Source organism: Lagopus leucura, unplaced genomic scaffold (genome assembly GCF_019238085.1).
Source record: "Lagopus leucura isolate 7727_CA_CO unplaced genomic scaffold, USGS_WTPT01 Super-Scaffold_100002, whole genome shotgun sequence".
Lineage (NCBI taxonomy): Eukaryota > Metazoa > Chordata > Aves > Galliformes > Phasianidae > Lagopus > Lagopus leucura.
The window spans coordinates 27,436,354-27,508,442 of record NW_024962263.1 but is presented as its reverse complement, the minus strand read 5'-3'; the positions used below and the strand labels follow the sequence as shown (position 1 = coordinate 27,508,442).

General features: G+C 41.6%; 1 protein-coding gene across 1 annotated transcript; it reads right to left on the bottom strand.

Moving 5' to 3' along the window:
• Positions 1-29,387: 29,387 nt before the first annotated feature.
• Positions 29,388-62,562, bottom strand: INO80C (INO80 complex subunit C). Its single transcript, XM_042869396.1, has 5 exons — positions 62,356-62,562; positions 42,677-42,787; positions 39,821-39,932; positions 38,061-38,128; positions 29,388-33,617 (listed from the first exon to the last, which is right to left on the bottom strand). The coding sequence occupies exons 1-5, from the start codon at positions 62,488-62,490 to the stop codon at positions 33,486-33,488; spliced, it is 558 nt and encodes a 185-aa protein (XP_042725330.1). The 5' UTR covers positions 62,491-62,562; the 3' UTR covers positions 29,388-33,485.
• Between the last annotated feature and the right edge of the window lie 9,527 nt (positions 62,563-72,089).

Genomic DNA, 72,089 nt, shown 5'->3' with positions numbered 1-72,089 from the left:
GTGCTGGGCTACAGCACACGTTGCTGCCTGAGCCTGTTGCTGTTGATCTGTGACAAAAGCTCCCCAGTCTCCTTTCCCAGAAAGTACAGCATGTAGGTAAGGATGTGTTATCCTGTCCTACCCAGTTTAACATTTGCAGCAACCTAGCAATTCAAATCTTGGCTGCAAGCTCCATGAGGAGTTAGCTAAGCTGGGTGTGATGCTTGAGCTGGCTTACTTGGCTGTGACCCACATAAACTGCAGCTTCAGCATTCCTGCAGCACACAAAGCTTAAAATCACTGTATCTGCTTCTCGTGAATGTAGGCTCTGTCCACACTTGGCAGTTTTCTTCAGCCCTGCCGGTTAGACTAATAAAAGATATTATCTCCCCCTATGAGCTTTGCTGTGCTTATATCCTGAGATTATCACAGTCCTGCCACTTGGAGGTCAGGCAGAATAACTCTTTGAGATTAGGTAAATCTGTGGTGATACCAGAAGAAATAACATGAGAATTATGTTCTTAAATCAACAAAACCTTTAAGACTGCGGAGTGGGCAGTTGACAGCACTTCATAGTCCCTAACTGTGTTCTGTTTTCTCTCAGCCAGACAATGCTCTGCCAGAGATTTCCTACCAGTGAGCTCCTTTAGCATCACCCTACACTGTCTTTCTTGGGTGTGCGCTGTGCTAGCCTGGTGCATGGGCAACTGTTTCTTTAATAAACACCTGCCTATTTATGCTGGACTCCCAAGCCAGCCAGTCTTCTCAGAGCAATGTCAGCATGGTCTCTTGTTAGCACTTTCTGTGGACTGAGTGGGATTTGGGAAGTTCTTGTGTACATTTCTTACACTGGATTTTACCTCTTTCCGCTTCTTGCTTACTCATAACAAATTGAGGGCTGTGTTTCGTGCTCCCTACTGACATGGTCATATTTATAACAAAAGACATAAAACACATATATTTATTTTGAGTATAAACAAATGAAGCAGCCTGCCTTGCCTCCCATATCTGCGAAGCCCCCCATGTTTGTAAAACAGTGCAGCAGCCTAACAGAACACAGCGTGGCTTTTCCTGCTATGACCCACAGTGCTCACTCAATTGCTCTAACCCAGCCATCGTAGTTTCCTGCTTTTGCCCACAGCCAGTGGACATTTTATGGTTAACTGTCGTATTCTGTATGCACACATTATCCTATCCACATTCCCTGGCAAGGTTGTGTCCTCTTGCAAAACATCCTTAACTGTTTTCCCACCTTTTTTCCATATTTATTTATTTTTCTTTCCTGATATCCAACACCATTATCTGGTGTTTAAAAAAACAAAAAGAGCCCCGGGCTTGTAATCCTTCCTCCTTTCTTCCCCTGTAGTATACCTCAGCTGTATTTAAGTATTTTCACATCCTTGCTTCTTATGTTTTGTCATATTTCATTTCCGAAATACCCACAGATGATGTCTCTCCCAGATGCCATGTGCTATTTGTGTTATTTTTGCATTGCAGTCTTGTTCAATATATTTCCTGCTTCTGTTTTTGTCCATCTGATCTTCAGTAAGAAGCAGTGGTATTCAAGACTTACTGTAAAGATTCAGCTAAACTTCCAGTGTTAGTCGAGCGAGAAATAGTTGGGTTTCCTGGCATGTTCTGTCATTAAACAGCATGTCTCAGTATTCTAGAAAAAGTCCTCATAATGCAGTGTGTCATGTAAATGGTATCTTATTTTCCTATCCCTTGATAATATTTCTTGCCCATCAAAAAGCAACAGCAACAACAAAATACGAAAGGAAATCAAAACCAGCTCTCAGTGAGTTTAATGTAAGCTAACAGTAGTCAAACCTCACACTGTAACAATGTATAATGTCTAATTTAGACTATGAAGTTTTCTTTGTAAGGGGCTTTTTTTAAGTTGAGTTAGGCAATAAAAAGAAAGTTGACAAATCCCTTGTCCTGTAACAGTGAGTTACAGAGGCCTAAGCCAAGTTCAGTGCTTGGAGTCCTCTGCACAGTATTGCATATTCCAACCAAACTTGCAAGTGGGGCTTACCTTTGGCGGAGATGACAACGGCTATAAATGCAGGCTGGTGCACCAAGTTTGCTTACCAGGCTTCTAAATGGTTGTTACAACTTCAAGACTTTTGGATTTCATTCCAAAACACCTTTGATGTGTGTTAAATCACAGAATCACAGAATCACCAAGGCTGGAAAAGACCTAAAAGATCATCCAGTCCAACCGTTCACCTATTCCCAATAGCTCCCACTAAACCATGTCCCTCAACACAACATCCAGCCTTTCCTTGAACACCCCCAGGCTCGGTGACTCCACCACCTCCCTGGGCAGTCCATTCCAGTGCCTGACCACCCTTTCTGAAAAGTAATACTTCCTCATGTCCAGCCTGAATCTTCCCTGCAGTAGCTTGAAACCATTCCCTCTGGTCCTAAGATACATCTTACACATATTGACAGTCTCCTCTGGGGAAAGCTGAGTAGGATTTGGAAGTGGCTTGCAAAGACAAAAGCAGATTCTCCCAGCCAGAGGAAGCACCAGCATCTGAGTGGCCCTGCCTAGTCCGGAACCAGCACACAACTCTCCTCAGTCACTGCCACCCCTTCCTCTTGGATCAGCCTGGGCTTTAAAGGAAAAATAATTTCATAAAAATGTAGGGGAACATCCAATTAATCAAAACGCAGCACGCTGCCAGCACAGTCTCACCAGAGCCCTGCTATCATACACCGTGGCACTTTCAATTCTGTTGCTTCATTCTCCTGACAGAGATATTAACAAAAAGAGGAAATGGGCTATTACCGTGACAAAGGCTTTGACAGCACAGGGAAAATGGCATGTTAACTCATCAGCAGGGCAGTCCCCAGGCAGACAGAAGTTAGCTAGAAGTAACTACACCTCCCCACCCATACAGCTCACCGGATCCTTCTCCTTCTCCTGTGGATTTGCCTGCTCGGGGACAGGGCACATCTTTCTATGCAACAGATACCTTACCTGAGTACTTAGGCACACCAACAAATGGCCCCTCTTGCACAGGCTATTAAACACTCATCCTCAGTCAGTTTTGTTTCATCCACTGATGTACATAAGCAAGTGAAGAGTTACACTCCATTTAATGGGTAGGGGATTGCTTTACTGTTAAGGGGGAAGTCACCTTGCACTATACATATAGAAGAGCCATCATCTGTTTTTATTGCAAGCAGATGTTAGAGTGTGCTTGGCTTGGGAAAACCCATGAAAATCAGAATTAGTTACATTAATAAAGGTCATTCAGTAAGTTGAGTGTAGTAAGTGTTTCAAGATCCAGTTCACCTTGCTACAAATTTTTTGTTGGTGCTGTAGGAAAGTTCTGTGAGAACAGTTATTTCTCCATTCATTTCTCCCTGCTTGAGACCTGCTAATGGTTTGTATGTCAAAGGCTGCTGTGGCTGCTCTCTGCCACTGCCTTGCCTTGGCTTATGTGCCGTGCTCAGCCTGGGCAGTAGCGAGCCCCAGCACGGTGCTTTAGCTAGTACTGCACTGGGCAGCATTTCCCTGCTTGTGATCAGCCCATCAAACCTCTGCTGTTAAAACTGCCAAAATGTGGGAAATTACTGCTTTGGACGAAACATTTGCTGGACATCTTTTAGTTATGACTTCAATTGCTGTTGCTGTTCTCTGTGATCCAATATTCAAAATAATTTTCCTGATTTCATCTCTCACATTCTATCTAGGCCCTGAATTCTTTAAGCTAGTAACTGCCATACAGTCCATGGCCATAACCAGTCTTCTGTGTTCATCAGTGTGAATAACAACACTCAGCACTCCTGTATTAATCATGTAATAGCTTAGGTTGGAGGGGACCTTAAAGATCATCTAGTTCCAACCCCATGGCATGGGCAGGGCTGCCACCTGCCAGATCAAACTGCCCAGAATCCTATCCAACCTGGCCTTGAACGCCTCAATGGATGGGGTATCCACAGCTTCTCTGGGCAGCCTGTTCCAGGGCCTCACCATCCTCTCAGTAAAGATTTCCTTCCTAACATCTACCCTACACCTCCTTTCTTTGAGTTTAAAGCCATTCCCTCTAGTTCTGTCACTATCAGGCCACGTAAAAAAAGCTGTCCTCCTGCTTGTGAGATCCCTTTTCTGGAAACTGAAGTAAATAAAATCAAGTGGAATGTCCCTTGTTTGGTAACTGAAGTTGGTCAATCCAAGCCCAGGCTGCTGGTCAGGCCCTCTTCCCCCATCTTTTGTTCCTGCTTCCTGCCCTGTGCATAAACTCATAAGAATCATTAAGGTTGGAAAAGACCACTAGGATCATCTAGTCAAACTATCAGCTCATCGCCACTGACCACGTCCCTCAGTGCCACACACACACACACAGCTCTGTCTCTGTTGCACAAATGGTAATCTTTAGACCTGGTTCAGAGAGCTGGTCTGTCTCCAGCAGATCCCTGCTTGTCCCCATCTGCTTATCTCTGCCCTTGTGTAGCCCCTTGCTAAAGCTAGCGTAAGTATTTCTGTGGCCATCCAGTGAACCAAGATGGGAAACTGATCCAGCTGAAAAATAACCAGGAAAAATGTAATGTGTTTTTCTCTCAGCTAAACCAGTTTCCTGATCTGATGTGCTGAGCTGCTACAAAAATACCGATACTGGCAGAACACAGCAGAGGAGCAAGAATGAGGTCATGAGAGAAAAGGACAAAGTGAACCTGAAGAAATGCAGGTTGAGCCATGTCCTTGGAGCTGTAGGCAGATCTAGGCTGCAGCAGAAAGTAGGACATTGCGACACCTCTGCCTCATCCCGGGACAAGAGATTGCTCTCCAGCAAAAACTCTGAGGAAAGCAGGTCTCTATGGGAGACCCAGTAATAGCTACAGACTTGGAGCAAAGCCTTCACAGTGGCTGTGATCAGAGAAAGATGTTGTATGCATGCTTAAAAAAGAATGAGGAGCAGCCTTTGGTATAGGTGAGAGCTTTGTTCTGGAAGGGAAATACCACAGTGCTGGACACGGGATCGCCTCTCATTGTGGCTGCCCAAAAGTTGCTCCATGGTTTCCATCAGCACTTGTGAGGATCTTGTGCTTGTAGCATTTTTACAAAAGGAACAAACTGCAAACTCAGTCCCGCCTTCTTTTGGCAGCTGTCCTGACTGCCAGTGCCGTCATCCCATTATTACCCTGCTCCACCCGGCACAATTTGCAGTGGAGGCCACAACATCTGACCTAACAATCAGAAAGATCCAGCTCTACATTTTATAAAGAAAAACAGAAACAACAGAGCTCAGACTTGACCTTTAGAAATTTCTGCAAACGTCACTCTCAAAAGAAGAGAAAGTTTAACTCAGAAGTAAACAGTGCTAAGGATTTTGCAATTACATGGATAGACAAAGGATAAGGCCTTTGAGACATACTGTAATGTGGATGTCTATCTGCAGGGAGTGGAAGGTCTTACAGGAAACCTGTATGAGACAGAGTATTATCCCAGACCTGTAAAATTCAAGAGGTACTCAGTAGGTGGTGGGTTGTTGTGATGGTTTTTGTTGGTTTGGTTTATTTCATTTCTATCTGGTGTTTTCTCATACCATGAAAATAAAATATGACACAGACAATATTGACTGTAAATTTACCTCCTCCTCTCTAGAGTGTGTGCTTTGACTGACTGCAAAGCACTTGATGTTGACACTCGGTCACAGTGCAGCTTCAGAGCGAATATCTTATGGAAATGAATGAAGCTGCTTGTGATTCACAAATATTCTTTCAGCATATGATAGGTTCTATTTTCAGACACCACATCAATAACACTTCTTCTCACTTTAAGGATTTTCTGCATAAGCATAAGCGTAGACACTACATAAACCAATCAACAAATCAGAAAGCCCTTACACTCTGAGAAAGAAATGTCAGTGTCAGATAAATAAATATTTAAGGTCAGTTTATTGAGGACTCTTATTTTACTCTTAATGAGAGTCTTCAGTGTGTTTATATTCTCTGCTACCAAGTATAGGCTCTCTGCTTTCCAGCTCACCTTGTGTTTCAGTTCTGACTTACAACATAAAAAATTGTGTGAGTAGTTTTGCCATACTCTACAGCTACTCCAGGTTGTTACTGAGACTGCCTAGCTAGTGATCCTGCTTAGTCTTCAGTGTGTGGGAAAATAGTCAAACTTTCATCTGTATTTTTTCTTTGCATTTCTTATTGCCTGTGTCTTTGCAAAAAATTTACATGTTAGTCAACTAAACTCACCTAAAGTTGTTGAAAGAAATTGCCTTTCCGGCAGCAGTTACATACTGTTTCATCCTGATGACTCAAGGTTATTCACTGATGTCCTCAGAACTGCAAAGTTCTCAGGCAAAAAGGGAAGAGCCGCCTGCTGCCTCCACCCCAGCATCTGACAGATGGTTTTGAAATTCCCATTCTAGGTGTGGAGAGGAAAGTTATACTCCTACCTGCTATTAAACACTGCAAATATGATGTGAATATTGCCCTGTGTCATTGGGGAAGTATTTCTTCCCAGAATAGTTTTCCAGTGAGGAAAGCACCATACAGAATTGCCAGAGTTAGCATTCACAATAAATGTGACTTTGAGGCATGCCATGAAAAGCTTTGCTGAGCAGCCAGCCTGTTTGTGTATCAGGGAATAAACAATTAATGTTCATTTTGTTTTTATTTGACTTTTTCTAGATATTTTTTTCTAGATATAGCATTTTTTGTTGCATCTACAGGGGATTGTATACTGAGAATTGATAAAGCTATATTTACACGATTACTGAAATTACTTATTCAACAGGAAGGCAGCCTAACCAATTCATCATAGTTTAAATTTTAATTCAGTGAAAATGCAACCTCTAGAAAATACTGTTCACATCTATAATTAATAGATCATTATGCGCTGTAGTTTGCAATTTGATATACTTTCCTCAAACTCTACAAAGAAGTGTTTCATGTTATCTCTTTCTTATTTCATAACAGATGAAAATGGCCTGCTTGGTTTCATACGAGGAGATTCATTTGCAAGAGATGCAGAGCCCAGTGCCATTTGCTGCCTAATACAATTTAGACAGAACAGTGCATCCTTGTCTTTTTCTCATGACAGTGATTCTCCCTCCAAGACAAGGTTCTGGCAGTCTGCTTTCATACAAAGTACGAAAATGAATTATGCTGCTATGACAGCTTAGTCTTACAGTGCTCACAATCCTTTTTCTTCTAATTTTTGTAGTGCTGCTGTGGGTAGAAACAGATTCTGTTTTTTCTTCTTCCTGTACAAATAGAAATCCACGTCAGTAAAATCTTAGTTGTGCTTGCGCAAGATCAGGGTCGGTCTCAGGATTTTAACCACTTCTCTGTTAAAAATGGGGGAGTGAAAAGAAGGGAAAAATGTAAGGTTCTCTAGTGCTGACTTAATGTAAATCAAATGTTAACAGATAAAATTAGACCACCCCTGCTTACACATTTGTCTGTGGAAGGAAACTTGTGTTTGAAGTTCCACTCTCATATGGGAAGATTACAGCCAAGGCCACGTGCATTCCCTAATTGTCCTCCCTGAAGAGTAAGCCATGTCATTCTTCCAGGGCCCCTTCGTAACAGGTACCTATGTATGTTCTCACCAAGGCTGATTCTGGGGTTAAGGTGCTTTATGATAAGAGAATTATTGCCATTTGGTGTGGCCTCTGTTCAAAATAAAAAAGCAACTTCGTCCACTACCAGTGCCTTCTGAAGGAAGGTAGGCTAAGGGGACAACCTATCAGAATAGCTGCTGAGAGCAAGCTGGTTTAAAGAAGTGTGCTGGCCACTCTAGAGGAATTAGCTGCTCTGGTGGGAGAAAATCATGGGAAGTTTCAGATAGTTGGGGAGTGTTTTACAGAGCATGAGGCACTCATCCATTGGTTCCCTGCTTCATGTGCTGATTCTTGGTATGGGGTCTTGAATGCTGATCGTCTAGGGCCAGCCCTGTGTGATGTGGTTTTATGATCAAGATGATCAAGATGATCTCAACTAATTGCTGCCAGTCAGAGGTTTTCTGTGGGTTTACCTTTGAAGAGTTATGATCAGCAAAATCTGCAAGTGTGGCCAATGTAACTTAATTTGCAGTGATATGCAGGGAGACATGGAGAGCTTCCAGACGTATGATAGCAAGCATTTTAGTTACATGTGGCTTCCTGAAGTTCCCCAAAACACACTGAAAAGTGTCCAGCCAGTTTTTTTCTTTTTATTTAAGGCAAGAAATATTCCCTTTCCAGCTGTGAAAGCAGCAGCACAGGTCAGAACAGAAGGTGTTTGTGGTAAAAAGACAGAGGCTCAGCCAGAATATATTCGTCGTTTTTCCTCCCTGTATTCTCCAGGGAGCCAGCATCAGATCATGAAAGAGACTTGGGACTTTTGCTCTGATCTGTGCCCTGGATGCAGCAGGCACTTCTGTCAGTCTGCCTTGCTCTTTGTCACTTGCTGAGGCCTGAATTTACAGAAGGACTTTTCTTGCTCAGCGTGCTTGAGACAGCTGCTATGGACCTGGACCTCTTCAGGCCTGATCTCAGCTCTCTTGGGGCATTTCAGCAGCTTTCAAACAGCAGATTCAGGGAGCCATCTTTTCTGTGAAGGAGCACCACCTTTTCCTCTTGCTCTTTGACATTCCCATGGATAAACCAAGCAGGTTTTGACTATTTTGATCAAGTAATGTGGATTTTGTGTGCAGTCCGGTTGCTTGAGCTCATAGCAATTTTATCATGTCGGGGTCTCGTTCACTTTAATGACAAACTTTCATGGATTTCGATACCACCAAGGCCTGGTCCATAAAGAGAAAAAAAACTACTATGCAGTTTTCAAAACAAATTGGAATACAGAGATGTGCTGTTATCAAGCTCAATTGATTGTGTGGCCTGTAGAACAATATATAGTTTACACTTACTTCATGTGTAAGTGTAACTCAAGTTATCAGTGCATGTTGTGCTTCATGCATTTTCAGAATTTTCCAATTCGGGGAAGAGCCAGGGCCAGGGAAGAGATGGATGCAGGTGGGATTCCTGGGGGCCAGTGCTGGAGCCTCAGTGGCACCATGCCAAGATGGTATGTGTGTCCCGGCTGGATAAAGCCAAAATGCGGTACAAGGAGAGGATGTGGCTGGGTGCAGGAGCTGCTGTTTATTGTGAATGAGGATAGTTGTGAATGGAGTATGGTGACAGAGATTGCTAAGAGCAAGAGGCTGAGGTAGCGTTGTGCCTTCACCTTGTGTAAACAAACAACATTGTCTGGTACACTTTAGTTTTCCTATCCAATATACACTGGATATTAGGAACAGTTACTTCTCAGAAAGAATGGTAATGTGTTGGAACACACTGTCAGGGAGGTGGTGGAGTCACCATGCCTGGAAGAGTTGAATAACCGTGTGGCACTGAGGGACTTGGTTAGTGGGCTTGGTGGGGATGGTTTGGTAATTGGACTAGGTGATCCTTGTGGTCTTTTCCAATCTTTATATATATATATACATATAAAAACATAATATATATATATGATATATATATATATAATATATAACAACATATAATAGCCTTGCCATCTAAAATAGAGCATTGGCTTTACATCCTGTATTGACTTTCTGTTGCAAGCCCCATGTTTGCTTGCTCAAGAGTTTTTGGTCAGCAATGATCCTGTCTCCTCAGCTCCTCAGGGCTGACCACCTGTTTTCTTTGGTGGATGGCTCTTCTATGGCATTGCTCTTTAGACTTCTTGCGTTGCAGAGTAGGAACCTGTGTCATGAAAGCTGAGGCAGATCCCTGACAAAGTAGTGTTGGCTATGAGACTTGTCTGTAGCTGTGTAAGATTTGGAAGAGAAACTCTGTTTTCATTAACTCAGTGGTAAAACTGCTGCCAGCATACAGTCTTCCTGTGGTACAGATCCCTGTGAGACTTTCCCTGGGGGAAAGCCTTACTTCATCTCCTTATGGATGGCAGCTGTTGTCCTTGAGGCAAGCGGAATATTCCCTCTGATTTTATATCATGTACATATTCTGCCCAATTTCTCTTCCGTACTGCACACTCTCCTGCCCACACAGCCCTATTCCCAAAGCATGTCCTGCCGAGCACCACTGCAACTGAGCCTCTTCATCTGCCTGTTATTTTCCTCAGAGGTAAAACCCCTGCTTCTGCTTCTCTCTGAGATGGAAATACCTGAGCATTTGCTGTAAGCTTTGCTCACAAAATAAGAAGGCACATGTAATCTTTATGTTCTCAGCCTTGATTCTTTCACAGTATGCTGTTTTGTGCCATTGTCTGTATCTCTGCAGGGAGTGCAGTGTTGTATCTGCACTTACTTTGCAAAGATACCAATGACTGTGGGAGCAAAACAAACCATGTCTTCCCTTGGGATGGAACACCATTTTGTTCTGAGGGGCAAGTCATAGCAGATGAACTAGGTATGCATTTGCCTTCTTGGGCACGCTTTTCATTTCTTCCTTCCGGTTTTGATACAGAAGGAAAGGTAGGAGTCACTGATACCAATTGGATGTTGTCAATAGAACAAATATTTTCTGTTTTGAGGTTTCATAAAAGAAGGAATGGGAATCACATTCACATCCTCCAGCTCACATCTCAGTCTCTTGAGAAGCTGTGGCTTTCTTCCAGGTGATGGTCAAATTTAACATTAACAATAGCAATTTCTTATCGATAACTTACAAGGCGAGTGATTCAGCATAATAAAAAGGGCTTGGGGCTTATTGGGATTCTTGTTTCATTGTCTTTGTTGGGTTATAAAGCAGTTGGGCAAACACTGTTTCATGGTTCTGATTCTATATTAGATTCTATGGTTCTGTATTTCACAGCTACGATAAAAGCAGATACAGCAGTGATGGGACCCGTATGAGTACCTAGATAGATGATAAAATTATTGCTTCAGAGTCCTTTTGGGTGTGCTTTGTGAGAGAAGGCACTTAATCTGAAGAATAAAGGATTGTTAACTTTTACTATATAGCATATGCAATACTGGAGTTTATTAGCCTATTGTTCAATGCAGTAACTGATGTGCTGTTGAAGTATTTTTTTCTAAATCCACGAGATGAATAAAGTTCCCAAACTTCCTACCTCAGTTATCTTATTTGCAGTGTATGAATATCGGTGATACCAAGTGAAAGTGCACTAAATTAGACACCAGTATCCAAATGCAACACACAGGTGGAACATCATTCACATCTGCACTTGAAAAACATTTGTGTTTTGGTGGTGGTGGTGGTTTTTCCCCATAACAATAGAAACTAGGTTTCTAGCTTAGGTGCAGTGATGCAGCTGCATCTTTGCACACTGCTTGCAACGCTGTGCAATTGCTGCCGTGGAGATCTGTAGCAAATGCTTAATAAACTGCTGTTGAGCTGATGTCCAGAGTTGTCACCAAGAAAAGACACTGCATGAAGGATTACTACAAGCCCTTGCTGTGTTCCCCCAGGCTCTGGGGCAGGCTGTGTATTGCCAGGTGTGGTCACAGCTGTGGAGAGCAGTGCAAAGAGCAAGCAGCAAGAGAGGAAATGAAAGCAGAGAAGGTGCTGCCACTAAGGCCATGCAGCAGGGTAGTCTCATGGAGCACTGCTTTCATTACTAGTTACAGTTAGTGGTAATTAGTGGAAACCATTACCAAGATTTCCTTTTCTCTCTTTTTTTTTTTTTTTTTTTTTGTCATCCAATAGGTTTTGTACTTTTGTAGTTATATTCAGCTTCTTCTTAAGCTGAGCATGAAATGACAGTTGTAGCCCATAGGTGCTTTCAGCACTCTGAAGGGGAGAGTGCCCTTCTTTACCTTTCCCCGGTTTGAGGGGAAAGCAGTCATCCTTTATACAATACCTGCATCAGTGGCCGCTTCTAAAGACTTCCTTGCTTGATGTCTGAATCTAATTTTAAAAAGTGTTGACATGAGAGCTTTTTCTGCATAAAAGCTGCTTATCCCTCCATTGCAGGAGCTTCAAACCATTTGCTGACAGCATCCAGACAGCTCCAGCTGAAATAGCTGGAGATGGTTATAGCTTCTCCTGGCTAGTGGGGGAGCAAAATCCCACTGTGATGAAGCTGGTTACATTGAATTCCCTTTTTGCAGTTGATCTCTACACATCTTTAGTCACGGTCGCCTCTTACCGCGTTTCTCCCGCTTTGCAGTAAACATCCATTGCCAACGTACGGAACCATCTGCAGGAGCTGTCTGTCCCTCTGTGCTCTCTTGATGTTGCCAACAGGCAGTCAGTGCTCTGCAGCGGTGCTTACATGGGGCTGGTGGTTGTCGCCAGTACTTCATGCAAGTCTGCAAAGCTGACGTGGCTGCTTTCCCTGTTTCAGTGCCTGACAGAAATCTTTCCCTATTCCATGACTCCAGAGTACTGGAAAGGTGCAGTGCAATTACATTTTGTTCAGGCAACACGTGACAAGGAGTGAGATGCATTTTAATGATTTTCACCTGGATTTGTGCAGCTCAGAGAGGCGGTGTATCAATTTTCCTGTTCATTTTTCCATCTTGGAATGAATGAATGTTTACTGCCCAGCAGCTATAGGCTCATAACCTCAGGGTTGCTGGTATTTGTCTTTTCTCTCTCTCACAGGTATTCTCTTCTCTTTCTCTTGAAGGTATTTGGCTCTTCTCTCAGTTTTATCTTATCTTATGTGTACCTAAACAATCTACCTTTATGTGGGATTCAGAGGCATGAAGTTAAGATGTGTTGGCACCACCTCCCCTGTTTGTTGTGATCTGAAAGGAGAAAGCCACTAATGGATGACAGCCCTTGTGACTGCAAGGGGAAATTAAATACCTTTGGGAATATGAACCCTGGTGAATAACAGTGTCCATGTAAATGCTCTGGTAAATGCAGCACCAGGCTCTGTGGCATCTCTGCTTATTAATGCCCAGCTTCTGCTGAAATAATCAGAGGCTACCAAGATCAGAGGAGCTTTTGGAGATAGCTTTTGGATACAAAGTTCCACATGCTAGAAAATAACAGGGCTTAAAGTGATATAACAAGACTTCAAGTGTCTGCTGTTTGTAAATTTGTCATCCTTCTCTGTCTTCCCATCTCTTGTAGTGGCTCAACCCCATGTGCACAAACAGGCAGTGGCTATCGAACAAGCACTGCAGATTCGTGGCAAGCTTTTTAACAAAGCCACATCTTAATACTGTACATCTAAGGAAATGGAAACTCCTTTCTCATAACTGGGTCACTCTCCAAATATTGTCCGTACAGGTCCATGTTTCAGGAACTCCCAGGGCTCTTTTCATTACCCCTTGTCTAGATGGACAGCATCACAAAATTTATGGTGTTAGCCCAGGTGTTAGCCCATACAACAACTATACTTTCAGGCTGCCTGTCAAGCTCCACCAGCCTTGCTGTGTCTATTTCTTTAAAGCCAGAGGAAATGAGCACCTGCAGCCTTTCAGGGCACCTTTATAAGGGCCCTGTGGGTGGGGGGTTGTTTTCTTCTTACTCACTTGCTTACTCATATGCTTCTTTCTCTCTCAGTCCTTCTCTGTGTAGAAGTGTGCTGGGAGATCTTTGGAAGCCCTTTAGCCCTGTTAAAAGGTAAAGATGAAAGTTCCAAATCTTGTCCTGATTTGATTTATCTTTCTCCACCCTACACACACTGTGGTGTTGTTGGTGTGAAGGTGGGACCATGAGGAAGGGCTCTTTCCTTTTCTCTCTTTCTTGCTGGCAGCCCTGTGTGCAGGCAATACTGTGTGCAGCTGTGCCAGTGCTGCCACAGGGGAAATATCTGTGCTCGCAGAAGATGGTGCAGCAGTGGTTTTCCCTGCCAAGTCCCAGAGCTTGCCAGTCATTGTTGGAAGCTAGGTCTTGATTTGCTTTTTCCCTCTTTCTGCCAATTCAACATACTGGTGTACTTTGTGATATTTTGGTAGTTCACAAACATTATGTGCATGTTGTGAGAAACATCCTACAGTGAAATGATACAGATGATTGTGTAATGTGTCTTCATTTATAGCACCTTTTAAATATTTGAAGAGGAAGAAGTACAAACTAAGAAGTAACAGCAGCAGCTCTTCAAGTTGGTGGCTGTTAGAGCAGAAGACGCAAAGGTAGGAAAATGTCTTTGTGTTTATGAATTGTTCATTCACTCAGACTGGCTGTAGAATTGCTGTTGGCTGAGGTTGTGCTACTGTCCAAATACTGTCATGTATCCCCTTCCATATGTCTTTGGGAATGAGGGTCAACAGAAAGCTCTGGATCACAGAGATGAGAGTTACAGGAAGGCAGAATTCAGAAGAGTTGTCCTTCACATGGCTTGGCTCCAAGCAATTCAGGGAGGTTGTACAAAGTGCCACTGCCTCCTTGAGACCAGCACACTTTCACCACCTCCTCACATACAAATATGTGAAGGAGAGTGAACCCTGAGTTTCTGTGCTGAAACAGCTACCTGCTTAGTGCTTGAAACTGTGGTTTCATTTCCATCGTGTTTTATGGCAGTATCGTAACCTTTAACAGTCCATGAATCGAAGTTGTCAGCTTTTCCGCTTTTGCCATGAGCCTTGTGATTCTTGCTGTGTGTTTTAGCTTCTTGTGGTTAGCTGAAGCTTACTTGCAAATTTTTCCAGTTTAGAAATGGCCATCATTTCCTGTTCTTTTTAACAACAGAGGAACACATGTCAAGGCAGGCAGCCTTTCCATGCAGCTCCTCACTTGTACAAACCGACAGTAGCATTGGTAACTGTGATTGCTGGCTCTCTGTGTTTTGAAGTGGGCTGCAGTGAGACTCTCTGCTTTATGTCTATTTCCTGGTGGCTCTGGGGATGTGGGGAATTCAGAGGACAGAGGGGTAAAGTGGCGTAGAAATGACAAAAACAAAACCAAGTGAACTCAAACAACCAAACAGAACCCACAACCTTTTCTCTAGCTGTTTGAATAAAAAGCCTTATACATTTATGTGGGAATGTTCCTATTGTTGTTATTATTTCAGCTTTTAGCTGACCATGGGAATATTTTCAAGGAAACCAATACTCTGGGAAGCCTTTTGTCTTCCAGAAAGGCTGTTACTGAAAAGCAATTAACATAAAAACATTAAAATTGACCAACTTTATGGACAGAAGAATGGAGGAAGGAATGTGGGTGTGTGTGTGAAGTGAGAATATGGTAGGCCAGGGTAATGCGAGAGGCAGAAAGGAGATGTGATGAGGACTTGTGTCAGCATGCAGATGGGTGCAGAGAGATTGCAGAGAATGGCTGGGGCAGGGAGTGGATCTATTAGGGGGTATAGGAGCAGGGAGGATGGCTGGGGCCTACTCTGACCTGTAGAGGTAAGACAAGGAGACAGATTGGAGAGGAGAGCTGTGGAACAGTGGGGCAGTAAGGAGTCGCAGGAGTGAGGGTGGAGATACCCAAGCATCTCTGTTCTTCAGGTCAAGTATGAGTTTTGTTTTGTATATTTGGCCAATTCTGAATTCCTGTTGCCATCAGCTGTGGAAAAATGCAGCTTTTACTGTGGTTTTAAGATCAAGCTTGTGTTCTGTCATCTCCTGAGTCATCTTGCTTCTCACCACAAGTGTTGGGTGAAGGCACTGGCAGGTGTGGTGTTGGTGCTTTCATGTTACAAAAGACATGGTGCAATGTTTTCTCCATCATTTCTTCAGTGGGTTTTGTACCAGCTTATTTCAGCCTCAACTGAGGATTCACAGGTGCAGAACATCTCCTTAGCTCTTCAACCTTTCTATAGTTCTTTCCTCCTGCAATTTTATTTATTACCCTGTTCATGTCCACACAAATCACTTATGGCCAATCGAGAATGTGGAATATAGCTCAACTGTACTCAGATGTACTCAGGGAAGGTCTGGGTGTCTTAGGAGGGAGCCAGAGGTATATTGCACGCAGGAGACCTGAAAAGAAGAAACAGTAAATCCTGTGCTGTGACACCAGCCTTCCTGTAGGAGAGATGAAATCAAGTTATTGGGGAGGAAGGGATGTAGAATTTGGTCAGAAAAATCACCAACCAGCCAGAATTTGAGTTCAGCATTGCTCAGTGTATCTACATCCCAGAAACATGTTTGAAATAGAAATGCACAAAGACAGTTCAATAGAAGTGAAATGGGAAATCTTCTTTCAAGCTTGGTTCAAGAAGGTCTTTCACTCCTTAAAAAAAAAAAAAAAAAAAAAAAAAAAAAAGCCAGATAAATGGGGAAAGAAACATTACATGAAAAGACAAAAGAAGTGGGAGTAACAGGACAAGTAGATTTGGAACTGGTTGAAAATGAACAAAAACTTGAGAGCACCGCATACAGATTGACAGGGACTGTTCACTTTTCCTGTGCCAGCTCTCCTACTCCTGCCGCAGAGGGAGACTTTCCAGATTTTCAGACTAATGTTTGCGTTGGAGCTCTTCTGCAAGCCTTCCCATCTATTCAAATTGCAGCCTATGCTTCAATGGATCCATGGTACACTGTACCATGGGGTGCCCCCAGTTTTATCCTTCTGTCTTGTTTCAAGATCAAATTTTGATTGAAACAGGATGAGTTTCTATGAATAGGTTATAAAATATCATCTTAACAGGAATGCGTATGACCCAGTTCAAGTACCGATATGAAGAATAAGTGTTAAACACATTCCCTCATTAGATACAGTGATGTCTCCATGTAACTTGTTTTATTCTTTGGCTGATATTTATTTTGGCATACTTCAGCAAATTAAAACATATTTTCTGTTTTGGTGCCAAGTAAACGTATTTTACTGATAGTTTCTGCTGATGTTACACTTTGAGTTATCACTGAATTTGTTGCACATATAATATACAATCATAGAATTGCTCAGGTTGGAGAAGACCTTAAAGATCATCAAATCCAAACTGCAGCCTAACCATACTACCCTAACCCTCCACTAAATCATGTCCCTGAGCACCTTATATATGGAATTTTTCTATTTGCTTTTTTTTTTTTTTTTTTTTATCAATTTTTAAAAACTGTTTCATTTATATCATCTATTGCCTGGTATGCAGAATAGTTTGTTTGCTTGTTTAACTGAATGCTCATTTGAAATGTCATTTTTCAAGATAGAGTATTTCATGGTGATATATGATTTATCTGAGAAACCACGTTGACTATTTGTTGTGGTTGTGATAGGGGATTTGAGAGCCATCTAGGATGTTCAGCTTCTGCTTGCGTGTGTGTAACATAGTATTTAAGCTGTATCAGCCTCCCAAGATTACCTGTATCAGTACCAGAGGAGTCAGTATCCAGTTTTTGTTATTCAGTCTCTTTTATACATACACAATGCTCTCAAACAGCTGGTTACATAAGTGCAGGTTTGGCAAGGCTCTAGTTTTCATTACTTGACCCTCAGCACTTCATATTTCCTCATGGTTTTTTTTTTGTTTGTTTGTTTTTGTTTTTTTTTGCCAGGCTTTCTTAGAGGTTGTGTGTATCATTCTTACTGATCTGCAGCAGCATACATATTTTCAGAAAGTGTAAATACACTTTCACTATTGAAAATCTAAAATTAGTGTTGGCTGAGAGAGACCAATATACATTTTCTAAGCATGCTCATGTGAGTTTAAATAAATGAAATGTAGACTTTTAAACCTTATCCAAATTCCATGAGCTTGACACATTCTTGCTATAAAAAGTAAGCAGTCAGAGCCAACTATCATTGAAAGACCAGCAGCAACAGTACTGCATTTCTATATTGTATTAGAATAAACTGCTCCTTATCAACAAGGTTAAGTGCAAGGTTCTGCACCTGGGTTGGGGCAATCCCAAGCACAGATACAGGTTGGGTGGAGAATGGCTTGAGAGCAGTCCCGAGAAAGATTTGGGGGTGTCTGTTGATGGAAAAACTCAGCATGAGCTGGCAATGTGTGCTTGCAGCCCAGAAGGCCAACTGTATCCTTGGATGCATCTAGAGAAGTATGACCTTCAGACTGAGGATTCTGCCCCTCTACTCTGCTCTTGTGAGACCCCACCTGGAGTACTGTGTTCAGTTCTTGAGCCCCCAACACAAGAAGGACATGGAGTGGGTCCAGAGGAGGGCCACAGAGATGGTCAAAGAATTGGAGCACCTCTTGTTTGAGGACAGGCTGAGAGAGTTGGAGCTCTTCAGCCTACGAAAGGGAAGGCTCCAGGAGGACCTCATAGTGGCCTTACACTATTTGAAGGGGGACTGCGGGAAAACTGGAGAGGGACTATTCATAAGGGCATTTAGTGACAGGACAAAGGGAAGTGGCTTTAAACTGGAAGAGGATGGATTTAGACTAGATATAAGGAAAAAATTATTTATTGTCAGGGTAGTGAGACACTGGAACAGGTTGCCCAGGGAGACTGTGGATGCCCCCTCCCTGGAAGCATTCAAGGCCAGGCTGGATGGGGCTTTGAGCAACCTGGTCTGGAGGGAGATGTCCCTGCCTATAGAAGGGGGGCTGGAACTGGATGATCTTAAAGGTCCTTTCCAACTCAAACCATTCTATGGTTCTTATCTGTTTTGTGAAGTTACTGAGATATTTACAGTGTACTGCAGTGCTATGTTTATGTCCAGGCTACAGAACTTCTCAAATATTTTGGAACCTGTATTGTATCTGTATGAAAGCTAAAGTATTTGATACGTCAAGACTAAGAAACAATACATTCACCACTCATAAATGCAGAAAGCAGACCTTAACTTGAAAAGTTTATTGGTGGACTTGGACATAACCTAACGGAAGCTGAGTTAAAATATCCTCCACTGACTCTAGCATGAGAAGTCACAGAGCTTGGATTATCAAATAAAATACAGAGGTGTCTCAAACCAGAGATAGAAGAGTTTTGCAAAGGTTTTTGGGATGGTCACATCTGGCAATGTTGACACTTCTTTGTGTGTGACTACTTACTGTGGTGTTGCTATTGCAGTTATCCCTGCTAATCACATGTGTGCATCTTAAAATGCTTTTTAAAACATGTCAGCCTTAGTATTAGGTTATAGGAAAACAAGGTAAGTGGTTGTGGTTCTGAAGATGCAAAGGAGCAATCCTTTGGCTAAAGCACACATTGCTTTCGTCTCATCATAGTTCTTCCCAATGACTGTGTGGGTGACAAAGGTGGACTGTTAGCTCAGTGAGGTGTGACATTGCAGGAGCCAAGGAGACCCACAGCCTTCAGGACAGTCCTGTACCCTCTGCACACCTGGGGTGCTCCATTCAGCTGGCTGCAGCATGATGTAAAGCAGAGATGGCCTATTCATAAAACTAGTAAATATGTGAAATAATGATATATGCCATACAAAAGTAAGCATCTCTGGGAACCTTCAAGTTGGCATGTAGATTTGAAAGCAGTAAAGTAAGCCAAAGACCAGTCAACACCTTCTGCAATAAAAACTCAAAGCATGTGTGTACAAGGCAAGACTCTGTAGATGTTCTGAGTGAAGCACCATTTAGACAGGTTTATCTGCAAGTGGAGACAGAAAATGGTGTATTAAAGGCCAAACTGCACGTGTACAGCCTTATATAAAGTACTTTCTTTTGCAAGAGTTTGATAGCTGAATTTTCTAGATTTGTCTACCTCATCATATCCCTTTTCAATGCCTTTTTGACATCTTTTTCCAGATAGTCTTGGCCTTTGTAGGAATCTGGTTAGGGAATAGAAACCATTATTTAACATTATTGGGCGACCAATTACGCAGCGCATTTGAATCCTGAAGAAAAAATACTTTGAGGTGTTGGTATAGTGTTCAGAAACCCATAGGCAAAAATTGTTTTTATTGCACCTCTTCACTGCATGGTTAAAGAAAAGCCTGTAACAAACGTCCCCACTTGTGGTCAGGAGAAGCATGAAGTACAATAAATTAGTTTTACCAAATGCTTCAGTTACTGTAGCTGGCAGTAAGCTTGTTTTAACTCCAGAATAGAGTTGTGAATAAAATCTTTAGCAGAGATTCAAAGCAGTTGTGCAATACTGGGCTTTTAATTTCTCATGCTGTGGTCTTGCTGACAATCACAGACTTGCTATGCCTACCAAGAATTGTACTCTATTGAGGCAGCAGAAAATTTCAGCAGTTCCTAAATGCATAAGCCAGCATAGCTGAGCTATTTGGAATGAGAGCACCGTGACACAACTGCAGTTCCAGCAGGGTTTGGCTCGCAGATCGTGTGGGAAGAATTTCCCCTGCCTGACCAGTGATGAAAAGGAAAGAGGGGCTGAGGGTGGCAGGAGTTACAAGTCCTGACTCACTGCTCATGGTGGCCAAAGGAGGCCTCAAGTCCATAGACAGCAGCAGCAAGAGGGAATAGCTGCTGAAGCAGAGTTGTGTGAGCTTGCCTTCCTGTTTCTCATTAAGAAGAGTTGTACTTTTCTTCTGAGATGCACCTTCTCATGCAGCATTCACTGTCATCATCTTGAGAATCTCCATCTGTATCCTAACCAAATGGCCCTCCCATGGTGCAGTCTGTTAGGAGCAGTTTCAACACACTGGTCAAGGCAGCCTGTGGGTTGTTAGGCCTGGTGGAGATAGTCTTCCATCTGATTTTATTCCAGATTAAATCATCAATTGCGGTGAAACACGTGCAGACCCACAGGAAAACGAAGGAGATTCTGATGTCAAGAGTTTGAATCTTTGTTTTTCCTTGTAACTTATACAAATTCATTTGATATGCTGACATTTTCTCCCAGAGGAGCAAAGTACCATAAGGCAAAAGATGACAGTGAACACATTAAAAAGATGGGGGTAAGAAACAAAAACAGACAAACAAACAAAAACAACCCCCAAACCAAACAGCTGAAGAGTTTAAAATCAAAACTGTATGAACCCCAAGGTGACTGTTGTTTCAGTAAGTTAATCTTTTGGCTTTGGAGGCAGTTTGCATGGCAGAGGAGAGCACCCTCCTGCAGCGGGGTCAGCTGGATGTGGGACCTTGGCTGAGAGCGTGGAGGAAATAGTGTGTCAGCCACCACATGCCTTCCCAGTTGGGGTCATAATTTTCCCCGAGTGTGCTGCAGAAGTGAGATCTCACCTCTTCCTGTTAGAGCCTGTGCTGGCTTATCAAGAAACTCCAGTGAGCTGCACAGGTATGTAGGCCATGAACTCAAATAAGCTTACTCCTGAGTTGCATGAGGGAGCTGCAGTTCTCACCTGCTGCTTGGTGCCCGGGGCCACCGCTGGGGAGGACGGGAGGACTGCTGGCAGCGGGCCCAACACTGTGCCAAATGGACAGAGCCACCTGTGTCTGTGTCACCGTGCCTGTGTCCAAGCCAAACAGCCACTTCCTGGAGTCCCCGCTTACACAGGAATGTCACTATGCGTCATTGCTTGGAGTGGAAATGGGATAATGGTGCTGAGAGAGAGCGTAGGCCGCGGCCAGCCCAGCTGTAGGCATTTCTGCTGTGAACTCATGACAGCGCACAGCTCTTTCCTGCAGTTGACAGCAGGAGGGAAGAGAGAACCTTTCCCAGGAAATCAGCCTGTCCGAGCCAAGCACTGCGTGTCCTGGGAAGCCTGGACAGACACATTGCGCTGCTGGTGTGGCCCCAGAGCTCCCCAGCTGCACAATTCAGAAAGTTTTCTTAGCTTTCCCCCTGCCGTCAAACAACTCCTGATTTCCCAAACTTCTCATTCCTTTCCCAAGCACCAGCTAAAATTTGCTCCGCTGAAGCTTGGCCACTAAGAAAATAGAGATGAAGATACGATAGTCAATATAAAATGGCCAATTTTTACAGAAGTGTGCTGCAGATTGGGCAGCGGTCGTATTTGTTCCTCCTTTTACATTTCTCCCTTTGGCTGCACATGCATTTCCTATGTTGTGCAGTTCACATCCCTGCAGTTTTGGGCAGCCTAAATCACTCGGCACGGGGCTGAGGCTGCACTCAGTGGTGAGGATGCTCTCCTGGCTTCTGCCTAACCCAGCATGTAGGTAGGGAGAAGTAATGGTGAGGCTCATTGGAGAAGCTGATGTGTCTTTTCATTGAAGATCACCTCTGCTGCAAGTGTTAATGAGCTATGCTGGCTCTGGGGGGAGGGAAAAGGTTTTGAGATAATTCTGCTGTCGCCCTGTTCACTTGCGTGTATGAATGGAGATGCCTCTGCCTTCCCCCTTCTTCTAAACCTCAGTAACTGGCTGATTTCTTTTTTAACTTGAGTGTTCAGAAAAACATTGTTAAACTGTGATGTCTCCAGAGGTTTGGGGTAAGAAAACAATGTTAATTTGCCCAGTCTAGAAGCAGAAAGTTTAAAAAAATAAAATACACTGTGTTCTTTGTTCTAAATACCTGGAATTGAGGGCCCTTGTTGGAAATAAGTGCCATAAATGGCTTTAATGGTTTTTATTTCCCCTCTTATTTATGGAGTAGTGCAGGATTGCTGCCATAGCACTCAACATTTCATTGCAGAGCACAGTTACCTATTTTCATTTTTTAATGAGCAGTGGCTCTAATTACTGTTGATATCCCGTTGGGTGTGCACCCATGCTTTATTGCATTTTTCAAAGGTTGTTGTGTCATATCAGCTTCTAGAAAAGTTCGAGATAGCCGCCCGTGTTATGGAAAAATAATGCTTGATTAACTGAGGATGTGAGAAGCCAAAGAAAACACTAGAAATGTGTAAGGCAGTTAAGGTGGTGCAGATCAGTACATACAAAGGGGTGTGTAAATCTGAACATTTGACATGATTCATTTTTTTATCAGGAGGAAAGTCACTGTTACTGCATTCCTACTTGGAGATCCTTGCTAATGGAGGTGGTTACTTCAATGTCTCACTGAACAAAAAAATCTCAGTGTTGTGAAGATTGAGGTCTGCCTTTGCCTCTTTACAGACTTGGAAATATGGAAATAACAGCAATGAAAAAGTAGAACTTTTAAAATGTGTATCCAGCTGATACATCCACATGGCCAGGGGGTGCTGAGGCTGTTGGGTATGGCATCCTAAGTTTCCTCCTCCTGGGTTTGTTCTCAGTAACTGCTCAATGGTTCAGTGCTGCTTGTACTGCAGTGGTTACTGTTGGGCCGATGTGAGCAGCTGCCGTAGGTGCATTGTGAAGAAGCAGGTGGAAAGCTGTAGTTATTTAAATTAACTATTGAGGTGCATCTAGTAACACAGTTATGCAGAAAGCATGAATTATCATGTTCTTACCCTGTCATTTGAAGACAAATGTCTAGCAGCGCAAACCCTATCATTACGAGTAATGTACAAGAGAAATATTTCTTTACAACAATCTTAAGACTTTTAGACTTGTGAGGAGGTGGGTCCAACTTGTGGTTAAGTCCTGCAGACGATAGTCTTGCTGATCTCAGGATTTTCCAAAGATTAAAAAGCAGATGTTTGGATTTCTCAAAACCCCTTGAAACTTCAAAAACACCAGACCTATTTCCCTCTTCCCCAGATACCGGAGATGGTCATAAACCATTTTAGCATCCTGGCAAGATTTCCTTTAATAGACAATCTATTGAATAACTCCTAGAGGCTCATCAGCAACTTTATATTTTAGCAAATGAAATCAAAGTTTATCCCTTAGCTTTTGCTTAACTGCCATAAACTACTTATAATGCTCATCCCCTTGTGTATGCACATGCAATCCTTTTTCCACTTGTGCTATTTTTATAACAGACAGTATATGTGTGTGGGGGGGTGTCTTGTATGGATATATATCTATAAAGTCTGAGCCAAGAGGAAGGAAAGGATGTCCAAGTACTTGTCCTCTATGTAGTCCTCCATGTTGTCTCATCTAAATGAGAATTTGTGTTAGCCAAATTATATACAAGCCACTTAATAGATGGACAGAGAAAAGACCATAGTACTCATGAATATTAAGCTCCTGACAAAACGTTTGCAATGCGCATGTTTACATTAAGGGTTTGTACATAGAGTTACAGTGCAGGGTAAACATCCCTATCTTGGCAAGCTGGATGAAAGAAGGGGTAGTAGGAATAGAGGAAGTGCCAGAGTGCTGGTCAGAGTGAAATCTGGAACTTTTGCCTGTGTGTGTATGTATCGTTTCCTCATTTGCTTAAGCTCTTTGAAGGTTTTCAGGTGGTGACTGCATTGCCTTTGATAGCCATATGGTTTGAGAAAGAGAGTATACTTGCTGATGGAAAACACTTTGTATGTTAGCCAAGCTATTCCTCATTTTCTGGTGAACTCGTTGCCTTTTAGGCTTTGCTTCAGTGGTCCTTTTGACAGAGGGATTGTTGTAGGGATGCTTCTGGTTTGGCCTGCCCTGGGGTTTCAATTACCATTTGCAGGCTGTTTTCTTGGTAATGTATGCCCTCAGCTTTCCCATTGTGGTTTCAGTTTTTCCTTCTCGCTTGGAATTTTCTTCTTGCTTGAAATCCCTTTGGATTTAATTCTTGCAGTGCTTCTTCTCTGTTTTCAGTAAGTACTTTCTGTAGATCTCCAAGTGAAAGCTTCTTTTGAATAACTTGATGTTGATTTATTTTTCATTTTTAAGCTAGCTACCACAGGGCTGTGATGGTCTGAGGTTTTAGTTGTTGTTCACTGGTTGTGTTTTTTTCTTTTTTTTTTTTTTTTTTTTGTGTGTGTGTTTTTGAGTGGGAGACCCAGGGAATTGCATCCCCTTCCAGAGAAGGTGGTATTACTGGTTATGCCAAGTCTAACCACTAACAGATTATCTTTTAGTGGCTGGTATTCTTGGTTAAACTTCTGTGTGTTACTTAAGACAAAAATCAAGCTTCTTGTTCTGTATCACCCCCAAAATGAGCTGTTATTTCAAATATTCACTTTTAGGGGGCTAGGATACAACACCTGTTATTCTTATGCATCCTACATTGCCAGCTTCACTCTACGCAGGACAACCCTGCAGTCCTCTCTTCCCCAAAACCTTGCCACCCACTGCCGTTACAGGGTGCAAAGGAGGAATTTAAGAGTACTTATACTGGATTTGGAGTTTGTTTGTTTGTTTTGTTTTTTGAGAAATGCTTAGAAATGTATGGCATAGGACAGGATTTTTAGTCTAGTCCAATTATAGAATCATCATAGTATCACAGAGCAGCCACCCACTAGATCAGAGTATCCAGGATAATATCCAACGTGGTCTTGAACTCCTCCACGGATGGAGCATCTACAACATCTGCCAGTGCCTCACCACCTTCTGAGTAAAAAATTTCTTCCTAATATCTAGTGTGAATTTCCCTTCTTTGAGTTTAGAGCCATTCCCCCTTGTCTGTCATTATCAGGCCTTGTTTAAAAGCTGTCTTCCACCTGCTTGTAAGGTCTCTTCAAGTACTGCAGTGAGGTGTCCCTGGTGCCTTCTCATGGCTGAACAAGCCCAACTCCCTCAATCATTCTCTGTAGGAGAGGTGTTCCAGCCCTCTGATACTCTTCATGGCCCTCTTCTGGACACTTTCCAACAGCTCCAAGTCTTTCTTGTGCTGGGAGTCCCACACTTGACACAGAACTCCACGTGACACCTCATGAGAGTGGAGTTCTACCCTTTCCCTGCCGGCCACCACTGTTTTGATACAGCCCAGGATACTGTTGTCCTGCTGCAGAACTGCTCTCAGTGAGTTCTTCCTCAAGTCTATACTTGTATCTGGAATTGCCTCCACCCAAGTGCAGTGCCTTGCTCTTGGCCTTGTTAAACCTCTTTAGATTTTCATGCACCTACTTTTTGAGCATGTCCAAGTCTCTGTATAGCATCCCTCCCTTCTATTGTGTCAACTGCACCACCCTGCTTGGTGTCATCAGTTAACTTGTTGAGGGTACACTCAATCCCAGCGTATGTGTGATTGATAAAGACATTGAAAAGCACTGGTTCAGAAACAGATGCCTGGGGAACATCATTTCTGATCAGCCTCCACATGGCATAAAGCCAGTGACAAGAACATTCAGGCTACAACCATCCAGCATAATAGTCCACCTTCAAATACATATCTCTCCAATTGTAGTGCAGGACCATGTCAAAGACCTTGCATAAGTCCAGGTAGAAGACATCATTTGCACTTCCTTTGTCCACAGATGCCATCACTCCATCATAGAAATCCACTGGATTGGTCAGGCACGTTCTTTTTTGCTCATCCCTTCTGCCTAATGTATCTAAAGGATCCCTTCTTGTTCTTCACATCCCTTGCCAAGTTCAATTCCATCTACACCTTGGCTTTCTTACCTCCATTCCTGTCTCCTCAAATATATTGGCTTGAGTTTGTGGTGTAAATTTGGAAAAGCAGGAAGTAGAGTGTATTGTTAAATAGATCTTGGAGATAGATTAATGGCCTGATGGCAGAAAGGATCTAGCATAAGGATCAGGGCCCTGTCTGTCCTTGATTTGTTCTTTTCCCCTCCTCTGCTACTCATGCTTTCATCCCTTCTGATCCAGTACCCGGAGCAATACTGGGAACCTTTCACTGACAAGAAGTATGTGCTGTTCGAGTTGGCCAGGGCGTTGAGTTAAAATCCACCAAATTGGTAAAGCGTGTTCCTAAGGCTTCAAGGAGAAGCAGCTCCCCAAAAGGGATGCGGGCTGAACTTACTCAGTTGTGCCCAAACCTGCAGTGCTCTGTAGCCTCACACGAGTGATGGATGAATCCTGGATGATTGCCCTGACATCTGAAGCCCTGCCTTTGAGACATGCCAGCCTTGACAGAGCCAAGCAGCTCAGTGTCAACCTCTTGCCCACAGATTCTTCTCCAGCAGCAGATGCAGCACTTATGTGTATTTGCACTGTTGTTCCAGATCATTCAGCAAAAAGCCAATTGTGGGTTATTGCCTTCATTTGCAATACGGTCAGGACAGGGATGCTGCTGCAGTTTCTGCTCTCCTTACCCAATAGCCTAGAGAGGAGGATGCTTCCCCCAACTCTTTGATACGGGCTTAGTCTCTTCTGCCTAACAGATTAAAGGACCTTTCCATTCTCCGGTGAGCATCCAAATCACCAGAATAGTGTGCAGTCCCCACTTGTTCTGTTGTCATAATTCATAGAAGGGTTAGGGAATTGGGAAGCTGCTAAGTGCAGTGAACAAAGTGTGCATGTTAAGAGCAGGGTTCCATTGCTTTTTCCAGAAATCATCCATGTGGCTTATTTATTTTTTTTTCTAGAAGCTATAAACAGTCCTTGTGAAGGTCACTGCCCCAGAGCAGTCTGCATGTCCCACTGGCATTGTGTCCAGGAAATATACAGGGAAGATAGCTTTTGCATTCTCTGTCCCAGTATGGTACTTCAGAAGGACACATCAAGGCCTGTGGAGAATTTGGCTTCCAATTCATCCTAAGATAAATTAGAAGAATGTGGAGACAGCTGCTGAAATAAACTGTTTGCAGATGAGATTTCCCTGAAACAGGCAGGGGTTTGACATGCCATTTCCCAAGGGTTATGAAAGCACAGGGCCAAACCAGCATAATTCCATGGAATATTTCCTGTGTCATTGGAAGGGTAGTAATAACTAACTCTCAATTTACAAAGCTCATGGGAAGGGGAGGAAATTGCACGTATTTGTTTCTTAGCACTGGTGTTTTGCACAGCCTGGTACAAGAAACAGAGGATAACAAATATCTGGCTGCTTGTGCTTTGCCATTGGCTTCAGTAACGAAAGGCTGTTTGAGAGGAGAACGAGGCTCATGCCTATAAGCTGCTCTCTGCTTCATTTGTACACGAGAATGATGGCAGCCATTGGCTCTACATCTCTGTGTCTGACATACCTTCCAGAAGGGAGCAGTGTGAAGTAGTGAGTTATGATCTACTTACGTTCTCTGTTCCAAATACGAAGCCACACTAATGTCCTATTTGTGCTTCACAGAATTAAGAATCACCCACAGAGTATTTTATAAATTTACTTTATAGTACGTTATAAAGTTTATATATTTTATAATTTTTTCTCTTTGGCATAGCCTTATATTGACAAGGCAGTTTGTTCTGCAATCCCAATGCATATCCATTTACCCTATTCTAAGTCCAGCACTTGGTGAAAGTCCTGACATTTCCTTTTTATTACTGATAGTATCAGACCCCACACTGCCTCTGTTGTCTCCCTGGAAAGAAGTGCTGCTCAGAGTTGCTCCTAGAGGCTGCCAGCTTTTTTTTTCAGTTGGGAGCATTTTTGTCCAAAGCCGGAAGGCAGACTCCCATTCACGAGTCTGCCTGCATATATTCAGCCCCACTGGGTTAGGAAAAGGCTCTTCACTGCAGGGTGGTTAGACACTGGAACAGGCTCCTCAAAGCATCAAGGCAGTGGTCACAGCACTGAGCTGCCGGAGTTTGAGAAACATCTGGACAATGCTCTCAAATGTAGGGTTTGTTTGTTTGATTTTTGGGTGGTCCTATGTGGAGCCAGGAGTTGGACTTGATCCTTGTGGGCCCCTTTCAACTTGGGGTATTCTGTGTTCTTTGTTGGCTTAGCCACCTGGTGAGGGATGGAGCTGTAGTCACAGAGCAGGGGAAGTGCATGCTGTACAGTTTCTTGACACTCTGTAAGCAGCAGTGGCCTAAAGGCATTGCTCTATTAACCACTCTAATTGTTTGAGCCGGTTTCAGAGCAGAGACAGACTCTTCTGTGTGGATGGGGTCCCTCCTTCCCTCTCTTTTGTGAACATGCAGGGACTACCAGCACCCAGCTTCCAAGCTGGAAGACGTGAGAGGATTTGGCCAACAGAGCAGCATGTTAACAGATCCTTAATTCTGTCCCCTGTCCTCTCAGTGCACATAGTGAGCTGAAACACAGTATGCAGGTGATGCGTGCGTGTGATGACCTCTATGTCCTGGGAGAAGTGAATCAAGAGTGTAGGAAAACTGCTGTCCTTTAGAACATGGATGTGATCACAGCCTAAATTCAGACATTCCCTGTTACTCATTGCTCCCATTAAAAGGTAGGAAGCAGTCTTGAGGAATTCCAAATTTTTACATTGAGAACTTTCTGGTGTGTGATCTACGTTGAAACATTAAGTTCGTACATTTAGGGTACTTCTCTGTTTGATGCAAACTCTGCTTTGGAGCCAAGGCTTAGAGAGAAAAGAGATACTGTTTGCATGTGCAACGTATGGTGCAAACAATTTCTTCACTTGAGATAAGAGTAAATTTGCACGTGAGATTTGGGACGCTGGAGAAGACTTTGGATAGCCCATGAACTAGTGCAGCTGGCTGCAGTGCTGTGCTGGATATACTGCAGCCAAGTGACAGGCACAGCACTCACAAGCAGCTGGCAGGAGATAATGCCCAGAGAATGTGTTTGCAAACAGTAAACATGCTGAGTGCCTGAACCGACTTATCTAGTCTGCTGCCACTTCAGGTTTTATATACCAATTATTGATTTTAGGTTACAGTGTCAGAGAAAATGCTGTTCTGTTTTTAACGTGTGTGACCTCAGAGGTCTTAAACCACATACAACTATACAAGCCATGCTTAGCAGTAGTTTAAGCAGTTAGTTATTATTATTATTAGATTTCCCAAGAGATTATTGCTATTGCTGTCTGTAGGCTGTGATTTACAATAGGGTAATCAACTGAAAAGACTGCATTCAGTACAGCTTCTCAGATAGTAGAAAACCGAGCCAAGCAACACTTACAGATATCAAATGGACTTCAGTGATTTACTGCATGATGTATTACTCTGTTGAAGCCCACCCACCCAGCAGAGAAAAAGTGGTTTGCAATTGCGACACACACACTAAAATGAGGGAAATAATGGATTTCTTCAAATTCTAGTAATAGCTGTATCACCATCCTGGGGCGACTGAACTGTTTAGAAGTAATGCAGAATACTGCTTGACTGTTCTTGGTTAACAGAGCACAAAGTCAGTTGTCAGTTGTTTTTATTTTTCCTGGAACCTAACATCGTCTGTAAGGCTTCTTCCCCGAAGTGCTTCAGAATGAAAAAGCTATGTGCTATTTTGTCTGGGTACATAAACCACGTACATTAGAGGCAATTTTAAGTTTTCTAGAAATAAATTATTGTTGGATTAATTTACTACCTTACATCTTCAGGAAAAAAAAAAATAATTATGCAGTGAGTTTGAGCTTTATTCTTAACAGAAGGGATTTACTAAAGCTTTTAAATCTTATGCTAGTTCATTTATACTTTGATATTTTTCATTATTAAGAAGTCATAGAGTCATTAAAGTTGGGAAAGACCACTAAGATCATCTAGTCTAACCACCAACCCACGCCCACTGACCATGTCCTGCAGTGCCACATCCACACAGTTCTTGAATACCTCCATGGACGGTGACTTCACCATCTCCTTGGGCAGCCTGTTCCACTGTCTCATCTCATCACTCTTTCAAAGAAGTTTTTACAAATATCCAAACAGAACCTCCCCTGGCACAACTGAAGGCTGTTACTTTTCATCCTGTCACCATTACCTGGGAGAAGAGGGTCAATAGTCCCTCACCAAACCTCCTTTCAGGTAGCTGCAGAGAACAATACGGTCTCTCCGGAGCCTCCTCTTGTCCAGACTAAGCAATTCCAGTTCCCTCAGCCCTTCCCTATAAGACTTGCCCTCCAGACCCCTCACAGCTTTGTTGCCCTTCTCTGGACACACTCCAATGCCTCAATGTCTTTCTTGTAGTGAGGGACCCAAAACTGAACGCAGAACTCAAGGTGCAGCCTCGCCAGTGCAGAGCCCTTTGCTTTGCACTTACTTTAGTCACCTTGTGCTGTAAGAGCTTTGAGACTTGCTGGTCTCTGTCAAAAAAGATGAAGGCATGTCTCCCTGCACACACCTGCTACTCTTATCTGTGAAAGACTATATGGAGCAATGCTATGGGGTTCTACAATGCTTTCAGAAGAGAAAATGGGAATATAGGACAGTGAAACAGCAGGGCTCCAAAATGAGCAGTGCCTCTCTAAATTGCACTTTGGCGATCTTCAGGATATGGGGCTAAGGCAGGGGAAAAGGCAGAGAGCTTTCAAGCGTGGAACTGCTGTACAGACAAGCAGGGAAGCGGCAAGGAAGGAGCCGAGGCAATCCTGCTCTCCCATCTGGAAAGGGATGGGAAGGGTGGAGGCAGCAGCCACGGCTGCTGGGGAAGCTGCTGCTCTCAGCTGTCTGCAGCACACGCCTTCCCTCTGGAAATGCTGCTGCCAGCATTGCTGCCCCACAAACTGCAGGCTGAAGCCATCCACATCTGTAGTATGTAGCATACCCAGGTGATACTTTCTAGGCAGTAATATCTGTACATCAACAGATTGGTCACTGCTGTGACTGCTGGCTTTTTCACTTTACACGTGTGTCAGCAGTATTTGTCGAAACATATTTTCCCAAAGTCTGAAATGGTATTTGTCATTGCTTGTCATTTTGAATGTCTTTCTTTAGTCCTCTCTGCAATTTAAATTCAGTTTCTTTTATTTATGTCCTGGAATTACTCTTAAATATAAATGCACGTCTCAATTTTCACTTCTTCTGAGGCTGACAATAATACATACTTCAAAAATAGTCTGTGGCACAGAGTAGTTCTTCACTTATCCATATTTTCTGCTGTGTACAGCAATGCTGCTGTTGCACAGTTCTCTCCCAGAAGCCACTGATGAGAGCAGCAGCCCAAAAACTATTCCCAAAAAGAACTTAGTTGGACTGATCAACACATTGGCTACTGGATCTTTTCTGTTCTCACTTTCCTGCTCAAACAAATACCTTTTAACTGCTGCACATAGTAAACTGCTGTTGATCAGTGTAAAACTGCATGGTTTCAGTGGCTGACTTTAAACGAATACTGCACAGTAAGTGGAGTGCTGCATACCAAGAAAAGAGGGCCTGCAGCAAACAAAGTTAAAAACAAGGAGTGAGATGGGAATCCAGTAGCCATGGCATGGCTAGAAAGCACTGAGGAGTCGATAACGTTTTTGCCAAACCTAAGAGCCATGTTTACTTATGTGATGCCAATTCGTCAAGACGCTTAGGTTTTGAAAATGGATTGCATAAAGACCGTTCAGTAGAAATTAGCTGGGAAAAGTAACACTTTTGCATTCAGTGCAGGAGTGCCTGGAACACTTCTGACGGGGAGGGAGCCTGTGCTCCTAAGCAGTCATTCTCAAAGAATGCTGAAAATATTTGTGGGAGAGAATAAGCTGGTGAAATCTCATTTTCTAAGCTGGTGTCTGTTTACTTAAAGCAGAAGTGATCTTAGAGCAGTTCTGCGTTTGCTTTTCATATTAATGTTAAGCTTATCTTATAAACTTATCTTCTATTAAAATAGCCATTATAAAACTCAAATGCAAAGAGAATGTGGCTTGGATGCCTACTGGCATGAAGGAAAATATCCTGTCCTATTATTTTTTGTTCTGTGATACAGTTGCAGCATTATCTGGTATCCAGATCTTTGACAGATCTATTGTAAGCATGTCAAAGACTTTTCAAATTATTTTGTTGTTGTAAATATTAGATCACCAAAAACAAGGAATGAGTCCCACATACATTCACTGAACAATGTACCCCATTGTTAAGCTATTTTTCCTGTTTTAGAGTTGAGATTAAACTACTGTTATTTATTCTTTCGATGAGAAAACGTCTGTTCCAATAATTATCATTGCTATAGAAATGTGCATTGAAGATGCAGTTTAGACATTAACTAGTCCCCATGTGTGCTCCTTGTGCCCTCCAAGAGGGGACCTGCGTAATGTCACGATGTCCATGATGGAACTTGGATGAAGTAAGGACTGCCCGCATCCCCCCCAGCTTAGTTTCAGGAAATCACAATTGTTTCTGATGTCAGCAAGTACTTGTCAACCCCCAGCAAGAGGCTGAGCTCTCCTTCCTTCTCCTTTCTCTGACCTTCAGTTGCTCTCACGTACTCTCCTGTTACTTCAGAGTGCAAAGGTCAGTGCCCTCATCTAGGAGGTCCTGCCTTGCTGAAGACTATCTGAGTGCCAGAATGCTGCTGGCAGAGGAATTCCTGCTATTATTGCATCCTTTCCTAAAAAGTTTGGGAAATAAGTACTTTTTCCGTACTGATTAGTAATAATAATGAACCAACTAGCAGAGGCAGAACAGCTGAGTTGGGAAGGAAGCACTCAAAAAATACCAAGTGTCACAACTAAGAGTTTCCTGGTGATGTGGCTTGAGTCTATTATACATACTCATAAAGATATTTTAAATGACTTTGAGTCCACCTTTATGTATGCCGACTGTTCTTCAATGAAGCTTCAATGTGAAGCTGTTCACAGTGCTCTGTACCATAAGCATTCATCCCAATAGCAGCACTTAGCTGGTATGTTAACTTGGATTTTTACAGGTGGGATGAGCTTCTTCATAGCCAAATGGAAAGCACATCTGCAAGGCAGGTCTTGGAAGCTGGAATGTCTTGGAACTTTTTCCTTTATTTAACTGGCTGTTTATTCTTCTGAGCCAGATCAGTACTTTATAAATAGAGTGGGAATGAAATCCTGTCTCTAAAGAAATTACATATAACTTGGACGTTATGGTGCCGATCCATGTCCTTAAGGTCTTAAGTTACCTTGGCCACCAAACCAAATTGCTTACAAAATGGAAAAGTAACAAATGTAAGTATTTGTCAGAATTAAATCCACATGTTCATTCAAATCCGTGTGTCATCAACAACTTCCAGATGTAAATATCAATGGTGAGTTTGAAGGAACCTCAATCCTGCAGGCAGTCTCTGTCATAATTCTCAAACCTAGCACCATTTCAGAGGTGACACACAGTGATACTTGGTCTTTTCAGGAAACAATGCTCGTTGCTTTTCTTAGAGCCAGGTATCCTGTAACCACATCTGAAGGCAGCATCCGAATATAGGCAAATTCTTCAATAGTACTAAATCTCAGCTTGCTCTGGGGATCTGTGTAATTTGCCTGGAAAAGAAACAGTGGAGAAGATACTGTTCAGATAAAATCTCTAATCAAAATACTCTAATAAAACACATAATTATGAGACCAGAAATTACTGACTTCCTTTTTTTTAGTAACAGTGCTGCTATTCTAGCATGTGACCAAAAGTTTGTACGTTTTCTTCCTCACGTCAAAATTTATGAGGAGTTAACTAACGCCTATAAAGTCACATTAGAAAAGCTTTAAACATCATAGAAGGCTGGAACAGTCTCATCCAAAACACTGCAAAAGAAATTCCCCAACTCTCTAAACTCACCCTAGCAACTCTGTGCCTTGTGCAGTCTCTCCCAAGGCAGCTCTCCAAACAATCAGGCTGCTGCCAGCAAATTGCCCAACAAAGAGGCTGAATTATGGGTGCTTGGATAGCTTTGGACTGATTTTTCTCTTCCTCAATACAACTTAGCTTTTAATTTACTTTAAAGTGGTTGCTAAAGCAAGAGAGTCTCAGCTTATGGTGCTGTGACTGAACTGATAAGAAATTTGAACTCCACTCTTTGCTTTGCTGCAGTCATCTGTTTTCAGGATAGAGCCTGGCCAGCTAGCCTTGGGCTCACATCCTCTGCTGCATTTGGGTCTCGAGTGCCTGGGAGCGGTGCCAATCTCATTCCATCCTCTCCCCTTCCCTGTCGCTACAGAAACCCTGAGCTCCTATGGACTCAGAGCAGCACAGGAGGCTGGGCTGGAGGATGGTAGGCTTGAAGGTACCCTCTCTCCACCTTCAGCCTCCAAGACAGCAGCGACATGTTGCTATTATATTCCAAAGTGCCAATGCCCCGCAAGTGTCCTGTGCTCCTTTCCTCAATGGGAGTTGGTGGTGAGGCACAGGCAGCTGAAATCTCTTGAGACGCTGCTAGTGAAGCCAAAAAGGCCAGGAAGGCACAAAGTGTTATAGTGTTAAAGCACACAGCCTTCCACCAGTTTTAGGATGGAAAGGATACGTTGAGCGTGGAACAATTCACGTAATCCTCTGGCCTGATAAGGCTTAGCAGAAAATAAGGTGTTATTTGTAGCATGTCTCGTTACAAAGAAATGCTATAAGGTTAATTAAACGTAGGCAGCTAGCAGGCAAGCCATCAATTCATTTCCAGACAAATGGCAAAGTTAGGACATTAGAAGTAAATTTATTCCTGGTGGTAACTTTATGGCTATAGCAGGTGTTAATTTACTTTTATTTCACATTTTAAATTTGGCCTTAGGTATCTAAAGAAAAGCTAAGCAAGCAGGCTGCTTCTCCAAAGTGCAAGACTCTGTAATAGACTGGCCAAACTATATCTGCAATTTGTGTTGCACATCAACCAATGTTAAAATTATGGCATTTCTTCACCATTCTTATACTTCACACTGGGCTGCACTGCTTGCACGTGTTAACATGACGTATGCGTAGTTTGGCAACTAACATACAGTACGTGTCACTAACTTAACCTAGTGCTTCAGCAATAACTACAAGGCAATAGCAAAGTGAAGAGGATTTTACAGAGACAGAACTCTGTTGTACTTTAAAGTTAAGTCAAAGACCACAAATACGTGCTCTTCAAATACAATAAATTATCTTGATCTGTTTCTATAGTAAAAAGGAAGAGATGTTCAAATATTTGAAGTTTTTAAAATCTGCTCTACATTGAATTACTGTGTTTTGCATGTTAATGTATCTAAATACTCATCTTGCAACTTTGGAAATAGTAGTTTTATTTTGCAATGTCAATATAGTAGGTAATAGCTTTTGAGTTCTAGGCTGCTTTACAAAGATAAATTGACTGCTCTGCTTAGACCAGTGGTAAATTTAATTCCATTTGTGTTACACAGAGAAAGAGAAGAGAATCAATAGAATTTAATTGTGGCAGTTAATATAACTGCAGATGTACTAATGAGAGTATTTTAATGCACTTCTCTTTTTTTTGTACCTGCTAGACCATTTAATTCTTTCCTAAATGAGTAATGCTAAGGAATTTATTTTACTTTTTTTTTTTTTTTTTTTCTTTCTCCATGGGGAATCCAGCATTCCCATACAAAATACAATCTTATACAAAGGCTTTCAGATTTCAAATAGAAAATATCAGGACATTCTTCTTATACTAGATTTCTAAGATATTCTATTACTCCACATATCTTCCTAGTAGAAATCTTTAAAATAAATTCAGTGCTTCTTAGGCAACATTTCTGGCTCAGCAATTTAGAGGACACACTGTCTCAGTTATCTTTCTTAATACAAAAGACTTTTTTTAAACATGGTATTTTTTACCAGAGCCTGGGGTAACCTCACAAGCTGCGTAAAATAGGAAATGAGCCACACTGCGATTCGAGGGTGGAATTTATTTTTTTTAAAGTGGAAAGGCCAGAGGAAAAAAAAAACAAAAAACACAAACCCAGCACTGAATGGAATCTTACAGAATGGAGATTATTTACACTAAGTTCAATAGTTAATACAGAACAATGTGTAGATCACTGATGGAAAGCAAAAGCTAGTAAAGGAAAGTTGGGGAGTAGAAGTCTGCTTGCAGTGGCCAGCCTGCCCCTTAGCTGTCAGGGACACTCTTCACTTACACCTGCACCGCCATCTTGCTGTAGCTGTGATGACTGACTGGCTTTGCAACCCATCAAAGGCTGGTGCTGGGAAGAACTGGTTGGTTCCTTGGACATGGGGCAGACAAGGATTTAATCCTTTATGCCTTCTGCCCCATTTAAGCCCAGCAGAGGTGCTGTTGCAGTTTTAACAGCACCTCTTGTGAATGCCACTTGCAAAGCAATGCTAAGAGGAGAGTAGAGGAAAAAGAGGGAGATCTTGTTTTCGCATTTCCTTCTGAACAGTGGGTTACCAGCCTTGATCCAAGCAACTCATTTCCCTTCCAAATCATGTTTGGAGGCAGAGCTGAGAACATGCCACCTCCTAGGAGGCTTTTCTAAATGTGTTACTTGAAAAAGTCAAAGATGATAGATGTTGTCAAATCAAAAACTCAAATGTTAGGATGTGAAGGATTACCGTTGGCTCTACAGCTGTTCTTTGGTCCCCCTGTGCTGTGAATCCACTCTCAGGCAGCCCTCAATTAAGTGCTCACCCATTGTTTTCCCAACAGGGACTTTTATCTAATTCGGTACACAGAATGCAAGGTGCCCACTTAGTAAGAATGCGTTTAATCCTTTGTTTTATCTGCACCATACAGTGAATATTGCCAGCTGATGCACATCACTCAAATCTCACTCTGAAGGTGGAACTGTTAACTTTATACGGAGCTTTATAGTGTTAACATACATCAGCATACCATTTACAGGCATCCCTATGAGGTAACATCATCTCTGTGAGGTGGGATAGTGCCCTAGTAGGGATTCAACTGAGGGAAGGGACCCAGAGAATCTGTGTAAGGCTATCTGAAGTTACAAAGTTCTTGTCGTTGTAGTTATTTAGTGTAACCATTACTTAGTACTTTCTATAGTCTAAACTGCAACCTTCCTATTCTTTTCTGTTGTAGTAAATGCATGGGCTTCTGCGTAATCAATCACTGAAAAGATGTAAACCTGAGTATTGGCAAAGTGAAAAGTTACTGTTATTAACACCTGTTTTAAGTAAAACAGGAACAGTATCAGCAGCAGATACAAAATGTTTGTTGGGCAGAATTCAGGGACTTGACTCATGTTTTGTACCAACAGACTCTTCTAACAATTCAGGTGCCAAACTGCAACTGCCTTGACTTTTTGGAGCACGTGCAAACCATAATTAAACCATAATTAAGGTCAAGTTAAGGTTTTTGTTTTGTTTTTAAACAACAAAAGCGTGGGAAGGAGCCTATCTGTGACACACAAGCAACCTATCTGCAAAACTCCAAGTTGCAGCACTGCAGCATGGGGCTATTCAAAATGCTTGAAAATCCATGCCCATGTGTTTGAAAGGAAGTTAGTGAGTAATGGTAACATTTTTTTTTTTCAACCTGTGAAGACCGATAACATTTTGCATAATCTTGTTCTTGGGACATTGCTTAACCATCTTTCTGATAATTTCCCAAAAAGCTACAGTGAAAAAACCAAGACTCAGGGAAACACTGAGCATGGAAAGCTTCAGTGTGCTTAAAGCTTGGCAAAATTGAAGTCATGGAGAATATGGGGTGCCAGCTTTCATTGTAACAAAGCAGGGTTGAGAAGGATGGGGACCAGTGCAGACTCCACAGCTGGGAAGTGGTGTGATAGGAGCCAGCTGGCAGGGCAAGGTATTTAAGCTGCCCTGGCATCTGTTAAGATCCTGAGGACTTGGAGATGCTGGGATAGTATTTGGGGTTTGGCCCTAAATCACAGGACAATTATTAAGTGCAAGACTGAACAGCAGCCTCAGCATGTATGTTTCTTGCAGAGGCATGTACCAGTTTATTTAATTGTCGAAAGTTAAATGCCAACTTTGAAGAGAAAAAGTACAATACTTACTGGAAGTCCTGAAATGTCTGAATATTTCTTTGCAGGCTTAAAGGATGGAGGAGCATCAATACTAAAGTCTAGGGGGAAACAAAAGGATAAGTTCAGTATATTACATACATTTTAAAAAGAAAACCCAGAATGAGAAGAGAGAACAAATATTTAAAACAGTGGGTTTGATTTGAGGTATCTGTTAAAGCAGCAAAGAACTGTGAAGCAGAATCACCTCTGAAAACATTCAGCCTGGTAGTGCTGTAAGGAACAGCCTGATTCTGCTCACTTCAGTAATGCAAGAGTTCAGTAAACAGAACTCCATTCTGTTCCATTTTTCTTTCTTTCTGCAGAAGGAAATGCAATACAGCTATTTAAAGTGTGCTGATTTCCTCCAAGTCTGAACGAATTCCCTTGCAGTCAGTTGCAGAGAATAGCAGATAGCCATTACTGCACACATGCTATATGGTAAGACCATGAAACACTGCTCAAGATTGTAGCTCTGAAATGCTATAATCCAGAAAAGCAACGTAATCTTTTAAATCAGCTAAATCTTTAAGCATGTACCACTTTAAGCCCAGTCAATGACCTAGAAAATTGTCTGAATGTTTAAATTAACTGATGGAAATTGCTGTTCTCTGATGCCCTTTAGATACCAAGTCTCATTCATTTATGAGATATGAGTGTTTAAGATATGACTGGCATGGCTAAGTAGTTAAATTGCTGATTTTCAATGTTTACAAAACTATCTGGTACCTGGCTCATTTTTCTACTCCTTACTGAACTCCTTTGCAACTCATTTGGCTGCTATGATAAATTGAAACTCTCCATCCATGTCAAATCATAGTCCCATAATTCAAAAGACATTAATTGTACGGACAGCTGGTCTTAAATATGCAAGTGAATTTCTTTTGCCACCCTCTTAAAAAAGCCCTTAAATTTACTGTTGCAAATAACAGCTAATAGAAATCAGCAGTCTGTGGGCTACAATAGGCAGGCACACACAGTAGCCTACACTCTTCTGTAACAGCTGCATCTAAAACACTTTAAAAAATGGCAAGTAATGACAACATGTATATGCACCTGCCCAATTCAGAGATGCCTCCAGTTGCTTGAATGAAATCTGAGGAACAAATTCTACCTCCAGTTAAATTCAATAATATTGTACTTTACAACTTGCCTTGAAGTACATTGAGATTAAAAGTAGTGTTTTAATTCTGCTCCTGTGGTTTTACACAAGCTGGCTGTAATCTGGAGTGCTAATAGTGTTGTCTGAACTGCGCTGAACTAAGTAGGGGATGTAGGACTTAAGGCTTCCAAGAATCTGGGTAAGGAGCTGGATAGAAAGCTTGGGCTGAGGACTCTGCTACCATGTGTATGTGGCTAGCAGAATCTCACTTGATAATAGTTTCAACAGAGCTAATGAAGCAGCAGCTACTGGTGTGCAGATACACCTTCATGAGACATGCAGGCAGCTCCTCAGCAGAGAAGAGGTGACAAAAACGCAATGGGAACAAGAAGTTTCTAACCTGGCTCTGATAAATGCACTTCTCACATAGAACTCATTCCCCAGATGTATCCAAACTTCTTCACAACACTCCAAATCATTTTTGTCACCTTACTTTTCCCTTGGCCCTTGTGTGATCAGGCTAGTCAGAAATGGACCCCCTTCAAGCAGGATACTGCATTCACTGATGAAACAGCTCAGGTTCACTTTTAAAAAAGTTATTTGTCTGGATTTTATTATTTATAAATACAAGCAAAGCGTCTAAGCAGCTTACAGCTAGGATCATTTAGTTGCCATGGCAATGCCCTTTCAGAAGCAAGAATTTGTTTTAGGTTCTTCCAAGTTCTGTTCTTCTTGCCAGCTGCTGCTCCACCAATGCTGGAGTGCTAGAATTAAAAATATGATGTTCAGAGAAAAAATGAAGAATACCATTTCAGAGCATGATACTTCTACTTCATAGTCTTTTAGATACATCTCACCTTGTAACGAACCATTTGTTATCCTCACTTATTTCATCAGCAGACTAATATACTGTACTCTTTAATCTTAGTTGCAAGAAAAACAAAGACTTTTTGGACCATGTCAAAGAGCTACTATAAGTTTAGGATTAACTGAGGGAAATGAAAATCTGCTTTTTACAGGGAAAGAGAAAATGAATGTGGTTAGGTTTAGCCTGAGATTACAGGATTCTGTATGCAATTCCCATCACACTAGGACTCATACTATGAACTTGTGTCTGAAATTGTGATTACACGGCTAAATTGTCTCTCCCTTTTTTATGGCACAGTACAGGTGCAGCTCCAGCTCGTTTGAGTAATCCGCGACTGTAGAAAACATAACTGAGCTTGCAAAATGTAATGAATGATATGAGAAGCTTTTTGGAAATTTTATTTTTCTTTCAAATGATAGAGGGATAGAAAAGGAGTAATAAATGGAATACTGGCTGCTGAGGCAATTTTGCATTTTGAAAGCTATGCTCGCAGAAGGCTTGCTGCTGGTGCTATAGTGCTGGTTTCGCTTACTAAATGGAATGCGAAGTAATTTATTTATGCTCCTCCAGAGACAGAAGATGCACAATATACTGTACTTTTTCTAAATGATCAAAGGACACAGATTTACAGCTTTATTTCAGAACAGAAACTGTTCTCAGAAGTGGGGAGTTGTAGTTACCGCAGTTAATAATTACTACCTGCCACCTCGGTCTCATCAAAACTCAGCAAAGTTCTTTCTGCTAATGCACTTCTGCTGTGATTAGTTTATAAATTAGGCTGCTGAACTGCTGAGAATGATAGCAGAAAGGATTCAATGAGAAAGCTGTTTTCCATAGATGTAAGATATATTCAGAAAAAATGTTCATGAGCTGTTGATGTATCTGTTTTGGCAATGCACAGCTACTACAGAAAGTACGCGCAAACATTGCTCTGAGAGTAACACCTTAGTAGCAGCCACTGAAAACAGAGGCTGTTGCAATATGAGATGGAAACAGATATACCAGCACGTTCCTAGTTCAAGTTCATTACATGAATTTTCCCCCCCAAATCATTGCACAGCCATTATTTTTCACCCAACCTCAGCAGGCCACAAAGTTTTGCTACTGGTTTGAGTCTCTCATCCATAATGAAAAGAAAAAGGAGGCACTGTCCTCTGAACAGTTAACCAGAAGTTCAATGCTTACAGAGTAATCTCTATCATGTTTCTGTGTAACACCTGTTTAGAGGTATGGGTGAGGCCAATAAAAAGCAAGCACATTAAGAGATGGATGATGTTTGACTCATTTTCTTTTGTTTAAGGTAAACTGGGCTGGAAGAAAGTAATCCAAATTGTCGTTAACAGTTCATACAGACAAAAGGCCAGTTAAACCTCAATACATTTCTTCTCAAGTTATTGACTGTATTCAGGATGATGACATTTTATTATAACTGCCTATCAGTGTTGAAGCAGTTGTTAAAGGCCCCGTACATTCACTACAATTTCAAGCATGCAAACTTCTGCATTGCCTCCTCGGAAATGGGGATGTCCCTCTAAGAATTGAAGGCTCAGCATGCCTTAAGGCAATTTAAATCCTATAGGGAAGCTATGTGGAGTGCCCCTGGGCACAAATGGAGCTTTTCCACTAAACCCAGTTTCCCAGAGATGCTCACTGGAGAATTAGCGTGAATCAAGAATGCAGTTGTTTCCTTGACTGCTCTTCTTGTGATGGAAGTCTGTAAAGCAGGCACATAGCAACTTGCAAGTCAGAGATGAATTTTACACTCCCTGCCAAAGCCTTGCTTAGTGAGCAGTGTGAAGCCTGATTACTCAGGTTTTATGCTGAGGATATTGCCTCTTATTCATACAAAATTAAATCTGGGATAAAATCCTACTTTCTAAGTACTGGCTTAAGACCAGCAGTCTGAGAAGTTTGCTTGCCTAGAAAGCATTAGTACATTGTGCCAGTGAGTTGGCCCTGGCAAAGCAAGATATTAAAAACAAACCCAGCAGTGATAGCATGACTAGCTCTAGCCTTCCTTCGACTTCTCCCCCAATTTAAATCTCACATTGTTTTAGCAGGCTGTATTTCATCAGCTGTCAGGGTTCACACGATTTCTGAACGCTGGAAGACAAGGCTTCTGGGGAGCACACAACATTTGCTTCTACATCTAGCAATTACTGCAGGCGCAGACACCACAGGTCTGTCACAGTTTCAGGGAATAGGAGAGGAGCAAAATGCCAGCCACTAATGACTAGGTGGCTGAGTTTCAGTTCAATTATTTTGCAGCTTCCCCAGGTTAGGATCTAGGAGGTGGGATTTCTACATGTACAGTGGTATAAATAGTGCCTTCTAGTTCTGCTAGTTTGTGAGATACTGCACCATAAGACTTCCTCACCTACCTTAATCTAGCAAGTTCTGTTCCAGAATTTAATACAGTAGTTCTCCCTCTGAAAGATTGCCACTTTCATGTTCTAATATGATGTGTACTTCAGACCATAACGTGCCGTGGACTTGAGGTGAGTTACTAAAGAATTGCCCATCTTTTATTTGGCTGTAAAGCTGACTTTCTTAATATTTACATTAGCAGTGTGGTTAAACAGAAATCTAGGCAGGGTTTTATTTGAAGAGTTTAGAATTTCAGACTGTTCGTATACTTACAATGAAGTTTGGATCTTTAAATGGTAACGGCTTGACGGCTGTTTCCACTGATCCTGTGCTGGAGTCTGTGTTCAGAAATTTATTTTCATTCATGACCTCTCCACCTGCACTCTGAAAAAAGAACTCAGGCTTACTGCTTGTTACTGCAAGCAAGTTCAACCAAAGGCTGCACATCTGCTTTATTACCAACCTGTTGCTGTTCAGCCTGTTTCTTTTGAATCTTTTAAAGATGCTGCATGGCAGTGACAGCAGTGGGGATGTATGACACAGCATTTGTCAAGTACTTTACAGTGACATATAAAGAGGAGAAAAGGAATAGAGTGGCTGAAGGCTACTGACCAAAAACAGCATTGGTTTGATTTCAGTATTAATGAAAGCCATCTCTATGAAGTGCAAGACAGAATGTGAAACCAGAAGTAGCCCAAGTGTGTGCTGGATGTATCAGAGTGTTCGGTATTAAAGCACTGATAGTAACAAAGATTATAACATTTATAAAGAGTTGTTTCTTTTCAAGATTCTAAAGAATAACTGAGGAATCAGTTTATTCTGCATCCTTGACTTTGGTCATGCTTGAACAAGGATTGAAGGGAAAAAAAAAGATTTTATTACATGTATTATTTTTATAAGCAAACCTCCCAAAAGCTACATGGATACTGGTAGGTGTTCTCTAGGCTATTCTCTATTGCTTATTTATTCAGCAGGAAGAGCAGTGGGAGAATGTGTGTGATTGGAAAGCTAAGAAAGTTGTGTGACAGTCCAACCGATTTCTGATATTTCTACATGGCCGATTCTGTGCTGTTCTTTTACGAGCACCCTACAAGTCTATGCTAACCAGAACGTGCTCACTCTATGTACTTAAACGTGCCAGTGAAATCCTGATCTGTACTGAAGCCAATGAGAATTCTGCCACAGAGTCAGTAGTTCAACCAATACGATTTCATACTTTGATTCTTTTTTCTTAACCAACAAAAAGCTTCACTAAAAGCTAAATCAGGATTTACTGAACGGATGTTTAAAATGTTTCTCTGCCTTTAGATAGATAATACTTAAAACAAAAAAAGTTTTTCCATGAAAATCTACACTGCAAAACTTTCTGTGTTAATACATGCTCTTAAGTAGGAGAAAGAAAAGGATCATTATTATTAGCGAATACGGGAGTATCACTAGAATTTGGGACTACACAGCAAGGTCCTCGAGCCAGCACAGAATCACAGAATGGCTTGGCTTGGAAGGGACCTCAAGGATCATCAAGTTCCAACCTCCCCACCACAGGCAGGGTTGCCAGCTGCTAGATCAAGTACTAGATCAGACTGCCCAGGACCCCATCCAACTGCCTTAAACACCTCCAGGGACAGGGCACTATTCTCTCTCAGTAAAAGAACTTCCCCTTGAAATCTCATCTAAATCTCCCCTCGTTTAATTTAAAACCATTCCCCCTTGTCCTATCACTATCTACCCGTGTAAAAAGTTGATTTCCCTCATGTTTATAAACTCCTTTATAAATTAAGCATGTCCTTCTCCATGTGGTTACAAAGGAAGTGTTTGTATTCATAACTACACGCATAAGTAATTACAGGATTAGGAACTATGCGAGCTGAACTCTAGTTTGGGGAAATACATCAGTTACTCAACATACTGTAATACAGCAAAGAGAGCTCTTACATATTCAAAGAAAAGAAGCTGTCAGATAAAATGGTCATGTATCTAACATCTTATTAAAATAAAATATATGAATAGGAATGACCTGTTTTCAAAACCACAGTTGGTACTTTGTAAGCCCACGCTGCAAGGGATACTGTCATAGTAACAGCAGGGAAGGAACACTGAAGCCTGTAGCTAAAATCTGATTCTTCCCTTGCTGAGGACAATATCAAAAGGCAATGACTGTCACAGAAACAAAAGAAATGCAAACGGATGTTTATAAACTGTGTTACGTGAATGAGCAGAGAAAATACTGTCTTACTCAATCCTGAATAGAGTGACTTTATACAACATGTTGCTAGACTTCCGTGTTCCTGCAAATGCACGCTTCCAGCACTTTGGATTTCAGCAGTGAATGTTACTTTACTGTTAATCTTGAGAAAGATAAGGCTTGCTATACAAGACTATTTTTGATGAATAAATTACCTCTGATAATGTTCATCAGCAGTATAAATTCTGTAACTGGAGGAATGAGTGCTCACAGTTGCTCTTCAAAGCCTTTTTTCCTTTAACTTGGTATCATTTGGTCTGTCTTAAATCCAATCCTGCAGTTTCTAATTAATTACTTCATTACTTTTGCCACTTTGGTGATCTACTCCTAAATATTCCACTGTTTATGAAACAGGTTTCAAGCAGCATTTGAACAATGTCTCATAACAGCATCTAGCATTTTGAGACAGAGTAAACAGAAATGGATAAACAGTAAGGGGCAGGAAGTGTCCTTGTACACTCAGTGCTTAATTTCTGTGTACATATTACACTTGTGTCCTCACTGGGTTGTTCTCTGTGGGTTCAGTGCTAATCTTGCTGGCATGCTGGGCAGGAAAGCAAGGAACTGTTCCTGGCAGAACAACTCACAAATGTAAATTTGACATGTAGTTTCTTTTCCAGACCACCTCCTGAGGGATTTCAGGTATCAGTGCCACTAAGAGTCAGGATAACTGATGCTGAGGTTGTGAATTTTGCTTGTGCACAATGGCAGAGGCAGCAGGTTCTGGAGCAGTAGGTGCTGCTTTCCTGGCCCCATGAGCACCCACGTCATCACCTGGTCCCACTGGGGCAGAAGCAGAGCAGTAGCTTTGGGATCTCTCCTAAACAACTGGAAAGCAGTGGTTCCCTCTCCAGTTCCTCTCCTAGGTAAAGGGGCAGGCTGGTGTGCAGGGCTGCACAGCAGTCTGCAATTGACAGCACAATTTGGGAGCCCTGTACAGACTGGAAAGCAAATAAGATTGAGTACTGTGATCCCTGTTAAAATGCAGGGAACTGAGATAAAAGACATACTGTAGAGGCATGCCAGTTCACTCAGTCAGCATTGCTTGCATGAAGACTCTGATTTATAGCAGTAGCACTATGGAGGGCTGATACTCAGCAAATGTGCTTTTCTTTCTGGAAGAGAATTAAAGAGTTCAACAGGAGCACTGCTTCCAGAACAACGTACTGCTGCACACAGCTCCAGTGCAGCCTGCAGCTTCCCAGCTGATACTTTCAGCAGGTTTTCAGCCCTGAACTGGAAGTGTCTGAACAACCTACAAATTGTTGTCCAGCCTGTTTTAAAATGTTGGGATGCAAAGCTTAAGAAACATAATTTATTGTTTCACGTTTTCGGTGCATTTTTTTTTAAAGCTTTTACAATGCCAAGTGAATTTTAACCAGTGCAGATCTACCAGTGCAGACCTTTATACTGCAAAACCCATCCTTTGTGAAAGTAAATAACACGCTGACAAATGCAATACATTATTTAGGGCCTGAAAGAAGATTCCTCAGTGAAGAATTACTGTGAAGTAAATGTAATCTTTATCTTTTAACATAAGTTGAGCAAAACTCTCTCAGCTGTGCTTGTTTGCGTGGTCATTTTGTTTGTAAGATACCATTCATTCTTCACTGTCATATGTTAGGGGAAAAAAAAACAGGAATGAATTCAGATTCCCTTTGTATCCTATCAAAGGATCACAGTCTCATCAGCGCAGTGAGGAAGCGCATGTCAGTGGGGAACATGTACTGCTCAATGTGTGCTGTAACCCTCACTCATGTGCGGGGGAACTTCCCCTTCCTGTGAAATTCACAGCTGTTCTTCAGCACATTTTCACTACCCGGCCAGCTACCCTCTGCCCTACAGTAATCCCAAATGCTTTGCAGTGAGGCTGGAAAGAAAGCACAACCGTGGGCTAAAACTCTTCATAGCGGTTTTAAACTTTCTCTTTAACTGAAAAAAAAAAGTGAAGGTGTGATTGTAGTACAGCTGTGATTGTAATACAACACTTACATTAGTTTACTCCAAATTAACAATAAAAAGTGCCATCAGTCACCGCATTCAGTCATTCATGCCTTCTCATCGACCCTTCCCCTGACTGTCAGTCTCCATGGGCGTCCCTGCTGCCACCTCTTCCCAAGTCCCATTGGATATCAAGAAAAAACTTCTTTACAGAAAGGGTTGTTAAGCTCTGGAATAGGCTCCCCATGGAGCTGGTTGAGTCACCCGGATATGTTTAAAAACCATTTGGATGTGGTGCTTGGGGACATGATTTAGTGGAGGGTTGTTAGAGTTACGGTGGTATGGTGAGGTTGTGGCTGGACTTGATCATCTTGAAGGTCTTTTCCAACCTGAGCAATTCCATGATTCTATGTCACCTCCCTCTGTTCTCCTCTGCCTCCGCTTTAGAGTGTCCTCATTACCAGGCACAGAGCAACCTCAACTGGAATTGCATGCTTTGAAAGGTGATAGGCAGCAGGTCAAAGACTTCTTATGGGACCACTTGTACAGTTTTATTCCTCCCATAAAATTGTGTTTATGTGCTTTAGCTGAATTTTAACCACAACCACAGCATGACAGGTTGGCAGTATATTTCACTATTAATAGATGTTACCCTTCTGGGATAGAGTGGAGCAATAGTGGGAAGTGTTCCTTCTGTTTTGCAATTCTTTTCCTAAGACTATCTATCAAGTTTTCAGTGCATGCCAGCTGGGTGGGATGCAGTTCTCTCTCCCTTCCATTACAGATGAGGACTGGATGATGGCCACTCACTGAGGCTCAGGGCTTCGTGTCACTATGAGACAGCAAAGGGTCTAGAAAGGAAAGACTTGTGGCAAACACTCAAGTCCTACAAGTTTGTCTGGAGAACAGACCTGAGCTAAGCTTTCCTACCCTAGCACTGATTTCTTTTGAGTAAAGCCAAACCCCAGGAATGAGTCTAGCTTGGACCCTACTGCATATGCTGGGAGAAAACTGGGAGGCTGCCTATTCGTATGCTAGTTTCAATCTTAGGTTTTAGTAGATCTGTTAATTTTTTTTCAATATATTCTGTTCCAAATTCCCTACCGCAGATGTATTGGTTTTCACATGATTTCCAAAGCGTGCTCCATCTGTCTGGTTTTAGTTAGGGAGAGCACAAGCAGAATTTGTAGACCGTGGACGCCGAATTCTTTGTTTTGGCTATTTCCAGGTGGAATCAGCACCATGGGATTTGGGATGGGTGTCTGATGAGTCTGAATATCAGGTAGAATGAGCTTATTATGAAAGTGCTTGTCTGAATCTTCTTTTTCTTTCTTTTTTCTTTCTTTTTTTTCCCCAAAGATGAAAACTGTATAACAGAATATATAAGAAACATATAAGATATGAAACATGAGAACCAAATTTTGAAGACCCCAACATGTGTATTTCTGGTATCCTATCAGTGCATACCATGCATGTCATGCCATAGAAAGAAACAGGATTTGCACATACTGAAGGTACAATATGATCTTCTGTGGCCATTTTTGCTAGATGTCACAGTTTCACGCAGCAAAATTTAAAAATAGAATTTTAAAATAGAAAGTAAACTGTACAACGTGCTGGCAAAACAAAACTTAAGTGCATAAATAAATCCTGTAAGAACCAGAAGGGGAGTCTCTAGTTGAAGGAAGGAAAACCAGTATGGTAAATGTTGATTATCTGTTTTCTGCAAATCATTCTTTAGTTAGTTTTAACAGTACAATGGGTTGAGCAATTGAAGTTGTCTCTGTAGTTTTCTGCTTTGGTTTTACGCTGAAATCCATTTTCTCTGTATTCACCATTTCTAATTCTCTGGCGCTGTCTTACAGTGATGTCTAGGGGGCTGTAGGTCACTACTGAAAAACAGTGATAAGAGCAGTCTGGTTTTAAATGAAGCACTCAAACTCGTTGATAATAGTGCCCCAAGCACCTAGTTCGGGTTGCTGAGGAACTCACTTATCTCCAACATTTGTATGTGAAGCTCAAGAAATTGTTAAAGTGATTTTTGCTTAGTTACTTTTGGCAGCTGATTTTCATAATCATAATACTGCAAAGAGATTCTTTGTTTCATTGACAGAGTTGCATTAACTCTGCCTCAATACTACTATTTGTCTATTTATTATTATTATTATTTGGTAATAGGTTACTTTTAAAGCAGCAATATTCAACTTGTAGAACAACTGACTGAACTTGAAGCTTTGCTTAAGTTCCGCAACATCCTGATGAAACTGTAGCATGCAGCCAGGGAAGAAAATGGTAATTTCTAGAAGAAACAGATAATACCTGTATTTTCCCTAGCAAGCAATTACAGTGAGTGATAATGCCATGCAGAAAAAGTGCAGAGATGTCACCAGATCACAGCAGCAGTGATAGAAGCAGACTTTCCAAAACTGGGAGAAGATTTTGAATGTCAGCTATTTAACAGAATCCCAGCTGACACTGCACCTAATGGAACACTGAAATGAAGCCTGATAGAATTTCCCTTGCCTTTTCTGTGGTACATGGTAGTGTTTTAGGAACATTCTCCCTTCAGAATGATGAAACGATTTCATCTGCTTATTTTGGGGCAGGACAAAAAAGATTTCAGCTCGGAACTCTTTGAATGCCAGAAGGGAAAAAATCTTGTGTATTCACAGCAGATTTTGTTCCCAGTACTGTAGGATACTGAGAAACTCAATTTGCTAAACACAAGAGAACTACAGTGCAGGTCGATGTTCTTGATTTCAGCTGGCTAGTAGAGCGGGCATTGTGTTCAGTCACACACACAGTAGTTTGGGAGAAAATCCACTGAAGTCAGCGAGTTTCATTGATGCCAACTCTTCCTAGTGGAAAAGACAAGGCTCCTGGTGCAGGTTTCTACCACTAGAAATCAAAAGGAAAGCCCTAAAGGCCTGACAACAAAACCATTTTTGTTTAAATTAGCATACTTTAAAGGAGATTTCTGAATGGTTATAATAGTAATAGTTTACAATTCCAAGTGTGTATGACCACACGACCCCCAGGTCCCCGTCCAGCAGCTTATCTGTGTGTGCCACAAAACCTGCCCACTGGAAGGCAGCACTTCTTCCCTTCTAACTTGCTGAGTATTTGCACTGAACATCAAGAGTTAACGAACGATGCAAATTAATTCCAAACATACAGCTAAAATGCAGAAATAATCCACCCTGTTTGGTGTATGAAAAGGGGACTGGGGGTGTGGGAGTGGGACATGGAAGAAGATTCAGCTGCACGCTAAATCAATAAAGATGCTAAATAAAGACGTACACACCGTCCAGAAAGCAATCTTCACGTTATGCTTCTGCACCGCAGTTTGGAGATGAGTTAAAACATCTTATGTTCCAACTGCCTTAGAAAGGCTGGATAAAATTTTACTCATGTGCTAAAAGATTGGACTGTCACAAGGTGATGGATGGCTTTTCTATGTTCTCTGTAGGGCATTTCAATACCATAGACTCCAAGTGCTCTTGATTAAAAGGCGACATTCCCATTTAGGGTCCCGTCACTGCCTGAGCTTCAAACCATTATCATTCACCTGCACCGGTGCTCCCAGTGACAAAATACTTACCAAAATGTATAAAATACTAATTACTTTAGTCACTTTGATAGAGGTATAAAACACCCCGAAGCAAAGCTCTATTACATTGTGTGAGGGATTGAATGCAGAATTAAAAATGCAGCCAAAGGGAGGGTAAGATTTTAATTACATTCCTACCTCTCAAACATTGCTTGGAAAACTAGAAGAAAAAGGCCTAGCAATTTTGTGACACAAGAGCTGCCTTTTACTGGTACTGCTCACTTAAGAAAAAAAATATCCAGGAAAACTCTTCAACATTACTGAACTTTCAATCATTGACTAACAGTCTTCAATAAAAGCTTTGATTTCTCCTCAAGAGATTTCAGATGCCAAACATATTTTTCCATTTTAAAACTTCCAAACTTGGACAAAGTTTTCTAACTCACAGATATTTTAAGGTAAAAAGAATATTACTATTTTCTATGGGGAAAAGCCTCAAATAAAATGTAATTGGGACACAACTGTGAATAGCTGCACACTATCCCAGAAAAGTGTGGTTTAATTTGCATTTGCCACAAAGCTCCCTTAGGCTTAAATAATTGCAAAGGAACTCTCACTTTCAGATTTCACTTTGTGGACTCAAACTATTCCTTGTTTATAATGTTTGACAGTTTTCTTTATTTCTTTATTCTTTATACTTGAAAGGAGTGTATAAACAGGAGGGGCAATAGCTGTTTACGAGGGTGGATAGTGACAGGACAAGGGGGAATGGTTTTAAACTGAGACAGGGGAGGCTTAGGTTAGATATTAGGAGGAAGTTTTTCACCCAGAAGGTGGTGACACACTGGAACAGGTTGCCCAAGGAGGCTGTGGATGCCCCATCCCTGGAGGCATTCAAGGCCAGGCTGGATGTGGCTCTGGGCAGCCTGGTGTGGTGGTTGGTGACCCTGCACATAGGAAGGAGGTTGAAACTAGATGACCACTGCAGTCCTTTTTAAGTCAGGGCATTCTATTCTATGGTATGATTCTATGATTGTAAGAAAAATGTAACTTAGACAAAATTGTGAGCTGAATGGCATGCTGAAGCAGCTTTGGAGCTAAAATTTTAGCGTAGATAGAATGAAAAAGCACATTAATTCATGCTTTCTCCAAGAGTAAATAAAACTAAGCCCAGCTAACAGAATATTTTGGTTCCTCACAAGAAAGAAATCTTCTAAACTGATGGGCCTCATGACTGAAAATGTATGGAAATAGAGTAGCAAGAAAGACTGTAGTAAATCACAATTGATTTTTTTATAAAAACTGCCAGTACCTTCCTTTCTCGATGAGAAAAAAAATAAGTTCAGTCAAGGACTTTGGCTCAACTGCATGCTAAAGTTTTCAGTACTTCATTTGCTACAGAACAGCTGAGGTCAAAGAATTCCAGGGAAATAAAACGGAGGATTACACTATGCTGATGTGCTTTTCTCACTGTAATGCTGATCAGGTGATCAGGGAGCATATCAAAATCCCTCTGTCCAATAACTTTGGTCAAGTTGGAGTAGAATCCAAGTCCATGCACCTATCTGCGCCTGAATCAGAGACATGGAAAGCAAAGAGATACCACCTCCTGTGGCTGACAAGAAAGCAATGGCATTCTGCAAAATATACTCACTTTGCTGATTTTAGTTTATTCTGTAAATCATTATCAGTTTTGACAGGAAACAAAGTTTGAGTATTTTCTTCAGGGAAGGGCATTAATTAGTTTCAAGCAATTAGAATACTCTAGTTTTATATCCGTAAGTTGTGGACTAACTGGTAAACAGGTACAGATAACAAAACTTTACTTTTTTTTCCTGTTTTTTGCAACTTTTAGGCCCTCTTTGTATCTGTCTTAATTGTCACTTGAAACATATAAAAATTCTCATTTTATTTCCATTACATCTCTGCTAACTATACTTCCTGCTGCCACAATGCATGAGGAAATCTCACCAGTCTTACTGCAAAGACTTCAGTCTAAAGTTACTTGCTTGAGATTTTTTTCATTTATGTTTAGGTATTTGAGACTCATACCGACACACGATGTCAGAAAGGCAAATGTTAGCTACAATCATACAATCAGTAAGGTCAGAGAAGACCATTAAGATCATCTAGTCTGACCATAAAGGTACAGTGGCATATGAGATAATTCACTTCTAAAGCAATCGAGAGTAAAAATGTTTTGTTTTTAACTTCAAAAAGTTACCAGAGGTACATGATATCAGAGAGCAGTAGCTGTGTCACATGCTCCAAAGGTCTAACAGCCTCAACATCAAGCAGTCCTGCTTTGAATAGCAGTTTCCAAAACTTATGCAAAACTGTAGATGCATTATCCTATGAATACATACGTTTAACTGGATAAAACTGGATGACAAAAATACTGATGACTGTACCAAAACAGACAACATATGGCTGATTTTACTCCAATGAAAATAAGGTGATACACTGCACGCTATTCTGAGACTACTGAGGGAAAAGGGAGCAGAGAGCAGTGCTAATTTGAGAGCAAATTTCTAAATGTTTCTGCAGAAATATTTGTACAAACCAGTGGTTGTTTGCTCAGTTGTGTAATTTTGTGGCAGTACAATTCACCTTGTTGTTACACAGTGAAGATGAAGAAGATGAGGACCCATGGTACATCCTGGAAAGAGCCAGACAGTTTAGTGTTTTGCATATAAACTTGTATCCTGACTGCCTATTTTGCTGGATTTAAAACAAAACAGAACTGTTACAAGACTTGACTTTCCCACTACATTATAATCAGTGAAGTATCACATCCATTATCACGGGTGAGAGAGAAACACAGTGTTTAATATTTTCTGATGGGCTTAATAGGGTTTCTTGATAAGTTTTCCAAAATCTGTGATGTAGCAAATCAAAAAAATACCTTTTGGACACAGAGAAAGGAGGATAAAAGGACATTTCTGTGGCTGCAACAAAAAACAATTCTGGCTGCTACAAATTGGACATAGCAAAAAGTAAAGGAAAACTTCTGACCAATAGAGAATATTGACGGATGCTCATTTGAGACTCAAACGAGCACTGCTAGTTCTAGACTAAGTAAACAAAGGTGATTACCTTTAAGGAATAAGGACTCTCCCAGCTGACAACCTCAGACCAGGGCTGAGGGGCCTGAATGTGCTGCGAGCGTGTCAAGATGCAATGGTGTTTTCCTGTTTTGGTTTTTTGACTTTTAGAGCTAACATATCTGTAAGAACATTGTGATGTTCCTCAGAGGGAAAAGAAATTCTAGCAAAATGTTAAGTATTGTTACAGAGAAGGGAGAATAGTAATAACAAAACACAGTCATTGAGTCTGGGGCTTCATTAAGACACCATAGGGAAGGTTGCAGTACAATTGCAGTACCCAGAGCGAGCTGCTAAAGGACTGTAGGGCTGCACATCCAGGGAGAGGATGGACCCATCTTTATCAAATAAACCAGGCGTCTGAAAGGAGACGCTCACTGCATCACAGCATGATGAGGCTGAAGGGGACCTTCGGAGGTGGCCAACCCACTTCCTCCTCTAGCCAGGGTCAGAAATGAACTTGGGCCAGGCGGCGTGAGCACCTCCAAGTACAGTGATAGCACAGCTCTCTGGGCTGCCTTCCATGTCTCTAGTAAAAAATCAATATGCTATGACATAGAAAATACTGTTTTTATTAACAAAAAGCTCTTTTGGTCATGAGCTGTCATATAACTCACGTTAATTACTGCCCTAATTTCTGCATGTTCTATTTCAGCAGTATTTCACTGTAGTCTTGATGGTTTCAGGGCATAAAGTTTCTAGGCAGAGGGGCTATCTTTTATTAAATACATCTGTTTATCTGGAATATAAGATTAAGGCAAGCTTCTGAATGGACTCTATAACAACTCCAAAGAAAGATTTTTTAGGGCACATAACTTATATACAGTTTTCTGCAGGGCTTTAACTCCCTTCTTTCTCACAGATGGCAAGTATTTTCTTAACACTCTCTCCCTTCGCTGATTAACATCCCGTGTTCCTGGGATGCCACTGACCTTTACTCCAAAGATGGTCTAACTGACTACCTAACTACACTCTAAGCAATTGTTTTCAGTCTGTAATTAGATTTGGAAGTTGCTGAATCGTTGTATGCTTGGAAGCTTGCTTGTTTTTACAACCTATTCCACTTAGTTGACAATATCCATAATTGTAAACCTTTCTCAAAATTACACAGAAACTATTACAGGTGTCTCAGCTTTTCCTACCCTTTTTCTCACTCTTCTACTACCTTGGAAATGCATAAATCTGTGGAAGCAGCAAACAAGGCTGTAGTGATACAGCACACAGCACCCTTACAAACACAGGGGCTCCATGCAAGCCTATGCTACAGTTTAATTACATATCACTCATAAAACGATTTCCTTCTTATCCATTTCAAATTTGTTTCTTGGAATAACAGTCATATATTTTTGTTACAACATAAATACTTGTTATTAAATGGCACGTCTACCTAGCTTTTTTTAAATCAAGCAGAAAAAAAAAGGACATAAAAGAGGCCATTCTAACAACTGTCCTCAATACCAGACTATGCAGTCATTCTCTTTGGAACAAACAGAATATCCATCCTCAGCTGCAGAGGAGGAAACATTTCCATGCCTCTCCCACTGCACCACACTGGCTCCAAGCCTGGCGGTTAGGGTGTGTGTGTGGAAAAAGGGGCTCTGAGTCCCCTGGGACAGAGGCAGGAACAGAACTAACTTCACGTGGGGGATCCAGCAAGCAGCTGGAAGAACCCCTCACAGAAAAAAAGCAAGTAACATTGCCCTAAGTGTGACTTCTGTTCTGCTTTTGAAAGAAAGGACTTACTATTGGCCCTCAAAAAGGCAGATGTTCATGGTTCTGAACCTAAATAGAAAGAGTTGTCTAAATCCTCAGGGAGAAGCAGCATCAGGACCCAGCCCTAGCATTTCCCTTTAGCATATTTTGGTGGCACAGAATCACCTCTAAGGGGCTGACAAGCAAGCAGTAAAGCAGCTGAATCCTTGCCTTCCCTACCCCTCCATTGGCAAGGGCATGGGATCTGCTAATGAGTCAGATCTTGAATTGCTGCAGTTTCCTCTCGGTTTCTTAAGGTAAACTACTGAAACCTGCAGTTAAGAATCTCCAAGTTTAGGCAACAGCTCACTTGTAATGGAAAAGTGTTATTGTTGGGTTTTTTTCCTGCATGGTCCAACTTCTTCCCTATGTTAGTTCCTGCCTAACAGATCCCCTGTGAACCAGCCCAGCTCACCAAGGCAGCAGAGACACACTAAGTACTGCTGAGGGCTGGGCAGGCCTGGCGTGAAGCTGACAAGGCTGTAGGGGCAGGGAGATGTGAAGGAGACAGTAGGAGACTGAGCCTCTCTCCTTTATATCAAGATAAATTACTAGAGTGGTTAACTGTGCCTCCCAAAATTGTAGGTGTGCTTTCCAGGGAGACAAGACATGCTGTTGATGGATATGAATGTTGCTGTGAGGGAAAGGTATATTTTGCAATGCAGTGTCACAATTTTCATGGCTTTCTACAGCTCTAAGCCAAAATAAACAACCGATGTCTCAATTATGTGTTCTTGGAATGCTTAAAAATATGTTCAAAACACTGCCATGGTACCAAATTAATATCTCTATTAGCCTTTCTAATAAAAAAAAAAATACATTTATATAGCTGCATTGCTGTTTATATAACTGCATTGCCAATGCACTGCTAAAGAAAGAACTGAAATATTATCTAACATAATCATTTCACTTCACAAAAATGTGAAAAAAGGGCTGACAGCTATTCTAATCTGTGCTACTTGGTTAAGTATTTCAAGTTTTCTTTGGTTAACCTGAACCTTTCAATGTGCTAACGGGCCCCTCACATTGCCTTTCAGGAGCATTGCCTCTCACACACAATGTCATGCCAAAGTACATGTGTAAAATGTTTTATAGATTGTTCTTTCTCTTTCAAAAAAAAAAAGAAAAAAATCCATTCTGTTTTATCTCCTTGCAATAGAAGCAATGAACCATATTTATTCTTTCTTTTAACCTTCCTGTATGTTTATTATGAATCCTGACAATGAATGCAATCACAGTAAGACTCTCCATTATCTTCTGGCTAAAGGAAAAACTAAGATCTCTTGCCAGGATAAAGTGAGATGGGTAAATAACATGACACCAGCATATTGATGCCCATAGTACAAGTCAACACACACATGCTTTCACCCTTCTACAAAAACACACATCTGTGTTTACTCTAAATCTCAAATCTAATCCCATTTGGTAGGGGGACCGGTAGCTCTCAGACTGGCATAGACTGGTTTGGAAATTCACATGCTGCTATGATTACAGATCTTCTAAACCCTTCAGTATGTGACAAATGTCAAGCAAAGTCAGTGCTCAGCTCTCAGCTTTGACAGTCTTCCTTTTAATCCAGATTGCTACACAAATTTCTTAAAATGAAGCTAAGCTTAAAACACACAACGCTTTACGAACATTTCCCTATAAAATACGCTAATTGTTTTTAATTACTGTTTTTCCTCCTGTGGGATTGCAGGGATTCTGCTTTTTTAATAGATTTGACTTCAGATGTGCAACTGATAGAAACCAGTTCCTCAGGAGAATCCTGGCTCTCATTAGTGGACAGCCTGAAAACGAGCTGTTTCTTATAAGAGTACAAAAAAACCTCTTAGAAGAGGTGCTTCATATTTCAGCTCTTCACGCTCTGCTTTATCACACAGACTATCATCTTTGTGGTCACGCGTGTTTAAAAGGCATTAATCTAAGTGATGACCCCATCTGCTTCATTCAGAGATCTGCCATTTCCAGGGATTTTCCATGCTTTGCGGCCTGATGATGTGCAGTGTAATTTTGGATTACAATACCTGCCCATGGTACAGCTATCATAACCTGCCCACTGCTGCTCAAACTCTTGTTAGGACGAGGCAGTACGGTTTCAGCTGGATGAGTTCATTTGTAAGAGCCAAGACTCTTGGGTAGGAACGTGAACGAGAGCGCAACCTGAACAGCTCACCTCAGGAATTCTTATCAGTACCTAGCAATTGGTTGCAGTGTATCACCATAGCTACTCTTTATCCAGTTTAAAGCATTCCTTATCCATTTAAATCAATTTAATTAGGTTTGAGTTGACATGCCCTGGGAGCAGATCATGTCTTTGTTGGAAACAAGCAGTAGCTTCAGATTGGGTCCAGTTCATTGGTTAAATTCTTTTTTTTTTTTCAGTTACTGTCGTAACCTTCAGGGCTGAGAGATGTTTAAGCAGGAAAAAACAAAACAAAACAAAAAACTTCACAGCATAATGAAAAGACGGCTTTTTCATAAACTGGCATGTGCACATGTACTTACACCTCCCTACTACTGTGTTGTATCAGGGTCTTGCTGTCTCTGGGCAAAGAGGTTGGAGAAAACCACAATTTGTTTTTTAAACTTCCAGCTACAAAAGAAAATTATGCTTTTCTCTTACAGAAAGTCTTGTCGGGGACAGTATTATGAAAGTAAGATTAGTGTTACACTGGTTAGGGCTGTAAACAAGGTTGTCTGTATTCGTAAGCAATTCATTTTTCCTGTCAAATCAGAAAATCATTATTACGCTGTGCCATACTGCAGAAGGTTCCTGACCCAAAACACAGTGAAAGCAGCAGTTCGGTGCAGTGGTTGTAGTCACACTCTGTGATTCTGTGGTTAAACTCATCCTACCCTAACCTCATTTTTCAGGAAATTAGAGCCAGATCAAATGGACTCTTTAAAACAAAGTTATTTTTAAATTGATTTGATGGCTTCCTACTTACAGCGATAGGCTTGGTAAAACAGCAGAACAGGAGAACTGATTAAATTTACTGATGGTTTGGAGTCCAATTCCAGGCTATTTATATCCGCGGGTAAGCTCTCTGTTGTTAGCTTCTGAACACATAACAACAGCCATTCTAATAAGTACATAGCTAAGTGCTGTTGAGAGAGCAGCTCCTCATCAGGTGATCTTCAGGTGACAACGTAAAATACCATCATTCAGTTACATTTTCCATAAAAAATGGAGTTCTAAGCTTATCTTAGAATTGCTCCTTTTATTTTAAGGTTGTGCATTAGAGGAACTTATTTAAGAGAACCTTACACCATTTTGACTTTTGTATTTTCTAACACTGTTGTAGAGCTCTTGTTTTGGAGCACAGAATGAGAAAAAGGGAAGACTGAAATATACATATGAGAAACAGTTACGTAAAATGGTTTCCAGTAGCAGTGCTGCAATATTCACAGAGATAAAATCAATGTATTTAATCATGTAAGTAATTCAGAAATTCCACTCAAGTCTTGCAGAGGAGGAAGTTCAATAGTTATTTTCTAAATTGCACCAAAACTTGTTACAGAGTTGGACAGAGAGGAAGCAGGAGCATTCTCGGTGTATTTCTGTAGTTTCTGAAGCAGCTTACATCCGTTCAAAATGTGAGACAAACTTTGATATCATTCTCCAAGTGAGGCATTTACTGTACTTCGTCACTCATGTGTGAAGTTGTTTCACAAGCATGTAAGCAAATACGCATTTGCCACATTTAGCACATTTTCTCTCTTTATCCTCTGACAAAATTATTTCCAAGCCCCTCTCTTATCTTAATGCAAATTCTGTCTTTGAAGCTTGTTAGCTGTCAGGTGCAAGCATTTTGCTCACTGGTCACATCTTAACATAGAATAAACTCTTTTAGACGCTTCCTGTTCCTCTAAACATCTGTGAAAACACTGCTGTGAACATTAAGGTAGAGGAATTAGTGGCATTTTTTAGATTAGTATCGAAGATACTCATTCTCTCCCAGTTTAAGTAGTAGTAATTAAAAAGACAAGAGACCTGGAGACAGGTCTGTCCAAGAGCTTCTGTTACTTCTGTCAGCAGTGGAGCTGAACCCACACAGAAGCTATTGGAAATCACTGGGCAAAGACATCAAATTGAATGGTGCTATGTAAGTCAAAAAACAGCACTGGTTTTCACACCTGAGGTTAACGTTTTAATATACATAATAATCCTCAACATTAAAAATCATTTGCTGCAGTAAAGACTGAGGTATTTTTCAGTGGCACAACCACATGGGAGGAATCATTGTGCAAGGCTAATAGAAATGATGTAATCAATCTGCAATCGTGGTTTCCTGTAAACTCATTTTTAATTTTACATTTGGTAAATACAGGCATTGTATCCAAAAAGCATGTGTCTCCTTCTGTAGACATGACCGACAAGCCCTATGGGCAATGTTCTTCCAAAGCAAACATGACTCAATACCTTTGGGCCGGTAAGTCACACCAACTCCAGAGAATATTTGCTAATGCCTTAAAAGTGTATCTCAGACAAAGTAGAAACTCGTATTCTAGACCGTGTGTCAGAGAAACATCATCAAAACTGGGTTTAAAACATCTGCATGCTGTGTGATCCTTGTGCATTCTTATACAGTACACACACAGCTACTCAAACTAGCTAATTACTCAAGCAAGATTGTTCGATTAAAAATACAGCACATTCTGGGTGATTATTTGAAATCTACAGTTTTATCATATCAGCACATCTTTCAGCATAAGCACTATGCTGATAGCTGCTTGTGACATAAAGCTTACGAAAGAAAAGCAAGCTGATGCAACTTGCAGAAGTCACACTGAAAGCAAACATTTTTGTTTTATTTCACAGTGACGGAATCACAGATGTGAGGAAACTCAAAATTGGCAGCATTAAGTGTATTTTGAGGTAGGCCATGCAGAAGTTACCAGTTAATGTAACACTCAAAAGCATACAGTGTACTTTAGAGTACTCTAGCAGAGTCTTCAGATCCTAAGCTGACATTGCAGGTAGCTAGAGACCTCTTGGTAGGGATCCTGTTACCTGTAGTGTGCTAATTAACTAGGGATATAATTCACTATTTTCCCATTTGTTTCACAATGTCAGTTTGTTTAAAATAGAAACCATACCATGCTGAGCTAAAGAATGATATATTTGGCACCTGAAAGGCTGAAATGAGGCTGTATGAAGCTGTTAAAAATATCAAAGAGGTTACGTTGGAAACTGAACAGACAGAAGAGTACCAACTACAACATCCAAACTTGTGATGCACATGGTGTGTGTTAAGAGTGTGTACTTACCAGACAGCTGAATGAAGGATGTTATTCATGTGGCATTAGAGATAAACTAACTAGTTAATTAATTAAAGGCCCACAATGACTGGATACTCGGTAGTTAATACATTTAGAAAGCGTATTTAAAATTCATTGATGACTTAGTCTCTGACTGGCTGATCCACTTAAAAATTGGATAATTTATCCATTTATCCATTTATAATTTAAAATAGAGCGTTAAGTGCTTGTTGACAGGCTGTATTCTGAAGAGCTCAGCAGGCTAGAATTACTGTTTCCTTGTGTCACAGGTTTCCTTATCCAGAAAAAGTACATTACTCAGCAATTAACTATGGACTATGTAAAGCTTCTGGATGCACAGATTAAATGAGGTACCGAAGAAGAATGTGATCAGGTGATCAATGTTTCTAAGTCAAAAAATGCAACATCCCCATTTTCCATGTCGTTTCTATTCAAACTGGCTCACTCCAGAGCTAGTCAGCAACATTGAATGTGATAGCAAGAAGATCAACGAGCTGCTTCTTGTCCCATTTCTTAAGTTAGGCACTTTCAGAGCCTCATTTTTTCTCTTTTCCTTATGGGATTGATCTGAGCTGCTGAAGTCAGTGGATGCAAGTGACTTGAATGAAAAATTACTCCTCTCTCCACTGAAATCTCTTGTGAGAAGATCTGCAAAAACTGTTTATCAAAACTCAGTTTGGGTAAGAGATCGTGGGTTGTCTCATAATACTGGAAGCTACCTATGGGCTTCAGTTTGATGTGAACTTCAGAGAACAGTTTTAAAGGTTGAAGTTCTGGAGAAGATTGTTAAGTGTAAAGGATTTTATACATGCATACAGACACAGAGCAGTCTTTTCCATGCTGGAAATCCCGATTCTTATTCCTAATAGACCTTGAAAAAAGTTGTCAAATACAATCATGCCAGGCAGTAATTCTTCATGGTTGCAGTGCCGTTTGTTAGCTACATTAATCACCGTGGTTCGTACAGCCTCTCCTGGGGATAAGAGTGCCAGAAAAGGAAAATAAACTATGTAAATGCCACAGGGAGAAAGCAAGAGTTATAAGAGCATCGTTCAGAACACGGAAAGGTTTCTGTCTGTGCCTTGGCATGTGCACAATGGCTTTCAATTGTCTGGAGAGAAGATCTGCAGGAAAATGCATACACGTTTCCCTGATCTAATGGTTCGTGTGAAAATAAGCAACCTAACAGGCCGTGCATACTTTGCAGCTACGCTACTATTATGGTCCGTGAAATATGACTGAGAAGAATCATGTATGGGATGAAATACAGAATATTTTCTCCAGCCCTTTTTTTTTTTATGTTGGCTGACAGAATCTTTCTAGGAGAAATAATCCAGACATACTGCTTGAGAAGTGGGACAGATGTCAGGGGGAAATGCTTTACACAGTGGGCAGTGAGGTGCTGGCACAGCTGCCCACAGAGGCTGTAGTGCCCCACACTCGCTGGAGTGCTAAAGGCCAGGCTGGATGGGGCCCTGGGCTGAGCTGCTGGGGGCAATCAGACGACAGCAAGGGTTGAGCTGGATGGGCTTTGCGCTGACAGTGAAGTGATTTTAAAAACTGCTTTTCCTAAGCCGAGGCAAAGCTTCGCCTCTTAGTTACACAGCCAGCAACTCAGCTGGGTTTTGTCCTCTGACAAAATTATTTCCAAGTCCCTCACTTCATTCAAATTCTGTCTTTGAAGCTTGTTAGCTGTCAGGTGCAAGCATTTTGCTCACTGGTCACATCTTAACATAGAATAAACTCTTTTAGATGCTTCCTGTTTCTCTACACATCTGTGAAAATACTGCTGTGAACACTGAGATAGAGGAATTAGTGGCATTTTTTAGATCAGTATCGAAGATACTCATTCTCCCCCAGGTTCAGTAGTAGCAATTAAAAGGACAACAGACCTGTGGTCAAGGCCTCTCCTTTGCTACAAACGAACAGTCCCAGCACGAAGTCACACTGCGCAGCGCGCACACACCCCGCGGGCAGCAGGCACTCCCCCACGGCTCTGCGCATGCGCGGTGTGCTGGGGAGCGCGGAAAGCGCTGTGGCACATGCGCGCCTCCTGTCCGCCCGCGAGCGTTACCTGCGAGCCGCTCGACGCCGCCACTTTCTTTTTCTTGGCCGGACCGCTGCCGGTGCCCGGGCTTGCCGGGCGCTTCTTGCTACGGGAAGGAGCGCCGGCGGGAGATGAGGTCGCCGCGGGAATCAGGCTCGCCATTTTCCCCCCGGGCCGAGCGCGGGGCAAGAATGGGAGCGCGCGATCCCCTCCCCCTCGGTCGGCAGCGCCGCGCAGTCGCAATGGAGCTGCTGGTGCCGGGCATGCGCACTCGCTGCGCACCGTCACCTCAGGCCGGTGCTGTGAGGGGGACGGCTAGCCGGGGAGGGGAGGGAGGTCCTGGCTCCATCGGCAGCTGCCGTGGGTGTGCGTGCCCCTGTGGTAAGGCGGCTGCGGGGGAGGCTCGCAGGCTCCTCGCCCGGGCCCTGCTGAGAGGCAGTGCTGTTAGAGCGCCTCCCCCCCCCAGCGCTGCCTCGTCACCTGCAGGCGGGACTGTCTGTGAGCCTCCGTATGCCAGGAGGGTTTTGGAAGTGCCCTACGATAAAAGGCCATGCGAGGCCTGCGTGAATGGAGCTGTGGTGCTCAGGGACACGGTTTAGTGGAGGGTTGTTAGAGTTAGAGTAGCGTGGTTAGGTTGTGATTGGAGTTGATCTTGAAGGTCTTTTTCGACCTGAGCAGTTCTATGATTCTGTAGTGCAGGGGACTGAGGAACTGCGTGTACCTGATGGGTAGGGTACGCTGCTGTCTGCACAAGCAGTCTGTGTCTTAAGGCTTCCCCAAATGAGGCAAGATTATGTAAAGCACTTTCAGACCAGGAAGAGGGTTACTGAGTCTTGAAAATATGTGGTTTTTTTCCAGTTGCATCAGTTGCCCTGACTTATTCCCTTTGATTCTAAAATGATGTGCTTCAAGAAACCTTCTGATAAGCACTCTGTTATTGTCCAGTTGATAATCTTTAAATGCAAGTTGCAGGTAACTGTGGTGGTTGTTATCACCACATAAAGTTTTCCACTTTATGACCACAGGTAACAGATAGTGAATGTCTCTCTGAGTAATTCATACCGCTAAAAATGCGGTTGCTCCCAAGCAAGCAGACATGCAGCACAGCAGCCTGTTGTGATGTGGAGAGTGACTCAGTCCTCTCAGCACCTTTTCCTCTTCTTTGGAATCTGGAGTGACTTTGCACTGGAGCAGTGTATCATGACAGATGTGTGAAGCTTAGGAGTGCTCTGGAAGCCCTCTTATTTCCTATGCCATTTCGTACCCTACCTCAGAGAACTGGTTGGTGGCAGTGGGTTGCAAACAGCTCTCTAGCAGCTTGACTGCTGATAAAGTGATTTTTAGTTTCTTTATTCGTGCACCTGCATTCAAGGTAGTGTTCAACTTAAAACCTTTATTTACTTACTTAGCTATCTATGCAACACCTGACCTTTAAGTTTGTAGTGGCAGCTGTGTGAGATCCTGACCCATTGCATGCCCCCTGGAGAGGCAGAGGTCGAAGATGTTGACACTCAAGCATAAAAATTAGGTCACATTTATAGACGGTGCTGTAATGAGCATTGAGCTTGGTCACAGTAGGGGTGCCAGGCCACGCTGTGTAAAACAAAAGCTACGGAGGTGGCCTGAGAGAGTTGAGGACAAAAGCTTGGGCATTCAGGCTGCTCTCCAGGCACCTGTGTATACAACAGGAAAGCAGGACAAGATTTACTTTCCAGGAGCATAATCAAGGCTGTGTACAACCTCCAAGACCCATTTTTTCCCAGATGTAGTTTCTGTCTTTCTGTCTGAGGCTGTCAGCAGCATTGCAGAGCAGACTGATATACATCATTACATTTGTCTTTACTGTTAATGATTATTCTAGGCTGATGTGTGCTACTTGGCTTACATTTCTTCTTCAAATGACAGACCTTATCACGTGATGGTGACCTGTGTTTGAAATTAGTAGAGACAGTGGGAATTGTAGGGGAGTTGTATCCTCTGACAAATCCGGATCTGCTCAGCCGTGTGCTCAGTGTTGGTCTTGTCTTAGTCAGCTTTTTTTTGTTTTTGATTCCCAGGGCTAGGTCCCTTCTTTTTCCCATGCATATGCTGTGTACTCGGCCCCCAGGCATGTTCTTTTTAAAATAAAACATCATAGGAATGCTTTTACTGAGAGGAGCATCTTTAAAGCTGCTGTAGAGTAGTTGTTGCATGTGAATCATGCAGAGAATTAATGTGCTGCATCAGTGGAAGTTTTTAAGTAGTATGCAGTCAAGCGCTTTTATCTGTGGCCATTTTTATCAATCAATTTACTAACAACAAAATTAGAAGGCCCATGGGAATTGCAGCAGTACTGAGTGCAGTGCAATTTTACAAGGTATCAAAGGCTGTAAAATCCCAGCAGGCCCATCGCTCATTGGGAAAGAGCAATAATGGCAGTGTCATTGTTGAGAATGCCCGCAGGGGATGAGTGGTGGAACGAGGATGCCAGCAGGGCTGTGACATGGTGAGGCTCCCTTCTGCTCAGACCCTGAGTTCCTGCCTGCACACAGCCCTGTGGAAAATGAAGAGTTGCTGTTCTGTGAAGACATGCAATGTGTAGCTGGTGTTCCTGCCTCACACTTCAGTGGGTAGTTGCTTTGTCCTGCAGGTGAGGGCTTGCCTGCTGAAGTGCAAATTGCGGTTGCTGGTTTAGCTGAGTGTGACGTGGCTCTTCCTGCTGCTTGATTTGAGCCTGGCTCAAGGTAAGCACCATCTCTTGCACTCATACTGCAAGGTCTGTTTTGTTGTTGTTGTTTACTGCCTTGCTAATAAGAAAATCAAATCCAGCTCAGAAATAACCCTGCGTGTGAGCAGTTTCCACCTGCCTGTTAGTAATAACTTCAGTGGAGTGGAAAGTTTTCTTGTACTTTTCTCAACTTTGGAGCCTTAGGAAATAGGCAAGAAACCCTCAGGCTTTGGGAATCAGGTTTTTTTCTTTGGAAGCTTTTATCCTGTATATTCCCCCTCACACTTCTCTGCCCTTTGACTTGATGAAAATTGACTGCATACAGCTTTTCATCGGGGCCAGGGGATAACGTCCGGTAGTGTTGTGACACATGAATGGGGGTGGTACCTCAGGATTGGAGAAATTAAAAATTTCTTCTTAATGGGAAGAAGAAAACATTGAGAGCAAAACCTTTAAGAAAGCTGCAGAATGATCTTTAATGTGAGTTGGGGCAGCCCAGAAGCGGAGAGCATGGATGTCGTGGTATAACTGTACTGGAATAGGCTCCCCAGGGAAGTGGTTGAGTCATCATCCCTGGATGTGTTTAAAAACCATTTGGATGTGGTGCTCAGGGACATGATTTAGAGGAGGGTTGTTAGGGTTAGGGTAGTATGGTTAGGTTGTGGTCGGACTCAATGATCTTTAAGGTCTTTTCCGACCTGAGCATTGCTGTGATTCTGTGTAACATCCTCAGATGGCCATGCTCAGGTTGCCCAGGAGCAAATGCCTTTGATGCCTTTGAATTAAACACGTTGGTTCTCTTCTGCTTAACCAAAAGAAGACGGCCACTTTCTACAACTGCTAATTTATTGTATTCCAAGCTTTAAAATTAGATGTCTTTCAGAAATTAATTTATATCCCACTTGATTGTTTGGCTCGTGACATTCCTACTAGTCTTACTTCTGTACTGCTAGAAGAACGAAAGGTTTAAAAGGAAACGATCTGCAGCTTTACTGGTTGAGCCTTCTACATTGCATTCCATTTTACATAGAGCCTTCTATTATTACATTCTATATTATTTTGTAACTTGCATTTCAATTTGTAAAATTACTAGGTATCCAAAATGGTGATAGAGTGTACATAATGCCTTTGTACACTACTGAATTAAAATGAAGGTTTTAAAAATTCTTATATAACCTCCTTCTGCATGTAATTTTGTATCAACAGAATAGGGATAACTTTTCGCTAGATGAGAGGTATTATTTAAAGTTGAATTCACCCTACAAGTTGTGGCAGCTGAGAAATATCAGGTGATTATAGATTTTTTCCTTACTATCAATGTCTCCTGGCAGCAGCATTGCAGAACTTTTCTGTTAATTTATCCATCTTCAGTGGCATGGCATAGATGCAGTTTGTGATGTAACTTGTAAGTTTCATGTAAATTTTTAGAAGATGTCTATTTTTTTTCTTTTCATGGTATGTATGTGTACTGGGTGCTTATTTGCACTTTCACAGACGCTCTGGAAAAAGAAAGGATCGAAGTTCTTAGCTTCACTGCTCTATCAGGTAAAAAGCAATGGATTCCTGCAGGGTAGCTTGTGAGGTCTTGTGGCATTTTATATGTTATTCTTTAAAAGCACTTGGAGGCTTTGATGACTTTTCAGAGCTTGCAGTGTGAACTCTTGCGATTTGCATTTGTTCCCTGCAATTTGCAGCTGCAGGGACTGCACTAGCTTTGTTTAAATATAATGCCAAATGCCTTTAAAATAGGCATTTGAACCTTGGATTAAGGACTCTACTTTTGTAATATTAAAGGCCTTTTTCAGCACACATCAAATATCTAACATTCAGTGTAATCTTCCTGTTAGAAGCTTTCAGAAAGCCATTTCTATATTTGTAGTAGCACAAAAAGAGAAACAGGTTCTTTAGAAATGCCTTTTGTGCCATTTTTTCAGGTACCCCATCGTTTCCAAGATTACTTTTAATTCAGATGGATTTGACGCATCAGAAACGAGCAGTAAGAGAAGATATTCAAAATGCCTTTCTGTATAGATTTTACTATTTGACTTTACATTATTTGAATTTTATTTTTATTTTTTTTTTTTTTTTTGCTACTAACTTAGTAAAGTTATTCTGGCAGCACCTTTGCCATTTACCAGTGGAGTTGCACGAAGCGTGGAATTCTTACCAAGAACTTTACATATGCCAGCTCTGGCAAGCTTAACTGAAATAATGTGTCGGCAGGATACTTCTAAACCAAGAGAGTACATTAAATAGAGATTTCACAACGGTAAAGTAGAAGTCAACAATGGGGAAAAAAAAATGATACAGTGATTGGTTTGAAATACAGTTCTATTTGTCTAGACTGTGCAGTAAGGAAACCTGCCATTGTGTAGTTACTGGAACCCTGTATCCTGTATGTGCCAGGTAATTATTTATTATGTGATATTTAGCAAATCTTCAATCTGCCTCAAAAAAATTATGAATTGATTAATCAGGTTGGATTAAATCTCATCTTTCTGAAAGTAAAAATTGGTTAGGAATTTCCTTATTTAGTTTGCATTTAGAAAACATAGTGAGCATTGTCTGTAGTTAATGCACATGAACAAGTTCCTGATTTCTGAAATGCTCAGCTGAGAAAGATAAAAATGGCATGATGCTCATTTGCATTATCTTTAATGCAGGGACTTAAAAATGCTGCAGGTTTATAAACTAAAAAAATGTGGATTAATTAAGTAGTCTGGTTTGTGGACGTTAGATCTTGATGGGGTGGCAAATAGTTTGCAAGCAAATTGGAGGCTGAGTAGGGTCACAGAATTAATTTATTAATATTCCTAAATAAAGGATAAATTTACAGCAATGTAAGTGTCCTCTGGTATTTGTTAACAGGAGTTGAAGTCACTACATAAACTACTTGCAGGAATTAGCTCACACATCTCTGCTTGTTAGAGCAAGCCTTCTCGTGTTCCCCCACCTCTGCTTACTGAGTGGTGCTGCACTGCACTTGCCTCTATACCGACTTGCTCGCTAGCATTTATATTTAAGTAAATTAATATTTCTGACACTATCTCTAAATGTGAGCAATCTGTGAATGTTTCTTGCTTTGTTCACTTACTATTATTTTTGTAATACAAAAAAACAAAACAAAACAAAAAAAACAAACCAAAACCCATACAACAAACCAACAACTGAAAGCTGTCAGGCACTTGATAACATCTTGTTCTGTAGCTTATTTGCTAGATTTGCTTTTAGCTTTTTTTTTTTTTCTCTCCCAAACGCAAACTAAGAATTCAGGTGCTAGATAAGCTACTCTCTGGTGTGTGCAGAACTGGTGAAATTGGTCTCAGCCAAGGTCTGAGAGTGTCTGCTGAGTGCTGCTGTGCAAACCAGATGATAGGATGGAAAAATAACAACAAAAAAACTCCAAATCTTTCAATTTGCAGTGATTCCAAGCCTAGAGAAGACCATAGCTAGAGCATTGGATTAGAATTTATAGAAAATTTAGTTCGGTTGTTTTGAGAAACATAAATTCATACTTTATTTTTTCAGTGGGTGGCTTAAGAATCTAATCTGTTGATCCTGGGAAATCTGTAGGGTCCATGTGGGAGCTTAGCAAGAGAAGCATGCTTTCACTGCTTGGCATCAGCATGACTTTTGTGATATGCCTTTTGGAGAAAAAAAAATTAAAATGTTCTACTAGACAAAAAAAAAATATTGGAACTATATTAATCATGGGCTGGGGGTTAAAATGAGTAGATAAGAGTTGCAGTAGAAGGCATCAGAGAGCCTGAGTGAACTAAGCCTGAGTTGAATATGAATCACCAGTACTGCAGTGCCTGGAGACATGCACGTGGCACCAACAGGAAGCCTGCAAGGCACATGCTGTAATCTTTTCACTTGTCAAAGCTTTGGTTAGGCTCAATCTGAATGTTGTGTCTAGCTTTGGGCATTACACAGCTGGACTCTCTCCAAACCTTTCATATCTTTCTTGAAGGAAGAAGAGCTGAGGTCTGGGAAGCTTGATCTGTGAGCAATGATTGAGAATTTTGTATGTGTGCGTGGCATAAGGAGGAGATGGACACTGAAGAAAAACAAGGAGTGAACTGCCCACTGTAGGTGATCTGAACTTACTAAGGCTGTTCTTTATAGACTAGCTGCACTCTGTAAATTTTACTGGTAATGACCCCACTAGAAGAATCTATTCTGTTACTTTCTGTGATGCAATCAAGTTGGTAGGGGAATTTTCCTTCTATAAGTGATTGACTGCACTGTGAGAAAGCTCGGATTTTTCTTCTAGGTTTTGGTAGGTAAAATCAAATAGAATAGTTCTGCTAAAGAGGACCTTCAAAGATCATCTAGTTCATTGCCTGACCAGGACTAACCAAAAGCGAAAGTATATTGATGTGGGTGTTGTTCAAATGTCTCTTGAGCATGGGGGCACCAGCCAGCTCTCCAGGAAGCCTGCTCCAGTGTTTGACCATCCTCATGGTAAATAAACTTTTCCTCATGCCCAGCCTGACCCTGCCCTGGCAGCTTTGTGCCATTCCTGTCCTGCCATCAGTGACCAGGTCACAGCCCAGCACCTCATCCTGCTTCCCTTCAGGGAGCTGCAGAGAGTAACAAGGCATCTCAGCCTCCTCTCCGGACTGGGCAGCGTGAGTCACTGCAGCCGCTCCTCATGGGACATGCTTTCCATCCCTGTTTCCAATGTTATTGTCCTCTTCTGTGTGCTTTAAAGGACCTGAATGCCCCTTTCAAATTGTGGAACTCGGAACTGCATGCAGTAATGCAGGTAGGCTATGCAATTCTAAATACAGTGGGAAAATCACCTGTTGGACCAGCTGGCTATGCTGTGTTTAATGCATCCCAAAATGTGGTTTGTTCTCCTCCTTGCCAGGGCACGCTGCTAGCTCATGTTCAGCCTGCTGTCACCAGCACCCACCCCTTTCTTTTTGAGCTGTTTTCCTTTGTTGAACTTCATGCCAGTGCTAATTGCCTAGTGCTCCAATCTATCCAGATCACTCTGCAAGGCCTCTCATCTCTCCAGAGAGTCATCAGCACCTCTCAGTTTAATATCAAAAGCAGACCTGTTGAGGATGCATTCCAAACCTGCACCAACACACTGATAAAAATGTATAGCAGAACTGGACCTAAAAATGAACCCTGGGGAACACAGCTGGTGACTTGGCCAGCAGCCAGCTGCAGCACCATTCACTACAGCCCTTTGAGCTCTGCTGTTGAGCCATTTCATCACCCAGAATAGTGGGAACTGTTTGTTGGATAATTAGCCCAGAAGAACTGAAACATACGCCTCGATAAGGTTAGGTCCAGATGTGAAAAGCCACTGCAAGGAGGAGATGGTCCAAGGAGAACTCTCCATGTCTGCATATTGAAGAAATAAGGGGATTGACTTTGCAGCATTCAGGTTGTATTACAAAAAGGGTGTTGATTTTTTCTTTTGTTTGTTTGTTTTTTTAAGAGAAGGCCAATTTTGCAGTAGAATAGCTTGCTCTTGATCATTTTGAAAAAAGGATGAGACATCTGCCATAGAAGATCAAGCACAAGCGATTCTGCCAAGAGACAGGAGAGCTGATTAGATAACCTCAAGAATTTTTCTGGTTCTGGTTTCCGTGATTCTGTCAATTCCATCGTTACTCATAAAAGCATGTGCTTTCTCAGAAGGAAGAAAGAATGTAAGGCTGGCTGTATGGGGTCAGGCAGTTTAACCCAATGCTCCATCCTCAGTGGTAGCTGAAAGCAGATGCGAGGGAAGGCAGTGAATAGGGCAACTACTCGGGATGGTGCTTCTTGGTATTCTCCCAGTCCATATTGCCATGAGTCCAGCACTTGGTGATACAAGGATGATTTCTTGTGCATTCAGTAGCTATTGGTAGGCTTGGTGCATTTGTCTCTGGTAACCCTTGAACAAGCCACAGCATCCACCAATCAGAACTTCTTTGAGCTGAATCATGCATGTGAAGACACACTTCATTAGCCTTGTTTGCAGCCTGATTCCCTTCTAGCTCTTATCTGATGCTTTTTGGTTGTTGTATTTTGGAGATACATTGAAGAGCCACCCTTACCATTCAATCTGAAAAATTTCTTTTTTTAGACTCAAGAACTCTAGCTTGCTTAAATATTTTCTGTATAGGTGATACATAAAATGCAGGCACTCCATAGGTTGCAAAGTTGCAAATATTCTCTGTTATGTTTTCTATTCTTTTTCCAATAATTGATTTTCTCTGTTTGACTGCTTTTGAGCACTAAGCATATGTTTCCGTAATCTGTCTGTCATGACCTCAAGGTCTCTTTTCCTGAATTATAATGGTTAACCCATTGTACATTTGCAATTTAAATAGCTTTATTCTCCTGTGTATATTTTCGTGTTTATAGTGGATTTCCTCTGCTGGTTTATTGCCTAATTACTAAGTCACATGAGGTCTGTATGTAGTTTTTCATTATGAGCCTTTACCTTCACTACTCTTAAGTAATCAGGTCGTATCAGCAATTTTAATCACCTTTACTTGCATATAGTATAGATCCAGTGAGATATTAGTCTTTATGCAGACCTTCATTATTTTTTGGAGATGCTTAGTTTCCTTAAGCCTTCTGGAATTCCCAGTACACTCTATCAGTTGGATCTTCACTGTCCATATGCTTGTGGACATCTCCTCCAAAAAATAAAGCAGTAGTAGTGAATGTGATTCTCTTTTACACGAGAAACCATTCTTCTCACCAAATGCACTTTTTTGCATTGAATCACAGTAGTACTTTCCTAGTTCTGAACCATTGCTTTACTCTGCTTTTCAACGTTCAGAATACAGTGATTTCATCATTGGTGTCTTCAGTTTTGGAATACTGAAATGAATGCATTTTATCACTAGAAAGATTAAGGAAGAGCCTTGTTAACAGTGTGCTGTTGAGTGTGCCATGTTACAGAGAAAAAAGATTCGCAAATGCATTTGAAGCTTTTCAGTAGGCTTGATTAGTATTTAAACAAAGTAGGTTCTTTTTGTCAGTGCTGTTGGGTGTTATATTATTGCTGAGATTATTGTTTAAAAAAAAAAAAAAAAGT

Bases quoted from the DNA above. Each gene is read 5' to 3' on its own strand.
- INO80C (XM_042869396.1), bottom strand. From the start codon at position 62,490: ATGGCGAGCCTGATTCCCGCGGCGACCTCATCTCCCGCCGGCGCTCCT. The intron at 42,788-62,355 runs GTAACGCTCGCG...TTCTTTTTTCAG, and splicing joins CGGCGTCGAGCGGCTCGCAG to AGTGCAGGTGGAGAGGTCAT. The intron at 38,129-39,820 runs GTAAGCTGCTTA...GTTTCCCCCTAG, and splicing joins GCAACTAAATGATCCTAGCT to ACTTTAGTATTGATGCTCCT.